This window comes from Homarus americanus, unplaced genomic scaffold, assembly GCF_018991925.1.
Source record: "Homarus americanus isolate GMGI-L3 unplaced genomic scaffold, GMGI_Hamer_2.0 scaffold31037, whole genome shotgun sequence".
NCBI lineage: Eukaryota > Metazoa > Arthropoda > Malacostraca > Decapoda > Nephropidae > Homarus > Homarus americanus.
The window spans coordinates 7,525,927-7,580,178 of NW_024722227.1; the positions used below are offsets into that span (position 1 = coordinate 7,525,927).

The 54,252-nt window shown below is 40.4% G+C and overlaps 1 protein-coding gene across 1 annotated transcript; it reads left to right on the top strand.

Annotated features, from left to right (window-relative positions):
- The first annotated feature begins 13,606 nt into the window (after positions 1 to 13,606).
- LOC121862352 (protein GUCD1-like) lies at positions 13,607 to 54,026 on the top strand. Its single transcript, XM_042360584.1, has 4 exons — positions 13,607 to 13,711; positions 21,491 to 21,676; positions 43,716 to 43,842; positions 53,161 to 54,026. Exons 2-4 carry the CDS (start codon positions 21,504 to 21,506, stop codon positions 53,557 to 53,559), a joined length of 699 nt encoding a protein of 232 aa, XP_042216518.1. The 5' UTR covers positions 13,607 to 13,711; positions 21,491 to 21,503; the 3' UTR covers positions 53,560 to 54,026.
- Positions 54,027 to 54,252: the final 226 nt, after the last annotated feature.

Genomic DNA, 54,252 nt, shown 5'->3' on the forward strand with positions numbered 1-54,252 from the left:
TAAATGATTGCAAAGATTTTTATCTAGTGCAAACTATAGCATGTTAATATTCAAATTAATCACTATCTTATAAGAATCCCAGCAATGTAAATTATATTCTCCCCGGTCATTTCAGTGGCATATTATAAGAAAAAACCTTAGTCACTCTGAAGGACTAATAAATAAACACACATTAGACCTTTGGCACCAACTGTCAAACATATCACCTCACCCCTCCCTCCCTCTCCCTGATCTGCCCAGCCATGGTTTTAGGCTTAAAGTTTTTATCTTATATAATATCACAGACTAAAATTAGGAGAATATAATTTGCATCGCTGGAATCCTTGCAAGACAGCGAATAATTTTAATATAAACATCATATATTTTGCACAAGAGATAAAAATTAATCACCTTTATCACATTTATCAAGATTACAGTAGTGATTTAAGAGTTCTAGTGTGTGTGTATATATATATATATATATATATATATATATATATATATATATATATATATATATATATATATATATATATATATATATATATATATATATACATATATATATATATAAATAAGTAAAATCTCGTTTAACCGACCACATATGGGGGGAAGGGGCTGACGGATAATCGAAAAGGTCGGTTAAATAGTACATAAAGTCTACAGAAACAAAACATACATTTTCAAAGTGCCTTTCCCTAACCTACCTCATTTAAGTCCCTCTATTCAATTTTGTTCATTTGCCATTCATATTTCAATAGAATTTGCTTTAAAACATTAACCACTTTAGTAAATAAATATGAACCAGCACAGAAAACGTGAATAAAAAATGGAAAGGTCAAAGAACATGTCATCACAAAAATTGTGACTGAGTCCCAGGTTGCTGATCTGACTTTCTGCCTCATTTACACACAATTGCAGGGTCTCAATTGTTTCTTTTACTATTGACAACACAACATACATATAGGTACATTGTTTCTCACTCTTGATTTTTTTATTATTTTTATTTTGCATTTCTTTATGGTTCTTTATTATTAGTGTTATTATTAGCATTATCATTATTAATATTATTACATTATCGCCCCCCAGGCCCCGATGTGGGTCAGTGACCTGTGCCCGGGTGGGCTAATCCCCGTAATTTTTTATTTTTATTTTTTTTAATAGGGGTTCGGGATTGACGGTTAATCCGAAAGTCGGTTATTCGAGGGTTGGTTAATCGAGGTTTTACTGTATATGTGTGTGTGTATATATATATATATATATATATATATATATATATATATATATATATATATATATATATATATATATATATATATATATATATATATATATATATATATATATATATCTGCAATATCAGGTCAGAGACTTACCTGGCATTTGGTGAGAAAGGTAAATCAATTTGAAGAATCCAATGTCTCTCCTGGTTGAATTTTAAAATTTAGCAACAAACTCGACTGAGCTGCTCAACAATTACTCAATTATAACTGCTTGGGTATTGTAGAAGGATTGTCTACCATGAGGGGGAATGTTACCATATGTCTGCTGAAATAGAGTCACTAGGTCCTCACCTGGACAGGGGTTTCTTTGATGCCTAAAATAATACTGGAGAATTGTATGATGTTTGGTAGTTTGTGTGGTATGAATCTCTGACATTTGTTGTTGGGTAAACTCCTCTAGTGTGTGTGTGTGTGTGGAGAGGGGGGAAGAGGGGTGTCACATTAGTAATTGAAGCATTTATAGTACCTACACCTCCCAGTGTTTTCCTGGCTTCAGTCGTGAAGGCCATTAGATTTTTACAAATGAAGTAATGATCCTGAAATTCCATTTCGTAATCAAGCCCATAATTGAGTTGGATCACTCTCTCCTTCCAGTTGGTAGTGGGTAGTCAGCTGGAACTGAAGGATTATCACTAAGAATCCAATAATGCCAATAATAACAGGTGTGGTGTATCCAAGCTAGTGTAATGCCACAGCTTATTGCCTTTCTACTGTAAGTGGTGATTGTTGCATCTAATACTGTATCCACTTTTAAGGTTGATGCAACAGAGGTGACCTAATCATTAAATTAGTTTCTAGCCACCAATATAAAGATCTAACTTAGTGCCACGTCCTAAGATTTGGTGCATTCATTATACTAGTCCCTTAACCCTTAGACCCCGGGTAACGTTCCAGAACGTCCGACCAGCGCGCCCTGGGTGACGTTCCAGAAAGCGCGCCTTTTCCCGCCACTGCTTAAATGCCCAGCGCGGGTTATCAGGTTCCCTTGTGACTATTTGCCTGTCACGCCACACCTCGGAAGCTTCCTGAACATAATTACCTATTTTTGTTTGTTTCGTTTTCATTGTTTGTCTATTTTATCATGTATCAAAGTAATATTGCTAAAAGTAGTGCACTGTAGTTCTATTGTAGTATTACTGGAAAATAATGCTATGATTGTGTTATAAATGTATTTATTTGTGGAATTATTATTATTTTATGCATTACTTGCTTTAACAAAGACAGCCAGGCAGACTGGTGAGTGTTGCCAAGCACTTTTATGAAAAAATGCAAATAAAATATTCTAAATTAATTATTTATAGCAAATAATTATTAAGATCAGTAAATATATGCATTATTGCCCACCTCGGACACAAAGGCAAGCTAAAAATAGCTGCTAAATGGGGGGGGGGGGGACCTTGAGCGTCAGATGTCAAACCAACACTGTCTCCTTATCTCCCCCCCTCCTCTCTTCCTCCGCACAGCCAGGGAAGTTCTAGAGGGTCACTGTATAGTTTTTCTTACTTATTTTTTTATTGTTTTATGATTTTAAAAGGTTAAAAATTATTTTTGGAGAAGTTATTTTTTTCTTGATTTACCCAGGGGACTGCCACCAGCACCCTAATCTGGGGCTTAAGGGTTAAGTACACCTGACCCTTGCTTTATGCTCGGGTCACATTCTGCTAAAACCATGCATAACTTGAAATTGCATAAAGTGAATTCTAAATTCTTATGGTAAGAAAAAATACAGTTGGGTCTTCATTTACCCGGTCAATTGAACCCGCGGAGTACCGCGTAAAACGAGAAACGCACAAATGAAATAACAACATATGGGATTAATTGAAATAGAGGCCGGGCCGACCCCCCAAACTCCACTTTTTCCGACACAATACGTACCGTATAGTCAAAATAACATCTTAATTTTATGATGATATGCACACACAATTAATAATCAAGAGAAATATCAATAATATTAGGTTTTTTAACACTTACATTAGTAGAAAAGATGGCTGGGCACACGGGGATGGGGGGTTGGTTCCGAGGCAGAGGGCAGATTATTGGCCCTCACCTGTATCACTTGTATCAATTGTATCACTATCCACCACAGAGGCTTGCAGGGCCTCTTTGTCAAACCCCTCAAAGGCCATATAAGTCCATATCCTCACTATAATTATCACTGTCACTGACTTGGGCTGGCTGTGGCAGGTGAAGAACTCGGTAATGTTTTGATGACTGGGCGACCTTGTGCGCACCCTGCCTGCGCCGCTTCCCGCGTAAATGACCAAATTTGCCGCGTAAATCAAGCATTTCAATTCTGGCAAGGCACCGCGTAAATGACAAAACGCGTAAACCAAAACCGCGTAAATCCAGACTCAACTGTAGTGATATTCCACAACCATTTCTGGAGCTTCCCCCAACCTTAATTCTGGAAAATTTTCAAAACAAAGACACACTAAACTAAAACAGTAATACTGTACTATAGAAGTTGTGGACAAATTATTACAATACTGTGATGTGTCCTAGAAATAAAGAAAATATAATATAAAACTATAAATAAGAAAAATGGCATCATGCCATCTCACACACCACTAAATCCCCAGTTTTTCCCTTCCCATATCTTGTATAGAATGCATAATAGCAAATTTATCCACATTAAGTGATTTGTGGGAGAAGTAGGGTCCTAGCACAATTGCGAACTTGCATTAAGCATTGCTAGTGTGCATAAAGCAAGGGTCGTGTGTACAGGGTAGGTTATCAAATGAGATTAAGATCAATTACCCATTTCAGTTACATCACACTTATATTTTTCAGTCCAGTGGTAATTTTAAATACTGTATAGAGACATGAGTGCATTTGTTTGTTTACAGGTTTTGTCTTTTAGGCCTTAAGTATGTGTATATAAGCTGGGTGTATATTTGCAGACCACAAGTATGTGAATATTCATGCTACAAGTGAGTGTATTAACAGAAGAAATTTGTTCCAAAATAGAATGTATTTCCATAAGGTACATTCCCTCATGTACTGTAAATTTGTTTGTATTATATACAAATGTATTTCAACATTAGTGATCATGCAAGATCCAGATTTACCGTAATGTCAAAATAGAAAAATGGCCATGAAAGACATAAGTTCACTACAGTATACTATACTGTATGTACCGGTAAACACATTTATATTCTCTTTAAAGAAAAAGATTTCTGTATATGATTAAAAACTTTTGTTCGACTAGGAAGAATATTATGCAACTAGAATCAAAACTCATTATTGTCTTGCTAAGGAAATTAAAGTACAGTATTGTATTTTTTAATGTGAGATTACATGCATTTTTCAATGCTGTATTAATGATTCATTTGAGTTTATTTTTCCTTCAACCTGTTGCCCATGAGCTTATGTTATTATAGATAATATTTATGTTCAGAATAAGGTACAGTATACTGGAACAAATTTGGGAAATCTACTGCAATTACAAATTGTATTTTGTAATTTATTTGTTAAGTATGTTTAGTACATATAAAGGGCATACAGTATTCATTGTATAAGCATAATCTCATGTGGGGCGGACCCCAGACACTTGAGCTGTTTGTTCGCCACATCCCTCAGGCCATTACGGGCCCGAAGTTGCCCCGGACACAAACCGATGTCCCGGAGCAGGGATGCCCCTGCCACACACACCATAGCACCCGTGTCAGTCTGGGTCACGAACACTTGTAACCTGGGGTGGCGGGATAGCTGGGCTGTTGCCACTGTGACAGCACTTGACACATCCACAGAACCACTTAGGACTGTCTTACTCCTACAACACCTTTTGAAGTGACCAACCTTAAAGCAATTGCGACATGTGGCCCCACTTGCAGGGCAGTTGCTTTTGCCGGAGGCATGTGTCATGCCGCAGTTCAAACAGTGCGTGCGACTGGGGTGTCCAGGTCGGGCGGCAGCTACCTCAGACTCGCCCGTGACGTCATCACCAACCGCCGCTGCCTCCGTGGCTGTTCCCACCACTGCCTGGCCAGACGTACGACACACTACACCAGCATCTCTCACTGCTGCCTCAAATAACGTACACTTGTTTCTAAGCACCTCAACATTATTATAACTCGAGTATCCATGAAAAATTTCCATTTTCAACACTGGGTTACTCAGGCCCACCATAACTTTACGTAATAGCATGTACTCAGAGAGGTCGTTATCACAGGTGGGACATTTAAATTCACACTCCACTGCCTCTGTGAAGCATCGTTGAAAATACCTTTTCATGGGCTCCTCTTCACCTTGTTTGCTGTTGAAAAACTCGTTCCATTTCACAGCTTGGTTTGACGATTGAAGAACCACTCCACTGATGGCGTCCAGGGCTTCCTTGGGCGAGAGCTGCTCCCACTGACCGCTGGGATATCTCGAGTCAATCACCCTTTGGAGTGCAGGGACGCAGTTCAGGCGAATGTGAAGTGTGGCCACCAGTTGTGACCATCCGTTCAACAGCACCCACGACTCCATGGACCGCCTCCATGCCCTAAACGCCGCTGCTGGCATTTCTGCCTCACACTTCTCTGGAGCGACTGCTGCTGAGGGCTTCATGACCAGCATAGGAGCATGTCCGTGGCCGCCAGTAGCTAGAGACACCATCTGAGCCATCAATGCATTCATGGTCTGCTACTGGGTGTGCCTGGTGTTCTCCACAGGTGTAGAGATGCCCTGGCGTCCCCTTGAGGGCGTCGAGAATCGTGGATGTGTAGGGGCCATGTTGGCATTCTTGTCAGGTGCTGTTATGGCATGTTGGGCCCTGGCATCCTACTCACTGCGCCATGTGAGAGGTTTGAATAATAGACCAGGTTCCTTGCAGACTTTACTACTACAGCGTCAGATGGTGACTGGCAACCGGGCACTGCCACAGACAAGCTCCCACCTCAACACATGGGAAAACATATCGTACGATGGTACTCCATTTCACAATCTCACAGTAACCATGAAAGTGGATACTGCAGCTGATTTCTCCATAATGAGTGGAGATATGTATAAGAAGCTATTTGGGCATGTGCCTTTAGAAGACTCAGGTGTCAAGTTGAGAACCTATACTGGAGAGATTTTGAACACAGAAGGTAAATTAGAGTGTGAGGTAAAGTACAAAAATCAGAATTTAAAGTTGCCATTAATTATAGCTAGTTATGTGAATAGACCAACTTTGTTAGGTAAGAACTGGTTGTGTGAACTTGAGATGGACTGAAAGGAGATATTTAATGTTAGAATGTGTAACAGTGTTCTAGGTCTTGATAAATTGTTTGAAAAATATAAGATTTTATTTGTTAAGGGACAGGGTGGTATAAAGGGTTATGAAGCTCATATCACCATTGTCAAAGATGTTACACCGATATATGCTAAGTCCAGAACCTGTTTCTTTTGCATTGAAAGGTGAGGTTGAGAAGGAATTAGACAGACTTGTGAGTGAGGGAATTATTGTGAAAACTGCCAAGAGCACTTGGGCTGCTCCTATAGTAATTGTACCTGAAGCTGATAAATCTGTTCGACTATGTGGTGATTATAAAGTTCCCATTAATCAAGCTGTTGAGGACGAGCAATATCCCTTACCCACGTCTCAAGATTTGTCCCAAGCATATGCTCAGGTCTGTGTTGATGCTGAAAGTCAGCAGTACCTTATCATCAACACTCATAAAGGATTGTATAAGTTCAAAAGGTTGCTTTATGGTGTTAAAAAAGCACCAAAGTTATTTCAGTGCATCATAGACAAAATTCTTGTGGGTCTTCCCAATGTGTTATGTTTTCAGGATGATGTCTTTATTGTTGACAGTGACATCCAAAATCATGTCAAAACCCTAGCCACAGTATTCGAAAGATTGTTGGCACACAATGTCAGGCTCAACAAGAGCAAATGTTTATTCTAGCTAAAGAAGTAACTTATCATGGCTACAAAGTGAATGCAAAAGGGCTGAGACCTGTAGAAGATAAAGTAAGAGCCATAGTAAATTTAGATGCTCCAAAAATTGTCAGTGAATTGAAAGCTTTCCTTGGTATGATAGAGTATTAACGGTTCTTGAGTGGACTTTCATCAGTTTTAGCCCCTCTGCATGAACTGTTAAAGAAAGGGATTCCATGGAAATGGAACAGTGCAACTCAGAAGTCTGTAAAGCTGCTCTGTCCAGTACTGATGTTTTGGTCCACTGTGATACCAGTAGAACACTAAAGCTTGCTTGTGATGCATTGGGCTATGGAATAGGTGCTGTCATAAGTCACATAATGGATAACGGTGAAGAAAGACCCATTGCATATGCCTCGAGAACTCTTACCCAAAGTGAGAAAAATTATGCACAAATAGAGAAAGAGGCTTTGTCTAACATATTTGGAGTAAAGAAATTTCACCAGTATTTATATGGGAGGAATTTTGTCTTAATAACTGATCACAAGCCTCTCTTGGCAAATTGGGGTCTTAAATCACCTGTTCCTACACTTGCTGCAGCAAGAATGCAGAGATTGGCTGTGATATTACCTGCATATGACTATGAGATACAGTACAGACAATCAGAGGATCATTCCAATGCAGATGCTTTTTTCCAGGTTTCCATGTAGTGGATCAAATGATGGAGTAGAGCCTAAGGTTTATGCTGTAACCATGTTAGCAGAATATTTTCCAGTCACCTCCAGAATGATTGCTCATGAAACTAGGAAAGATGTTGTATTAGGAAGAGTCCTGGAGTATACACTAAATGGATGGCCTGAGATTTGTCCATCCTTAGACTTTCAACCGTATCATTTAAGGAGATGTCAATTATCAGTAGAACAGGGATGTGTGTTGTGGGGTATGAGTGTTAATTCCACAGTATTTTAGAGGGCAAATTATGAATGAACTGCATTTTGAACATCCAGGTATATGTGCTATAAAATCATTGGCCAGAAGTTTTGTATGGTGGCCTAGACTGGATGGTGAAATAGAAATGATGGTACGTGAGTGCTCTGTATGTTAGAGGTATGCCACCAAGCACACCTTTGAAAACCTGGAAATGGCCTACCCGTCCCTTCCAAAGAGTACACATTGACTTCTGTGATAAGGGTGTAGTGGATTTCTCCCCTACAAACGCTGTTTGTCGCTGAGTAGCCGACCCCGCGAATTCCCCAGTGTATGCCTCGTGGTCTGGGTCAACCAACGCCACCATACATCACGGAGGCCAACTACTAAGCCACGCCTACCCCCGCTATTTAAGACCTGACCTCGTGGTGACCTCTCTCTTCTTCTAGCTACAGCCGCAGCAAGCAAGACTACCTCCTCCTCCGTCGCTGCCTGGCGGCCCTCGTTCTCGCCGGCGAGCATGGCGACCCACAAGCTGTCCTCCTCTGAGCACCCTCACCAACCAGCTCTCTCTACTCAATGCTTGTAACCATGCTGCCTTCCCAGCACCAAGCTGCATTGTACATCCAATACAACATGTATACAGAGAGCACATTGTGAGTTTCCTTTCTCCATCCCATCCTGAGTGCGAACCAAACCACCCATACCCCACAAATGGTGACCCCCCGGAGATTCGCGCTCACACAGGATGGAGGAGAAACAGATCACGCTCCCAGTCTTCAAGCAACATGGAAGACTGGCTTATCCACCCAGAAGCAGCTCTCATCGGCTCTACAGCTACTGTCTCTAAACCGCAGGTTAGACACCCTAGAGTAGCACTGCTTCTCTAAGCATACACCAGCCCCAAGCACCACGTCCTACCGACCCCAGCACACCCGTCCTGCCTCAGACGCCGCCCCTGGCCCAGCAGTACCCCCTGCCGCTCCTCCTGATGCAGCCCCTGCTCCCGACGCGGCCCATGCGCCAGAGTGCGGACCAACACACCCCTCTTTTCTCCCTCAGGTACTCCCTGTTACTGTCCTGCACCCTGCTGCTGTCGTGGACCCAGCTGCTGTCACGAGCCCTCATCCGCTTCTGCTGACGCAGCCCCTGCTCCTGACCCAGGCCCACACACCTCAGCAGGCGCATCTGACGACTCTGTACCTGCCGTCAGGGAAGCACAACATTCATCGCCTCCACACACCCTTTTTCTCCCTCTCTACTCCCACAGATATTGTGTATCTAGACAGTTGTCTCCTCTAGCGGCCGGCTCATCCACGCCATCGTCGTTATGGCTCACATGTGGCATGCACCGCCCGTTCTGCCTCACATGTGCCATGAACCCCTGCAGACAACAAGTCTCCTACACCGCTTGGAGGGAAGGAGGGAGTATTGTAGTGGATTTCTCCCCTATAAACGCTGTTTGTCGCTGAGTAGCCGATCCCGCGAATTCCCCAGTGTATGCCTCGTGGTCTAGGTCAACCAGCGCCGCCTTACATGACGGAGGTCAACTACTAAGCCACGCCTACCCCCCGCTATTTAAGACCTGACCTCGTGGTGACCTCTCTCTTCTTCTAGCTACAGCCGCAGCAAGCAAGACCACCTCCTCCGCCGCTGCCTGGCGGCCCTCGCTCCCACTGGCGAGCATGGCGACCCACAAGCTGTCCTCTGAGCACCCTCACCAACCAGCTCTCTCTACATCACGCTTGTAACCACGCTGCCACTTCCCAGCACCAAGCTGCATTGTACATCCAATACAACATGTATACAGAGAACACATTGTGAGTTTCCTTTCTCCATCCCATCCTGAGTGAGAACTAAACATCCCATACCCCACAAGGGAACAGACAAATTTCTTGTAGTAATTGAGTCATTCAAAGTGGATTGATGTTAACCACATGTACAGTACGAATGCTGGTAGCACCAATGATGAATTAAGATTAATATTTGCTGAACATGGAATACCAGAAGAGGTAGTATCTGACAATGGTCCTCCATTCCAATCATTAGAGCAGCTCTTCACAGTCCGCTTGGTTCTTAATTTCCCGAAATAACTTGGCGTCATCGGCAAACATTTGTATGGAGGAGTGTACAACGTCAGGCATGTCATTTATGAACAAACAAACAACAGCGGGTCCAATACACTGCCCTGTGGTACCCCACTTGCGACAGGTACGGATGATGATTTCGTGCCATTAATCACCACACACTGCTTACGGTCATGTGGAAAGTCTTCTATCCACACATTAACACTTGCATTATAAAATTATAGCTCTTTGTTTTACAGGAGCACAAAATTATTTACACATTCATAAATATGAGCATTATAAAAGTAACATCGTATCACATCTAGGAAAAATCAAACAGATAAAGCACAATATTGAAAATTTCATTAAGTGATAAGGTTCATTTTAAAGTTCATATGGTTGGGTGGTTATGGAGCGTACTGTATGTGGCCAGTTGTCAAATTCTCTTTGCTTGTCTATTATCTCTTTGTATGGGCTCACATACATACATGTACGATATCTCATGCTCAGGATGGAGGTAGAATAGAAACTCACAATGCATTTTCTGTAATATATTGTATGTACAGTGCAGTGCGCTGCTGTGTGGTGAGAAGCTTGCCCAGAGGTCCTGTTGGGTGAGGAGCTTTCTGAGGGAGCTGGTTGGTGAGGCGCTGTTGAGAGGTGTTGCTGGTTCAGGTGAGTAGCGTAGAATGACCTCCACGGAATGAATAATGAATAAAGGCTAATGACGGGGGAAAGAGGTTCAGGGAAAGGATAAAGGGAGGATTGAAGTGAATTTTAGGAGAGAAAAGGTGCAGTGGCTAAACACCGCTTGCGTGAGGGGGTAGGCAATGTGCCCAGATGGGTGGGTGGTGCTGCAACACACAATCACAATCAGGACGAGGGGGAGGCGGGAGTAGGATCGGGCTGGCAAAGGCCAAGCGTGGGTGGTTTGGTTGTCGTCTGAGCTCAGGCTGTGTTGGCGAAGCGGAGGAAGAAACCACCCCGCCACGGCGGTGGCGCAAGCAGAGAAGTGCAGGTGGACGGACGCACAGGCACACTGTGGGGTATAGGATTGTTTGTGTTCACACTCAGGATGGGGTGGAGAAAGGAAACTCACAATGTGCTCTCTATATACATGTTGTATTGGATGTGCAATGCAGCTTGGTGCTGGGAAGGCAGCATGGTTACAAGCGTGATGTAGAGAGAGCTGGTTGGTGAGGATGCTCAGAGAAGGACAGCTGGTGGGTCGCCATGCTCGCCGGCGGGAGAGAGGACCGCCAGGCAGAGGCGGAGGAGGTGTTGCTGGCTGCGGCTGCAGGTAGAAAGAGAGGGATCACCACGAGGTCAGGTCTTCAATAGCAGGGGTAGGCGTGGCTTAGTAGTTGACCCCCGCTCCGTGATGTATGGCAGTGCTGGTTGACCTAGACCACGAGGCATACACTGGGGAATTGGTGGGGTCGGCTACTCAGCGACAAACAGCGTTTGTAGGGGAGAAATCCACTACAACACTCACTCAAAGAAAAACAAGCAAGGGGAAAACGGAAATGTAGATAACCGTAGAGTTGTTTGGAGAAAGATGAAGGTAAATCTTTGAGCTATGTCAAAGAGGAACGGAGCGAGTTGGAGGAAGAGTTCCACGGCCAGCCTGCCGTGTATTTATACAATTCTGCCAGATCAGAAAACGAGGTGTGAATCGTGCGGGAGCCAATCACCGTAGGGAAGGCGAAAGGTGTCAAGAGTTCTGATCCGGCTGGGATGTTGAAGCTCGGACCTTGCTCGGCGATACTACCCCTGCGTCCACACCCAGGGAGGTAGTCCGCCGACGTCGCTGGCTGTAAGCTGATTGGCTGGTAAGCGGACGGCGGGTGATCAGTCGGCAGTTGTAGGGGAGAGTATCCACTAGTCATGTCCCATAAGCTCATGGAAAGCAAAATTCCAACTCTCGCATAGGTTGTTGGTGCGATCCTTGCCTGATGGACATCCCAAAACTGTAGTGGAATTGGGGGGGGGAATCCTTCTAATGCATAGTGGAGGAAGTATCCCATCAGGAAGAGCTGGATGCGACGATAAGTGCCGAACACATAGGTGCTCCTGAAATAGTCCACTAGGCCTTCTAGTCCGTCAACATCGGGTATATTCTCCAGAAGATAGTTCATCCCATTGCCCACCTCGTCTACAGGTAGAAAGGTCAGTCCATCCAACATTCCACAAAAATGTTTTATTCGATCATCATTTCTGCATGAAGCAGTCAGTCCTAAGATACCAGGATAGATCACATGACCACTAAATGGTGACCTGGCACAGTGGTCACCTGTTGAGGGTTTACTCAAGCAGACAAAACAGTGATCAACTATATTTTTAGGATTACTTCATTATTTAAAATTATTTAATTTTTAATTATTTTTTTAGAAGCCCTCTTTAAAATTATTAAAATGGACTTAAAGTCTGAATATAGAAAAAAAATGGGGGCTTGTGGATATTTCCCCTACAACCACAACTACAACTGCCGTTTGTCGCTGACTAGCCGACCCCTTTTCGAATTCCCCAGCCAACGCCTCGTGGTCTAAGGTCAGCCTCTAGCGCCGCCTAACATACCAGAGGTCAACTATCAAGCCACGCCTACCCCCGCTATATAAGACCTCACCTCGCCGTGACCTGCCCCCTTCTACCTACAGCCTCGCAGCAGCAACACCTCCTCTGAGCACGCGCCTCACCAACCAGCTCTCTACCCCACGCTCCCGAACCAGTCAGCTTCCAACCACGCTGCAACTAACCAGCACCAAGCTGCACTGTACATCCAATGCAATATATTACAGAGAGTGCATTGAGTTTCCTTTCTCCAACCCATCCTGAGTGTGAACCAACATCACGAAACCCCGCAGGCTTTTGTCCTATTTTTTGTACTCTAAATAATGTTTTTTTTTGTCCGACTTTGCACTTTACTTGAAGGGGTTTTGTCCAAGGGGGTTTTGTCCTAGGGGTTTTTTGCCCAACACTCAATCACCACACACTGCTTGCGGTCATGGAAAATAATAATTGCTATTCAATCAATTAGACCAAAGGCAACTTACTAAACCAAGAGATGCATGTTTCCAATCAGCATCTAGTGTTCATAAGGCCAAGCTGCCACCCATACAAGTACTAGCCAGACCCAACGTTACTTGGTCAGGCAACACTGGTTAGTCTGGTTCCATGGTACTACTGACTTGTTAAGTTATTTATAATCATCGTAATTACTTCTTATATGTATTTCGTTTTATGTATTGAGATAAATTATAGTAAACCTTAGTTCATTTTATGTTATCGTGAGATGTTTTAAAGTACGACAACTTCGTCAAGATTACTGTACGAACACATTCAACTTGGTGATTGTTATATGTAAACAGAAGAAACAAATTGATCCACTCCTATAATAGTTGTATATTACCCATAACTTTACTGACAAGTTTTGAAATAATGTATCAGTTCATTTTCAGCACTAGAAAATAATATGTTTAAAATTTGATTTATTGTTATAATTAATTAAATACGGTGATTATATTCTCAGTAAGCGGTGTTATATATCGTACGATTTAACAAGCGACTGATACTGTTAACGAGGAGACGACTGAAAGGGAAAGTTTGACAGGGTGAGCTGTCTTCACTATATTTGTTTGCTGGATAAAGCTTTGAGTGTCTCCTGTATTCATATTACTTAATTTTAGACGAAATTAGTGACTAGGAATTAAGATTTGACAAAGAAGCGTTTAACTTCGCTTTTATAATGATGATTGGAGGTTAAAACTTTACTTTGCCCAACAAAATTTACACCAACCTAACTGAACATCTTAAATCTAACCCAATGTTACTTTTGAAGTAAAATCTGGATGGCTAAATTGTAGAAGCAGTTTCTGGGAAAATAGATGAAAATGATCTTATAATTAGATGTCTTATTCAAATATGATAATAGATTAGTGGTAGGAATGAACGGTGTTACAAGAAAATAATACCGAATTTAGAGTAATTATATAGGACTAACTCGTGGGCAAAATTGATTGACACTGTTGTAAATTGTGGAAATATGTTAAAAATAGATATTTTAAAAATAAATGCTACTTAACATTTGTGGTTATGAAGAACAGACCTAACCAACCAAACCAAACAATACTACCTAACTTAACTTCTTGAATGTACCTGAACCTGCTCCACTGTTGGTCAAGTCTTGTCTTGAAATAGCTCACACTCGGTGCCGTCACAACACTTTCTGGTAGATTGTTCCAAAAGTTTACAACCCTCACTCCGAAAAAGGTTGCCCTCACAGTTTTCCGGACTTGCGGCTTCTTCAATCTTGAGCTGTGACCCCTTGTGGGGCGAGCGTTCGCCAGCTCCAAGTAAGGACACTCGACTGAGTAGTGCCCCCTGAGATGTTTATATACCTCAACTAGGTCCCCCCCTTGCCCGTCTGTGGTATAAGCTAGGCAAGTTCAGGCGCTCCAATCTCTCAGGGTAGCTGAGGTGCCGAAGTGCAGGCACCAGTCTGGTGGCCCTCCTTTGAACATTTTCAACCAACTGACAGTCCCTAGCATATCTCGGGGACCAGACGGGGTGACAGTACTCCAGATGGGGAAACACTTCACTCTTGAAGATCGTTACGAAGGAGTCATTCGATGTTCTGGGTGTGTACCGCCACTTACGAACATACATAATAAAATGTTAAATATCTTGCATATCTGTAATTAGTGCCAGAAATGTCATTGAAGGAAAGTGTCTTAGAATTGTCAAAATTACCGATATTAACTTTAACATTCTCGAGATTCGTTTACTGGCAACAAGTGAAATAATACCAAGAACTTATGTTATGGAATTGCAACAAAATTTGTAGAGATGTTATTTTCAAGGTACTAAATAAGAAGATTGATATGATAATGCACAGAACTAACAACTTGACAGTACAGTAATTATTGATGACTGACCTGCCGCCGACATTTCATAGAAAACGATTATAAAAATGCCGCAGTTCACTGGGTAAATATTTAGAAGTTGCCATCACCTACTATAAATTTCATCTTATGTTGAGAGAAAGAAAAAATATAAATAATTTGTTCTATAGCATTTCTGTTGGAAATTTATATATATATATTTTTTTTGTATTTTAACTGATAAAATGAAGTGGAGAGAAAATGTGGGGTAAAATAATAAAAAAAATATAATGGTAAATAAACTTTTGAAAACCTGACCTAACATTTCTTAACCTTTAAAAATCCTAAAACTATAAGAAGTTGCCTTATTCGTGTTTTCGATGTTTGTTATGTGTTGGTGTTGTTTTCAGTGTTCAGATGAGAAGGGATCCATAATCTCGAAAGTGATTCTTAAAATTTTTACAAGTTAGGAAATGTTCAGGTAAGGTTTTCAAAGGTTTGTTTGGTGTTATTTTTAAGTATTTTACACCACATTTTTCCTCTACTTCAAAGCCTTGCTCACTATGAACAAGTAATATTGTGGGTAATTTTATCGGTTAAAATACTCCCAAAATATAAATTTACTACGGAAACATTACAGAATAAATGATTTTTTGTTTTTCTCTTTCTCCCTATATAATACTCGATATACAGTATAAGTAGGTGTTGGCAACTTCTAAATATTAACCTCACTGTGTTTTATTGTGGACACTGTTGTAGTTTGTGCAAATGTGTTAAAAAGTTATTTCTAAATTAAACCTAACCTAACCTTAGGAGATAATAAAAGCAAGCAACAGAAGTGGTGTTTATTAAAATTTATATTGAATTGATTTCGTTAATTTTTTCTAGAGATATTGTTTGGATGATAGTGAGTAAGAAAACCAAAATGACAATACACAGGATGGGAAGTTAGGTTAGGTTAGGTTAGGTGAGGTGAGGTGAGGTGAGGTGAGGTGAGGTGAGGTTAGGTGAGGTTAGGGTAGGTAGGGTAGGTTAGGTTAGGTTAGGTTAGGTGAGGTTAGTTAGGTTAGGTCAGTTTCTAATAGGTTCTGTGTATTGTCATTTCGAATTTCTTACTTCACATCGTCCAAACAATATCTGAAAATTTGGTGCAATTCCATAAACTCTTTCTGGTGCCAACTGTCAATATGTATATAGTTCTTTGGTTGTCCTCTACTGAATCTTTACCAGAAACATTTCTGTAGATGAATACTTCCTTCTTGCCCCCAGATTATCCATAAAAAAAATTGAGGAATTAAAGCTTTCCTATTTTTGTTTTTCTTTAGTTTTTATTCATGGTTAAATTGCTGATAAACTGTCAGCAAGTGATTTTAATGCTTAGCAACAGAATACTGTACAGTACTTCCTTTCAAACTTTCCAATTTAACTGTTAACAAAATAACACCCTAGCTTACCTAACTTAAAATTATGTACTTTGGTTATGTCTGGTCAGTTATGTTGGGTTTGTTTGTCTCATTTACGCTGTTCAAGTATGAAATTATTTCCAGGACAAAATCTCGTAGCTGACTAAGAATATGAAAATCTTGTTATTTTTGACATACAGTAAAGAAACTAGTACCAGACCACCTGAGAAATGATGCATCTCAATAACAACATGAATCTAGGGGAAAAATTATTTAAAATATATTGAAAACTGTATCTTGTAGGTCATTGTTCTCATTGTGGAGCAATGCGGGGTGGACCGTTGGGTCCCACCTGCATCACAACAACACAGCAATACTCAAATCTGTTTTCATGTGGCTTTTACTCAGTGCAGCTGTGCCTGTTCTCCCATAACATATAAATAAACTTGAAGTGCTAGCCGTGGTCAACAATAAAAGCCCTGTTCCTGCTTCTCCCACAATCTGCACACTTACTCCCATGGACATAAGAAATGTTTATTCTCTGTATGTTTTTTACCTTGTGATATTTTTATTTTATTTTATTTTTATTTTTCATATTCCGTATAAGCTAGAGTGGTAAAGTAACAAAATAAATTTACCCGAGTACTGTACTTAAGTAACATTTTTGGGTATTTACATTTTAAAAATTGCTCAAAATTTTTAATACTTTTGCTTCTCCTTAAATATGGTTTTGTAATAATTTTACTCCAATACAGTTGAAAAAACAAAAATCGTTACTCGTTACATGCAAATTAATAATAGATTTTTAATTAATTAAGTAATTAATTATTAACCATAGTAAAAGAGTTGTGTGGGTGGAGGGTATGGTGTGGGTGTGGGGAGACACCATGCGGTCACATGCCTACAGGTCTCGTGAGGTGAGGTGATGTCAGGTCAGGTGGCAGTGGCCATGACTGTGAACTTTCCTTTTGATCTTCTTGTGTCCATTAGCACCTTGACCACCCACCTCACCTAGCTTACCCTCTTATCCCCTCTCTTCTCCCCGACCTTTCCTTCTGGGGCTTGGTCTTCTCATTAGATGTCAGTTGCTCTTTGCATATACTGTACTGTACTTAAAATGAATTTCAAAGAGGTTGTGATTCTAAAATGCTTTACATAATTCCGTCTTACATATAAAGCCTGTATCTATACATACAGAGGGTCCACGGGTTACGACTGAGGACGTTCGTAAGTCGGAACACATGGTACTATATGCGTACTGTACTTACAAAACAATGTTTAAAATCCCTCTATATCATAGCCTAAGTCCTTATATACAGTACATCTAAAATTATTTAATTTAAGACAAAAGAAGAAATAGAATGACAAAATACAGTAAATGAAAGTAAAAAATAAGTCGTCAGGTAAATAAAATACTGTACTATGAATTTCAAGTTTAACCCCATTTGTATCAGCGGGTGTTCGTAAGTCAGGGACCTGTATGTGTGAGACTGATTGTATTTAAAATATGCTTAAGTAACTAAGTACCACTGCCGTTCCCCCCCAGCACCCACCAGATGTTACATGGCGGGAAAAATTCAGCCACTCATCAATTAGAATGAATAAAAAAGTGACATCAACACATCCACACCCCAGTTAAAGGGACAGTTCACGGTTAGTCTTAGTCAGATTTGGTCACTATGGAGGCATCATTCTTCCACAAACTCCTCAACTGAAGGAGCTTGATAGCTAATTGGCATAACCAGGGGATGGAATGGAGCGACTGAGGTCTTTCCCGACATTGTGAGTTATCTCTCAAGTTTAACACCCTACTGTAGGCATATGTTGCTTGAGAGCCACTGTTTAGTCATGTTGGGGTTATTATTTATTATTTAATTAATTTATTACACCCCAGGGGGTGACAAGCCTAGTCACAGGACCATGCGGTCAGACACTAATACTGTACATTGGTACTCGTGCCTCGCAAGACACGCTATGACTTGTGACATGGAGACAATATTGATATGATTTAAGGACAATGAAAGTTAGCACCCACTAAATTATTACAATAAAGTAGGTGGTGACATATAGTGGTTAGTGACTTGTCCTGTGGTAGGAGGTGGGACAGTCAAGGCAATAGTGTTGAAGGGTGTTAGTGTTGGGACAGTTACAGTGTTTACAGGAAGAGAAGTGCAGGTCATCCTCCACCTCAAATACTTGCCAGATAGTTCTGTATCCTAACCTAATGTAAGCAGAGACAACATTATGTCTGTGGCCCTTAAGTCCACATTAACGATACTTGTGTGGATAAGGAAGAAAGTGATCATAGTGTTGGATGGATATATTTTCAGCCCATTCACCGTCTCTGCAATGGACTGTAGGGAGAGGAGCAGCTGAATGTATTCTCTTTTGGTAGGTCATCCATGCATATATTTAGGCCTAAAAGATACTGATTAGACAGCCATAATTTTGAGTAAAGAGATTTGCAAATACAGCACAGTAAACATTTACTGTGGATTTATTTTAATATTTGAGACAATAAATTTTTTGTTACTTTTACTTTTTTTATGGGGGGGGGGGGATTAGCCCACTCAGGCACAGGTCACTGACCCACAAGGGGGCCTGGGGGGCAAAAATGTAATTAATAATAATAATAATAATTCATAGGAAATAAAAATTATAATAAAAAAATCTTAAATAAAATAATAATGATAATAATAACAACTGTAATAATAATAATAATAATAAACCATAAAGAAATACAAAAATTAAAAAAAATCAAGAGTGAGAAACAATATATATGTACTGTATGTTGTGTTGTCAATGGTAAGAGAAACAATTGAGACCCTACAATTGTGTGTAAATGAGGTAGTTAAAGTCAGATCAGCAACCTGGGACTTAGTCACAATTTTTGTGATGCCATATGGCAGGGGTGGCCAACCTTTTACATACCATGCGTCAATTTGTTCACACACGAGTTCAGATGCGCCATACAACTCTTGTACCCCCGTCTACTTCTTGTAAAAATATGTTTATAGACATAATTAGCATTTTTACATGATAAAATTTTTAAATATAAAAACAATATCTGATAAAGCAGATACACATTATTTACCTTTAATGAGACTTTTGAGTCTGTTTTGATTTCGCCAGTCTTTCAATGTTTGGAGTTAAATTTGTTACTGGGAGCAGCAGAGAATTCTTCAAATTTGAATCAGTCAGTCGCGACCTCGATTTGCTTTTAATCAATTTCATGGATGAAAATGCTTGTTCACATCTATATGTCGTTCTGAAACGACATATATAACTCTGGGCAAATTTTCTTAGTTCTGGGAAATTTTCACAGGGTAATGATCGTCAGAAATTAATCATGTCAGAAGCATTTGGGACTGAGGAAAGCTCATCAAATTTCATTTTCAATAATGAATTTGTTTTCAAGTCAATAAGTTCCATTTGTATATCACTAGGCATCTTCATTATTTTTTGTTCACTAAGTGAAAATGGGTTTATAAATGCGAGTATGCAGTCTTCTTCTTCAGCAAAATCATGAAAACGACTTTCAAATGACCTGCAATAACTTGATTTTTTCAGTATATTTTGTCAAATTGCCATTATCAGCAGCACACTCACTCTGCTCTTTTAAGTGCAGAAACTGGCTCAAATCCTCATTTTCTAACTGAGAGATGAACAGTTTTAACTTCATCTTGAATGCATTGATGTCATTTACTAAGCTAGGAAACAATTTGTTCTTGCCCTGCAGTTTCAAATTTAGATCATTGAGATGTCTGGTAACATCAACTAAAAATGCCTAATCAAATAGCCAGTTTTTATCACATAAAAGGGCTCTTTCCTCAGGTAGCTCATTTTTCTCTAATAGAAAATTATGAACAGTATTTTTCAGTTTCCAAAACCTACTCAGAACCTGTCCTCTAGAAAGCCAGCGCACTTCACAAATTATTATAATAATAAACTATTCATTGTTATTTAAGGTCATAAGAAGTTTTCAAATGTTCTTATATTTGCTTAAATAATGAAGAAATTTTGATCTGAGAATATTGTGGCAGTCCTCATTGTAGTTGATTTGCCAATTATTATAATAATTCTACCTTTGGATTGTTTAATATTTTTCCGTACAGTGACACAGCCGAAAATAGATCCACCAATCACAATCACCTTTACATACAGCCTTACTTTACCAAGTATTGCCAGGTAAAATTGTGAGCACGAGATCCAGGAAGGGGTCGGTGCATCTTTGGCTGACTGTACATGCCATATAATTAAATGAAATTACTACAAGAACATAAAATCATATACTGTATAAGAACACTGTGTGTATCTCAATAAAACCACACCGGAAAATGGAAACAATGGAGCACCTTAGCTTTCATCTTTAATCAAGACATCATCAGAGGCCTCTGAAGATGTCTTGAATAAAAACGAAAGCTAAGGTGCTCCATTGTTTCACCTTTTCCTGTGTGGTTTTATCGAGATTTATCTTGTCCACATTTCCGTTGTGGATCTATGAAACTGTGTGTGTGTGTGTGTGTATGTACAACCTACAGGGAGGTGCTACTGCCTGGGAAGATATTGGAAGCATATTGTATTGTCTAGTGGTAGACCCTGCTGCCATATGGCATCACGAAAATTGTGACTAAGGCCTCATTTACACAAAATTGCAGGGTCTCAATTGTTTCTCTTACTTTTGACAACACAACATACATATATTATTTCTCACTTTTGATCTTTTTTTCATTTTATTTCTTTATGGTTCTTTAATATCATTATTATTATTATTATTATTATTATTATTATTATTATTATTATTATTATTACAGTGCTGTTATTATTATTATTATCATCAGTATTATTTTATTATTTTATTTACTATGAATTATTATTAAATTTTTGCCCCCCAGTTTGGAATTGTATGTATAGGTGTGGGGTACGCTTCTTTTCACGTGTGCTCTGGTTTGAAATATTACTGTAGGGTATCGTAATTTTTTCATTTGCGAAGAAGCTGGATATGCTTTGTGAATATTGAAGAAGGGTGTTAAAATACGAATTGCTGATAAGCGAGATTGCAAATAGCGAGGTATTCCTGTAGTTTCTAATCACGTTCTTATTCCAGTGTGGTGGTGAAAATGGGTGGGGCGAGACACATGGAGCAGGTGTTGCTGAATATTGACCATGTTCAGCAGAGACATACCTGGGATTGTGGTCTGGCGTGCATCATGATGGTTTTGCCACCACAGAGTCGCACTAGATTCTCAGTGAGACTTTACCAAATATGCCAAGAGGAAGGATTTGACAAAAGGTACTTACAAAATCACCTTGTTTATTAGTATACTGTAGTATACTGTATAAAAATGCCTTATAAAGTTTAATTTCTTTCTTTTTAGTCTTGGCCTTTTTCACCAAATTTCACTGAGATTTCTACCATCATTCTTGTATCCTTTCACATTCCTTCTGCCATATTCTCTCTCTCTCTCTCTCTCTCTCTCTCTCTCTCTCTCTCATATTTATTTATCAACTGATTCAAAAGTTCCATGAAATAAAAGGCCACTTGCATTAGTCTCTTCTTTCTTTAAGCCAAATGTTCAGCCAGTGAGAAAAGCATATGCTGGTCAGCGCCTCTCTATATCACTCTTTGACATTTATGTTTACATCGCTGTGGTAACTCTATTTCCCTTTATTTGTGCTTAATTTTGTGAGCCCAATGACCCATAATGTTTAGGTTAAAGACTTGCAAGTGATAGTGTTGGTAACTTGGTAATGTAGCCAAGCAGTCAAGGAAAAACATCAGTTTGGATGTGGGAATGTGTAGGTTATAAGGCATGTGGAGGCTGGTGAGTGTCAGGCTAATATCAGTTTAGGCTTGGGTTTGACTGTCAATGTTGATTACAACAATTCTGAAGAATGAGGATAAGATGCATTGGGAAGTGATGTACAGTTCTGTAAATTACTGTTTCCAGTATTTTTATGTCATTATAATTAAAAATTATTGTATTGTTGTTATTTATATATTAATTTAAGACATTTATCATGTGTACGCTACCATTGTTTTTGCTATTACCAATATCCCAATGAAGTCCTTGCACTATATCACTTATAAGAGACACTGGTGCTGTCCCATCTGAATCTCAGTGGAAAGCATGATTGTGATTACCTTATTTTGAGCTTCTTTGATGAGTACTGTTCAGTTTTCGGGAATGCATCCCAGCCATTAATCAAGGAACTGTATTGTACTGTACTGTACAGGAGGTCTCTGACTTTTGAGTGTCTGACTTACGAGCACCCGCCAATACGAACAGGGTTAAACTTGAAATATACAAGTCATCAGGTAGATAATTATTAACCTGATGACTTGTTTTTTTACTTTCATTTACTGTATTTTGTCATTCTATTTCTTCTTTTGTCTTAAATTAAGTGATTTTAGATGTATATAAAGACTTAGGCTATGATATAGTGGGATTTTAAACATTGTTTTGTAAGTATGTTATGCATATAGCATGTGTTACGACTTACGTACAAATCCGACTTACGAACGTCCTCAGGAACAGAACCCGTTTGTAACCCGGGGATCCCCTGTATATAATTACCATCAAACTGAAAACTAATCTTTTTGATACAGTACAGTATTCTGTTTTATATTTTTAATTTTTGCACTTAATTTTTCCTCACTGCCCACTCTCTTCTAATCTTCTCTTAAGTCACACATCTCTCAAAAAGGACTTCCCATAGCTACTTCTCTGTTAACCAACCTTCACTTATATTTACACCCCATTGTCATACAGTAAGATCTCATATTTCACGCTACTGTATTTTATTTTGCGTTTTTTAATTTTGCGAGCACTACCTAATGTAACCAAGTCTTATATTTGCCGTAAAATATCGTGAATTTCGCAGATCCAGCCAGCTGAACGCTGGCCACCGTCTTGAATGACGTCACAGCTCTCATACCAGTTACAGTCATTTCTGCTACAACTCGTGTTTTGTCAATGCGAATTAGTTGCAACGCAATTGATGAATAGGGGAACGCTATTTGTAAAACTCGAACTTTTGCATACGAATGTTGGCTATAACACGATTCCATCCTCAACATTTTAAGCGTGGCCGGGATTATGCAATATTTACAGTTCACGTTCGTCATCACATGTTCAATTAATTCGTGTCTTTTGTTTGTGAAGTGTTTTTTGAGAGGTACTCTGTATTTTTTTTGTTTGTTTTTCCCAAATTTAGCTGTTACCCATAAATACTGTATGAAAAGAATAAGTAAAAAGAATGTTTCGCAGTGAGGACTAATAACGGTTTACACCAGTGCTCTCTGTTTACATCACGTGATCAGTTGAATCTCGGGGTTTCTGTCGATTGCTCCGTGATTTTCGCTGTTTTCTCCAATTTTGTTGTGTTAGCGATGAATATGGAAAGACATGGAAAGAAGAATGTTTTCAAGAAGCGTTCTGGTGATCGAATTGCCGGTGGTGAACGTAAAAGAGGTTTACAAGAACGCAACTATCGCGTTGTAGCCCGCGCCATCGTAGCGACCACCCGGGCTGTTATTGTGTGCTTTTTTGGGTGGTGCTACCACCTGTTGAGTCAAGATAATGGCCTCTACCTCTACTGGGGGTCCTACTGGTGCTGGTGGGGGTGGGACAGATCCACCTAAGCGGCCAAATAAGGAAAAGGAGAAGCGGGACTATCATAAGGGAGTTAAGTTTGCCAAGTGCTCGATGCAGGATAAGCAGCGTGTGATTAAGTTACTTGAGGAAGGCCTAAAAACTAGTTTCCGGAAAGCACAATCAAGTCAATAGAGGCAGAATTTGTATCATTTGGAAGTTATAAATGGGAAAATCAGAGGTTGATGTAGAGTGGCCAGTCTATATTGTTATTTTTCCCATTAGCTTATGTATTTGCATTTGGCTAATTTGAATTTGGCACAATTTTTCCAGTCTATATTACTCGCAAAATACAAGATCTTAATGTATACAAATTATGAACACCTGTACAGTAAAGTAAACCCTCGATAACTCGGGATTTGATAACTTGGAATTTCGTATAACTCGGCTTGGATATGGCCTCGGAATGTATTATAGTATAACTTGGGAAATGCTAAGATATATAAAATTATCTGGGAAAATCTCAGCATATCTGGCATGTGCATAAGAGTTATGCCACGCAGGATGCCCGGAGGTTGGGCCGTGCTCCAAGCGTGAGTCAGTCTGGGGCTTGCTATTGCTGTGGTCAGGTGTGCACGGCTTGTCTTTCCACACTTTGTTCTCTGCTTGTGTTCTACCTCATCAAACATCACTGATATGGCATCTGCACCTTCAAGGAGGTATAGGAAGGACATGAGGCTCAAGTCCCTGAGTATTCACAAGAAAAATAATATGTTAGACCGAGTGGATGTTGGCACATCCATGTGTATGGTGTGTGTGGAGTTTGGGATCAAGCCCAGCACATTTTACAATATAAAAAAGAATCAGGACAAGATTCGGAAGCACTTTCTAACTCTAGAGGACGCTGGCAGCTAAAAAAAAGATTACTGATTTAGATCAAGCTGTGTACTAGTGGTACAAGCAGGAACATGCACCAGGCGTCAATCTACATGGCGTGGACATTCAACACAAGTGCTGGTTGGCTTTTCAATTTTAGAAGTCGTCATTGTTTGGTTAACCGGAAAGTTGTAGGTGAGTTTGCCAGTGCTGACAAAGGAAGTGTTGAACCCTTCAGGAAGCATCTTGTAAATTTATTGAAGACTCTCAGTTATTGGTCAGCCAGATATACAACGCCGATGAAACAGACCTTTTTTGGAAGGCTCCACCGTCCAACACCCAGGCTTACAGGCACGAGACACATGTAGCTGGCAGGAAGATGGCAAAGGATCGAGTCTCAATTCTTGTCTGTGCTAATGCTGACGGCACCCACCGGCTGAAAATGATGGTTGTGGGAAAGGCAAACAAGCTCCATGCTTTAAAAAAATATCATGAACACCTTACCAGTGATATACTGTACAAGGGAAATAAGACTGGCTGGTTCACTCGCGACATCTTCCACACCTGGTTTCACAGCCACTATGTACCTGTTGTCATCAAGTATCAGGTGGAAGTGCTGGGTATTTCGAGGGATAATGTAAAGGCCATCCTGCTCCTTGACAACGCCCCTGCACATTTTGCCGTGGAGGAGCTTGTGGGATATGGTGGTCATTTCAAGGTCTTGTATCTTCCTCCCAACACCACCTCCTTAATACAGCCAATGGACCAGAGAATGATAGAGGCCTGCAAGTGAGGCTACAGATACAAGTACCAGGGAGAATGCCTTGTGGTGTTGGAGGACGAGGATGACACGGGGGAGCTCACACTTTGGAAAGTTACAAAGCCTACAACATCCATAATGCAGTGTTTAACTGGGCAGAGGCATGGAAAAGCCTTAGTGTAACTACTATAGCCAATGCGTAGAATAGACTTTTGAAAGGCACTGAGGTCGAGGTCGACTTGGCAGGGTTTGGCACTGACGATTTTGTTAACTTGCTACACCGAGGTGGAGAGACTGGGGTGTCTGAGGACAATGTTGTGGAGTGACTGAAGGTAGACAACACAGAACAAGGATTTTGTCACGACACAGAGAAGGAGATAATTGCAAGTGTCTCTGAAGAAATGACAGAAGAACAAATTGACGAATGTGACGATGAAGATCCCAGTCCACGGCCTAAGCTATCTAATCTCAGATTTCACTTGGACAAGGCCTTGGAGGTAGTGGGGCAGTTGCCTGGCCTAGAGAAACACTGTTCAACTCTTAGAGACATCAGGGCAGATGTCATAAAATGTCAGCACACCAACTTCAAGCAAGGGAAAATACCTGACTTCTTTAAACCTGCGTCAAGGGTTCCAAGAACCAGTCGACCTTCCTCCAGCAGTGAAGCCTCCTCAGTGATACCTTCAGTATCAGGATACTCTTCCTCAGACACTTCCAGCAGTGCCAGTTTCCTACACAATATTTTCCCAGAAGCACCACATGTCATACTGTCATCTGACAGTGAGTGATTACTGTATACAGTGTACTGTACATCTCATAGTGTTAAGTGAAAGTACCCTGTACAGTAGTGTTTAAGTGAAAATACCCTGTAGTGTTTAAGTGAAAATACCCTGTAGTGTTTAAGTGAAAATTTCCTGTAGTGTTTAAGTGAAAATACTGTACAGTATTGTACTCTAGTGTTTAAATGAAAATTCTTTGTGCTTGTAAAGATCTTTATTTTACACAAGTGAACAAATTACTGTACAGTAGTACAATATACTACTGTAGTACAGTACAGTATACTGTACGCCCTGGTAGCTCGATGCTGCAGGACGCTCACACATGAGACATAGCCTAACAAGGACATGGGTTCCCTTGTAAGGTGTATGTCCTTGAGGGTAAAATTGGGGGATATGGTAACAGAGAGGTGCTGTGGGTATGCCCATCCCCTTATATGGTTTGACCACAACTGAGAGCTCTAGATTTACCAGAACATTCCAGTATTGGTCAACTCTGTCTTTAAATGAGCTCTTACTCAGGCAGGACATTACAACAGTTCATAACCCATTCTGTCGACATTCTTAGGAAGTAAGAGTTGTGAACTGGTGTAATACCTGTCACTGTTTGTTGTGACAGTAAGTTGTGAACTGGTGTAATACTCGTCAGTGCTTGTTGTGACAGTAACAGTTGTGAACTGGTGTAAGAACCTGTCATTGAATGTTATGACAGTAAGTTACAGCACTTCAGAACTTAGTGTCACAATATTCACTGACAGGTGTTACACCAGTTCACAACTCTTAATCTAAAGAAGTCAGTTTTTTTTCTTCTTCTTTTTTCTGTACAGCAGTAAAGTTGCTATTCAGAATATTAATAAAAAAATAAAAAATTTCACAAGTTGATTCGTTAAACACTTGTCTGTTCCGTGCATGTGCTACTGTGCTCTCTTAATGTCTGTCCTCCTTGTGCTTGTGATGGCTCCCAAACACCCTCAACCACCATCATCCAGCCATGGGAAGGTGCCCAAACAAGTGAAGAGAGAAAAGGTCATGTATTTCTCCCATACGTATGCCTGGCAACGGGAGCTGGTAAGAGGAGTGAGTGACTGCTAGTTAGCTCGTCATTTGTAGTTGTAACTCTCCTCACTCCCTGCAATATTACACTGGATTTATTGTTTACTGATAGAATAATGTTTAATAGTGATTAATCATGGCATTGTAGCTAGGTTAGCTCATCTTTGTACCCACCAGCCTATTGAGCCAAGCTGTGAGCAGTTATGGTTTTTTCAACTCGTATTTTTGGGTAGATATGCGTAACTTTCTTCATTTATTTTTACTCGGTTACATGCACAGACCATCCTAAATATAAATTGTGAAAAAAGGAAAAAGAAATAATTATTCTAAGGGCAAACACGTAATGGAAGGAGAGCTCAGAGTGTAGCTGGTGGGGAGCGTTGCTAGGGAATCAACGTCCCAGCTGATCTTATTTACTATGGTGATGAAGGTAGTGTATGTAAATGGCGACTGTGTTAAACTTTCATTTGGTTTTTATTAACTGGTTTAGCAAGAGTATTTTTGTTGTAACTTATTTATTGGTATTATTTTTATTTATTCATCACATTTCCTGGTACTGTATACAGGTAGTCCCCGATTTACGACTACTTGGACTTACGTTCATCGGTACTTACAACCTGCTCTGACCTTACGACCGTCGGGACATATGACCGTGGCAGTCGTGACCAAAAATATTTTCAAATGACGCGCGCATTTTCAATCCCGAAACGTTTCTGTCCCGGGCGAGAGCATGGGTACACTCACTCAGTGGAGCGCTTAGTTGGTGTTTGGCTATTGTATCCTATACTGATCGCGCTGTGAACTTTCGTTATTATCGTATTTAATTGACTTTATATTGACTGGAAAGCGTAAAAGTGAGAGTGCTGGTGGTGCTCCAAAGAAAAGGAGACAGGCAATTACTTTTGAGATGAAAATGAAGATAATAACTCAGCATGAGAATGGAAAAACTGTAGCAACAATCTCAAGTGACCTAGGTTTCTCACACTCGACCATATCCACTATTCTAAAGGACAAGGAATGTATTCGTAGTGAAAGGAACAACACCTATAAAGGGAACTATAATTTCAAAGAAAAGACAAGGTCCTATTCACGATATGGAAAAATTATTGGTGATATGGATAGAAGACCAGATACAGAAGTTTGTACCATTAAGCCTTCTAACCATACAGGCTAAAGCAAGAAGCCTGTTCCAAAGCCTGAAGGAGCAGGCAGGAGATGAATGTGATCAAACCTTTACAGGAAGTCATGGGTGGTTTGATAGATTTTAAAAAACGCTACAGTCTACACAATGTTAAGGTGAGTGGAGAGGCAGCTAGTGCCGATGTTGGTGCTGCCGAAGCTTTTAAGAGGAGTTAGATGAAGTGATTGTGGAAGGGAACTATTTGCCTGAGCAAATATTCAATGTGGATGAGACTGGATTATTGTGGAAGCGCATGCCTGAGCGGACATACAGTTTCAAAGGAGTTAATGAAAATTAAGTTATTTCGGATATTAATAACAAGATAGTGGAGTTAGGTAAACAGCTGGAGTTAGAAATTGATAATGAAGATGTTGAACAGTTGGATGAAAGTGTAGCAGAAGAGCTAAGTAACGAGGATCTTATTGAACTACATGCACAGAAAATTGCAGAGGAAGAAGAGAGACAAAATGTAGAAGAAGAACCTGCACCCCCAAAAAGTTTTCAGCGAAACAAATGGCAGAGGCATTTGCTACAATTAATAAAGGAATGCAAATGTTTGATGGCAGTCTAAATTGGACATCTATTTTAAGAAGTCCCCCAGTGCTGTCTCCTCACTCCCCACCAGTGCTGCCTCTTCACTCCCTCAAGATGATCCAATACCTTCAACCTGCAGTCTAAATTGGACATCTATTTTAAGAAGTCCCCCAGTGCTGTCTCCTCACGCCCCACCAGTAATGTTGCTGGTTTCAAGCTAAAGCCCTTCATGATCTATCATTCAGAGAACCCCAGGGCTTTTAAATATGTCAGCAAGCACACACTGCCAGTTTTTTACCGCAGTAATAAGAAAGCCTGGATGACCTTAGCACTGTTTGAGGATTGGTTCATGACTTGTTTCAATCCACGAGCCAAGGAGTATTGTCTGCAACAACGGATTCTATTCAAGATTTTGCTGATTTTGGATAATGCTCCGGGACACCCGCCACACCTGGACAACATGCACCCTGATGTTAAGGTAGTCTACATTCCACCTAACACTACCTCTATCATCCAACCCATGGATCAAGGTGCTATTGCTGCTTTTAAAGCGTATTATTTACGCACGACCTTCGCTCAGGCTGTTGCTGCTACTGAAGGTGAGAAAACGCTCAGAGAGTTTTGGAAGGAGTACAACGTTTTGTCATGTATAAAGAACATTAGTGCAGCATGGGATCAGGTTACAAAACATTGCATGAATGGAATATGAAAGAAAATCCTGAAAAGATATGTGAACAGTTTCAAAGGATTTAATGAAAATGAAGTTATTTCGGATATTAGTAACAAGATAGTGGAGTTAGGTAAACAGCTGGAGTCAGAAATTGATAATGAAGATGTTGGACAGTTGGCTGAAAGTGTAGCAGAAGAGCTAAGTAACGAGGATCTTATTGAACTACATGCACAGAAAATTGCAGAGGAAGAAGAGAGACAAAATGTAGAAGAAGAACCTGCACCCCCCAAAAAGTTTTCAGTGAAACAAATGGCAGAGGCATTTGCTACAATTAATAAAGGAATGCAAATGTTTGATTGCATGGATCAAAATTATGAGCGTTATGCCAAAGTTGACAGAATGATCCAAGATGCACTTGCTTGCTACAGAGAAATTTATAATGAAAAGAAAAAACAAACTGTGCAGTCTAAATTGGACATCTATTTTAAGAAGTCCCCCAGTGCTGTCTCCTCTGCTGCCTCTTCACTCCCTCAAGATGATCCAATACCTTCAACCAGCAAGTTTCCACAGTACATAAACCTGTCTGAAGAAAGCGACATTGATGACCCACCCAGCCCTGTCTCCTCCTCTGCTTCATCCAATTAATATAGTCTCCATGTATACCTGTAAATAGAAAATTATGGGGGCCCCGTGTGCATTCAGCTGACTACATTAAAGGTAAGTGCTTAGTCACACTGTATCCATTCCTCATTATTTATTACTTTTACTGTACTGTATTTCATTGTAGATTTTTTATTTTTTTATTTATTTTTTTTTTATTTTTTATTTTTATTTTTATTTATTTATTTTTTTTATCTATGTCGGACTTACGACCAATCGGACTTACGACCTGGATTTGGATCCCTAACCCCGTCGTAAGTCAGGGAGCACCTGTATAATATTTTAAGAAAACTATGGTTTGTGAGGTGTTATGGTTGTTTTTCAACTCCTATTTTCAGGTAGATACTGTATACGTAACTTTCTTCATTTATTTTTACTCATTTACATGCACACACCATCTTATATACATAGTGTGAAAAAAGGTACAGTATTACACCACAATTACCGACATCCTTCATGTTGGATTGGCTAGATGGCTACGAAAGAAATTTTGTAAGTTTGATCTCTGTATCAACTCAGCTGGCGCTCGGATGCCATTCGTTCTAGAGACAGTAATTGTTATGAGGAAAAAATTGCCGTATGGCAACTCAACTTTAATAACAACTCATGGAGTTGACTTGAGGGTAGACACTCGCATTTTTTCCTACATTTCGATACATTTTGTTGTATTGTTTCTGATTATTTGTGACAAGATTCTCCCATTTGTGTGTGTGTGTGTGTAATATAATAATAATGATAATAATAAACGGTTTATTAATAGAGTTGCAGCCGGTGGCTGAAAATAAACAAACTTACATGTGACTTTGACCTAATAATATACGTTCAATACATACAGGGCTGTACAGTACATAAATCAGGAGCTGTTTATTATTTTAACAATAGATGGGATGGTGCTGTTCTTATATTTATCAGTGCGGGCTCTTATGGGCTGAATTTTGTTGTAGTGGCGGACTGCGCAAGGTGGGCGGGGGGCTGCCGGTGGCAGTAAGTGGAGATGACGAAGATGGTGCAGTAGTCCACTTCCAAACCATGCTAGTGAGTGGTGGTGGAGGTTACTGAGAGATGGCATTTCCAGGGTGGATAGAGCATTATTGTAGTCTGCGCCGAGCATGATTCTGCAGGCCCTCTTCTGTACCTTCTCTAGCTGACGTTGTTGGGGAGAGTTGAGAGAAGACAACCAGGCTGGTGACGCATACGTTAATTTGGGGAGTATAAATGCTTTGTAGAAAGTCCTCAGCTCTGGCGTGGGTGCCCCAAGTGACCTGAGTCGTCATAGCATGTAGAGTCGGTATGAGGCTGCCCTGATTGTGTTGTTTACATGGGCCTTCCAGTCCAGTTTGTGGTCTATAGTTACACCCAGGAGTTTGGCAGACTGCACTAACTGGAGAGGATGGGCACCCACTGTAACTGCTGGAGCTTGCACTGGAGTGGTGCTAGTATTGAAGTGTGTGTAATAATAATAATAATAATAATAATAATAATAATAATAATAATAATAATAATAATAAACGGTTTATTAATAGAGTTACAGCCAGTGTGTGTGTGTGTGCGTGCGTGCGTGCGTGCGTGCGTTTAACGGTTTATTGAAAGAGCATGGCAGCCAGAAGGCTGAAAATATACAGTTGCATAATTGGGGAATGGGTCTCTTGATTTACAAATAATATACTGTACAAGTAACATAAGTGATACAAATATGATATATAATAAGAAGGTGAGGAGAAGCTCAAACTACAGGGCATTTCAACATAGTGACAGTCCAAAAGGTAAGATTGACTGGGAGTGAATACACTGGTTGATTACAAGTAATTGATAATTTTTACAATGGTTGGGACTGGGCTGTTCTTATAGCGATCAGTTCGTGCTCGTATGGGCTGGATGCGGTTGTGGTGTAGAACAGCAATTCTTGGACGAGGGATCTCGAGTGGTAGTAGGAGCTGGCGTCGAGTATGGTGCAGAAGCTTCTCACCAAATTTGCAGATGAGGTCGTGGTGATGGTCAGAGAGAGCCGAGAGGGTCAGTGCGTTGAGCGCTTCTTGATATGTGGAGTTGGAAGGGGAGAGAATAATCTTGCATGCCCTCTTTTGCACTTTTTTCTAGGTGTTTACATTGTGTGGCATTTAGGGAGGAAGACCAGGTAGGGGGAAGGCATAGGTGAGCTTGGGAAATATAAAAGTTGAGTAAACACTGAGGAACTCGGGCGCAGGAACTCCGAGGGACTTGAGTCGGCGGAGGAGGTGGAAACGGAAACTGGAGGATTTGACAACTTCACTGACGTGTGGTTTCCAATTTAGTTTGTTGTCTATGGTGACGCCGAGGAGCTTAGTGGAATCTACAACCTGGAGTGTGTTGGGACCTAAAGTAATGGAAGGGGGTGGGACAACGTTGGAGGAGAGGTTGATGTGCATAACCATGGTCTTGGTATGGTTGATGGTGTCATGGTTTATTGGTTGCCCAGTTTTGGAGACTGTTCAATAAATCCTGAAGGGCGGTATAGTCTGGAGCAGAATTGTTGACACTGATCCCAATGGTGGAGTCGTCAACATACCGTATTTCCAGCGAGCAGGGGTGTCTCTTGGGGCATCATTGATAAGCTTAAGGAAGTATAGTGGTCCCATCTTGGTGCCTTGGGGACACCACAGGTGAGTGACTGAAAGGTGGAGACAGCCCCTCGGAAGCGTACAGCTTGGCGTCGGTTACTGAGGAAGTCTGTAAGCCATGCTATAAGACTTCTTTGAAACCCAAGGTCGATAGCTTTGTTGATGATTAAATTGTGGTCGACTCGGTGAAATACTTTGGTGAAGTCAATGAAGGCGACAGCTACAGACGTTTTTCGTTTTTCCAGATGGCGGTATATGTAGTCGAGAAAGTGACAAGACAGTGAGTGGTGGAGGAAGTTTTCATATTACCAAATTGCTGAGGATCTACGGCGCCTGCAATATCAGCATAAGCCCAGTCAAACACAAAACATTCACAGATTAAGCTGGGTATTGGGGTGATTGCAATGGGTCGTAGCTGAATTAAGGATTGTGGGCTGGTTGACTTGGGCACTGGTGACACATGTGTAGTCTTCCAGTTAGTTGGGCATCTGGCTTGACTGAAGGAAGCATTGATGATGGAACAGAGAGGTTTAGCTAGCTCCGGGGAGAGCTCCTTGAAGAATTTCATTGGTAAGTCAATGGGGGTGGTGGAGTGTTTTAACTTCAGTTTGTCCCGACGTTTTGCTACTTCAAATTCTTCTACTAAGTCAGTGGGAAAGGGGGCTGGTAGGTGAGCAGGGACATTGGTTGTGTCAAGCTGGGGGAACTTCTGGCATATAGTAGTGAAATGGTTATTTGATTGTTCAGCTGTGTCAACATTAGTGAGATGGCTAAGGAAGGGGAGGGGGTGTGTCTTATTGTTTAGTCCACAGAGTTCTTTAAGCTTACCATACCACTGACTGATGCTGGTCTGCTTCAGGTGTTGCAATTTGATTAGGTAGTGAGACTTCTTTGCAGTGCGTATTTCGTGGATGACTCAGTTGCGAAGGGACCTGTAGCGGTTGTGGTCATCGAGATAAAAGGCTGTCTCTCTGTTGCATAAATCTTTTGATCCAAGGTGTGATCCAGGGCAAGTCAGCTGGGTGTGATCTGATGGACTTCTTGGGGAAGAAGTGGTGGTGAGCTTCTGTTGGTATAATTTATCCATTTGGTATCCACGTCATCCACACTAAGTACTTCAGTCCAGAGATGGTGAACTATCCACTGCCCAAAGAGACGCACTGCAGAGTCAGTAATCGGCCTGTAGGTTTTGATGTAGGGTCTCTGTAGTTGAGTGGGAGTGGCAGCTGGGGACCAGAGCACTGATAGGTGTGTGCTACACCCGATAGGAGGCATTGGTTGAGGTGGTTGGTACTGGTCCGCTAAGTCGGGTAAGATAAGGTCAAGGGTATTTTGACCGTGTGTGGGGAAGTTTACAACTTGTGATAGTGACAGCTGGTCCTGGATATCAGTGGTGTCAATTTAATTATAATCCTCGCATAATACTAACTTGGCACATGGGTACCTAACTCTGAGGTGGTAATGAGATGATTGATAAGAGTGACTGGTGGGTGAGCGGCGAGGTGGATGGTATAACACATCAGATTATGATAGAAGCAGTGTGGCGCGGGTGGGTTCATGGCACAACACGTCAACACCTACCCATAATGCCTCCACATCTGCTGGGAGGGCAAACACCCCCCCACATCCATGTGAAAGAAGGTGATGAAAGAGTTGATATTCCTCAATATGACACGTTTCAGGCACAATTTGCCAAGCCTCACATATGGCAACGACATTGGCAGCGACTGACCTGACAGTGGTTGCCAGCTCGTCAAACTTATTAGCTAGGGAAGTGACGTTGGAGAGCAGTAAAGACGGGAGATCATACCATAACCGCGGAACTTCAGTGTAATGGTACAGTCTGACAGGGGTGGGTTTCTCTGGTTTCCTAGTGGAGATTGTGGTCCTAATGGCCTTTTGTTTATGAAGCCCCTGTCTACAGCTGCACGCGTGAAATATGTTCAGTGACTTGAGTCATGCAATAACACTGCCATCAGGATAACCGTTCCCATGCTTTAGAAGGTACAGAGAGCATCGGGAGTAAGTGATTGGTGGCCATCTGTTGATATCTGTTGTTGTGGACGGATGGAAGTGTTTGTCCCCGGTGGCCATAAACTCACTGGCGGCACTTTGAGGGCCACTGACACTGGTAGACATCTGTTAATATTTTTCAGTCGTAAACACCGTGAGTCCTTGTCTCTGGCACTTAGGGTCGCCGACACAGTATCCACAATATATGTAAACACCGAGGTGATCCTTGTCACTGGCACTTTGAGGGTGACCAACAAAGTGCCAGTGACATTACACTGGTATTACACTGCTGTGTTTTTGTGCTTCTCCTTGGAATGCACTATCAGGACACTGTTTGGTAATCAATCATTGCACTGATCACTTGAATGTTTTTCTGAATAAACCCTGGTGTAGTAAGCCTGGTAGGGCATTGGGATATAGCAGGGGGAGGGGGGGGGGGCAAAACAGACTTGGCCTGGCTGCCAAAACCGGGAGCACCTTCTGGCCACGTCTTGTCTCACTGGTGGTTGAAAAGTGTGTGTGTTTTTTCTTTATGCCATCTGCCTCTATCTAGCCAGCAGTAATTGGGGACCGGGATGTTAATCGATTTGCTGATCGTGTTCCGGGGTAATGGTTAGCCAGTGCAGTTGCCTAGTTGTCCGGTCTTCTCGGACTATTCCTTGACACTGGGTCATGCAGCTCGTTAACTCAGGGTGTGGTTGTTGTGTTGGCGACAGCTTCTATACCTTAAACAAATTCACGCCGAGGTGGCCCTTGGGCTGGCCATCCTCGTTACATGGGGAGGCAACCATTATTATGTGCGTGTGGCTACACACACATACAGTACACAGTACAGGTAAAAGAAATAATTGTCCTAAGGGCAAACACATAGAGGAAATATACATTTCTTTGTACACGAGTAAAAATGTAAATGCCCCCCAGTCAGTAAATGTTATTCGCGGTTTTGGCAATTCGTGGCCATTTTGAGACCCAAACCCCTGCAAATTTTAAGGGCATGCTGAATTATTTTTTTAAGTAAAACAATTACAGTAATGGCCTTTTATAGTTTTATACTGCTTATATTTGCCTATTTTGGCTGTTTGTCTTGCCTATTTACTTGCCTTTTTTAAAGATTTTAATTGCCTAAACATCTGGGCTCCATTAATGTATAATATTTGTACTGTACCGTACTCAATACAAACTCACAAGAAAGGAAATTAGATACAGTACAGTATTTAGATAGTTTGTAGGTGTGTCATACCCATGGCATCACCACTTAGCTTATTTAATTTTTTATTACTAATAATCCTACCAGCACCTTTTTTATTAACCCTCTCAGCCTCGCACGACACCATTGTGGTGTCGAACGAAAAAGGCAAAAAACTTACGCTCAGCCTTACGACGCCAGCGTAGCGTCCAATGGGCTATATTTTCAAATAGCTCAAAACTATTCAGTAAAACTGACTGAACTTTGGACGCCATTTGACAGACGTCGTTTTCTTTGTGTGGGACTTATCACCTTCTCCTAGACGGTCTTGGTCATCGTGTGAGTGGCAGCACAGCATGAAGCCAGTGTCGCTCTGGCCATTAGAGCGAGGGGAAGGTGTGCCATTCGGCCCTTTAATTATTCCATGAGTTTTTGTTATATTATTTTTCCTTATATCAATATTCTACATGCTTTGTTCTTTATTTTGGTATATACTGTAGTACATATCAATGAACACCATAGTACAAGGAAAATGTGAATGAAAATCGAGATGTTACGAAAGATTTTCTTACTTTTCAACTTATACTCGAAAAAAGTGGCTTAAATTTCAAGAATTTTTAATTTTTTATGGTTTCATAAAAATGTTCAGACAATCTTATGCGAGAAGAGATCCCATTACAATGAATAAAACAATTCCCTGGCAGTGAAATGAGCCCCCCCCCCCCCAAAGAAGATTTTTCGGCAAAAACCTCCAAGGCTGAGCGTAAGTTTTCATGCACGTATGTTTCTCAGGCTCCGAGGTTGAGAGGGTTAAGCGGAAATATTTATATACTATACATTTATTGTATAGGTTGATATTTTTGTTCAATACTAAAAAAAAAGAGGATATTAAGACAGTTTCTTATGCTGTCTTCTCTTACATATCTATGTAATCTCCCCATTAGCCAGAATCTCCGGTCCCCAGAACTCTCCAATGGCCAGAGTGAATTTTGAGCCTTCCGGGAACTTATGGGAAAACTCTACATTCTGGATGTGGAAACAAGTTTCCTAGGATAAAATAATGTGCATCTTCCAGAAAAATTCTGAGAAAATTATTCAATTCTGGTAGTCCCAAGAGATGGCATCATGCTCCAACGCGTCCGCATGCTTCTCCACATTCAGGATGCCTGGATGAGCTAGCTGCTTGGGTAACTTGTTTTAAAATATTTTAACTGTAAATATTTACAAAGATGTTGAGTCTGTATAACATTAGCTAGGCAACATCTATGGACACCTATATGAGTACGGTACGTATAACTAAAAATATGGTCATGCTGCTTTTACCTTATTTTTGCATCCAACCCTATTCAATGGTGTTGTGACCTACTTCTAGTTGTTGTCTTCACAGATGCAGTTTACTGGGAGAGGTCTGTACAGTGGTGCAGCAGGAAACAATCTGTCTCACAGGGTAATACATATGATCATGAAACCTCGTGCTATGTCATCTAACTACTCAGACATCCAACTTCATTCACTCCGCTAGGTGGCAGCACTCATGCACACATCAATCACGCCACTAGAGGATAGCACTCGTGCACACGCTCACTCACGCCATTCAGTGGCTCACTCGCTCGGGCTCGTTTACATTACATAAACACCACACAGTTGCGACTCACTTTTATATGAATCGGGTCGCTCACGTGTCAGCTATACTCTCATCATGTCCATTATGCGACGATGTAGGGATCAAGCCAAGGTTACGTACAGTAGACCCCATGATAAGGTCATTTTCATGGAGGGTGATAAACAGTTCTCTTACGAATCATTCATACCTAGTACAGTATTTTGACTACCATTCTGAGGGAATTTACAGCTTGGAAGATTCTGATGTTATCGTTGCAAACCCCCAGCCAGCAAGACACACACTCTCCAGTGTTTTCTATATTGTAAAGAATGTCATGATTATCTAAAAATGATCTAACCTATTATGTCAAATAATGAAACATTTGATTGGGTAAATTGTTTTGTCAATTTATTAAACAAAACAAAGACATCCTTCCCCAGTCCTTATTGAGAAATGTAAGTATCAGAGCTTGATTGATGAACTGTGAGGGTGCTTGTTTGTGTGTTGGGGGTGATGGCCAGTAAGGGTGGGTTAGACTTTGCACCCTCCACCTTGACTGTATCGCAAACTTCGGTCCAGGACTGTATACAGTATTCAGTAGAGTGGACAATGTATGCCTACTGGAGGCTAGTGTGTAGAGGTGTCTGTATTGTATACAGTGTGTGTACAATCCCCCCTTCATGGAGGGAGAGGAGAGTGACAGTTAGTAATACCTGCTACAGTAGATGATACAGTTGTGGAAACGTGTTCCTACACCCCCTGTGGTAACCCATCACCAAATGGCAACGTCGCTGTAGTAGTACTCTGTATCACTGTTTATGAATGAATGGGTATTGGTCCTATATCGATTGACGTGATTGGTGGATAGGTTTGCTACAACATCTTTATGCACTGATTGGTTTGACAAGCACTTTGTTCCTGATGCCCAGCAATACTGCCAGAGGAAGAACATTGACTTAAATGTGATCCTGGTGATGGATAATGCTCCTGGTCACTCTAAGTTTCTAATTGGACGCCACTCTAATGTACAAATTATCTTCCTTCTTCCTGACACCACATCGCTTTTGCAGCCATTTGACCATGAATTCATCAGTAATGTTAAACTGTTCTACTATCAGTCACTATAAAGACTTTCGTCAGCAGACAGACTCATTAGTTGAGTTACAACAAATCGAGGCAGAACTAGTGACCAGGCATACATATTCCAAACACAATATTTTGTTTTGTTAATGAAAAGGCTGGCAGAAAATTGAGATCCAACATTTGATCAAGATCACGTCGATGGTGTGGAAGAGTTCATCCTTTTTAACATAGTGTACTCATATAACTGACACTGCCAGTATGCAGACGTAATGAGCATGGTTGATGTGTGATAACTGTGAAAGGAACATACTTTATAGAATAGATAAGTCATCTTTTACACAGTTTTTATTTAAACTGGCATTCTATATTAGAATACAATTTTATATTTATTTTTTAGTCATGTTATATTCAAAGACCTATATCATCTGTAGCAAACCTATCCACCAATCACGTCAGTCGTTATAGGACCAATACCCATTCATTCATAAACAGTGATACTACTACAGCGACGTTGCCATTTGGTGACGGGTTACCACAGGGGGTGTAGGAACACATTTCCACAACTGTACAAGACAATGGCAGGCCATCCTGTATCATCATATCATCATTTGGCCAACCTGCTTCACAAGCTCAAGTTGACAGCATCTGCTGGTGAGTGCAGTACTCTATACAGTAAACCCTCGAAGATCCGGACCCGGGAAATCCGGATTTTGGAAGATCCGGACAAAAATTTTGGGGGTTCTGGGCTAAGAAGCCTCCTAGAAGTTTCCCTAAGAAACATTCACAAACCAGAGCAAAGAACATTTTAGGCCAGTGGGTGCTGCTTGACCCGTCAGTTGCTTGGACACAGGTGCCCGAGGAGGTGGGAAACATAAATAGAGTTAACAATTGTTGTTTGTGGGAATATTATTTCATTCACTCTAGTAATGATACAGTGTTTCTTATTATGTTATTATAGGTAAATACATGGTTTATATATGGTGATTTCCTTTACCTGTATTGTAAATATTTGTGTGTAGACACACACACACAAAACACATACAAATAAATAATAAATGGAAAATCCTCTCACAATCAAAAGCAAATTTATTAAAAATGTGACAGTATACCCTTAAATCCGTGCTCTATTAATAAGGTAATAGAGCACACATTTGAGGGTACACTGTCACATTTTTAATAAATTTGTTTCTGATTATTTGTGAGAGTATTTTCCCATTATTATTTGTATGTGTTTTGTGTATGTATGTGTAGACATAGTACACACAAAACAGGGGGGGGCCCCTGTACTGTATTTTTGGTGTTTCTTATATCATTTATTAATCGCCGGATATTCCGGACAATCGGCTTTTACAGACAGGTGGTCCCCCCTTTTAGTCCGGATCTTCAAGGGTTCACTGTATACAGTACAGGAATACCTCTCTATTTGCATCCCCACTAATCCACAATAAGTATTTTAACACCGCAATTTGATATTCGCAAAGCATACCCCGCTTATTCACAAATTAAAAACTATGATACCCTACAGTAATATTTCAAACCGGGTGGGATAGCCACAGCTCTCATATTCTGCTGTAAGGCCTGCTTCACTTTTTTTTTTTTTTTTTTTAAAAGCATACGGACCCTCGCCATTTAGAAATTAATGAAGATCAATGGGACCATTCTCACGGAGCATGCGTATGAAAATTCACACACAGGAGATGCTCACCCCACACCTGAACCTGTTTTTCCAAACTGCGGCATGAAAAAAATACACCGAGCATTCTATAATTCTTCATATGACAATAGTAAATGCTAGTTTAAATGTTTACACTAATTTCCAAATGTTGTATACACACACAGTGTTCTTTTGTATTGTTTTTATGTTCTTGTAGTTATTTTATTGCATTATATGGGGTGTACCTGTACAGGATGTAAACAAAAATATGTTAATATAAAATAAGAAATATGAAGAGCATTGGTGTGTATGTGGGCAAAATTTACATGTGTGTGAATTTACATGTGTGTGTGGACTAGGCATGTCACCAAGTTAGATTATTCCTGTAGCTGCATCCCCCTTGCTCTCCTCCTACCAAGCCAAGCTGTGTTATTGTTATTTTTCAAAAAGTAATCTTTTTTTTTTGTATTATATTACATGCACACTCAATTATTCATGCAGAATGTGCAAAAAAAATGGTTATCATAAGGTCAAAAACATAAAGGAAAGCCGTTTTTTTTCTAAAAAACAGTTTTTGTGATATAGCCCAGAATGCGACGCCTAGCTTTAACCTCGGTGTGTTTATGCCTAGCAATAATTCGCCAGGCCAACATACAGGCAATTAAAGCATCTAATAATTACGTACTTAATAAGTAATATTAGGAGGACACGTCGCTACCTGGCATTTAATTGCAATTCTCAAAACCCCCTTCATACGCACTGCCACCGTTGTATGTTGGCCTGGTGAATTATTGCTAGGCATTAACATACCTAGGTTAAAGCTAGGCGTCGTATTCTGGGTTGAACAAAAATAAACATTTCTTATGTGCGAGGTAGTTAGCCCACGGAGAGGAGGGAGTAATACTGGAGATCTCAGCCGTTCCAGTCTCCAGCATGTAGTGAAACTATTGCCAACCTTTAATGTGATATTTTTTCTTATATGTTATTCATTAGTACTTGTATAATTTTTTTTATTCCTCACATTTACTGGTACTACAATATACACCCAACCCTGGTCCCTAATAGCCTCGGATAATGAGGAGTATATATTGAAAAATAGGTGGTGAAAGTTGCATCCCCTCCCCCCATTTACATTAATTCTTATTTGGAAAATTGCCCCGTTATTCGCAAATTCGGTATTCACAATGACTTTTAGGAATGCATCCCTTGCAATAACTGGGGTAGTCCTGTGCAGTAGTAGTACATATTGTTTTGTTTATTTACATAATATTGTATGTTTATAGTGGTGTTTGCATAAATATATATACAGCTCTGTGTCTATCCTTTGCGAGATGCATAGTTTAGACTAAAAATAATTTTCCCAGTATAGGGTGGAAAATTCTACTGTTAAAGCTGTGATTCCATTCATGCCTCTTACCCCAAAAATACCTTTATTTGATGCCTGTATCATATAAAATTTTTGTTTTGTTTATATTTGTTTATTTACACAGACTTTTGGATAAAGTATTCAGGATTGTTTAGGTAAAAAAATGGTGCTTCTAACTTAATTAAAACATATTTTATCGACCCCATTATAAGCATTTCTTAGTGTTTCTTTTTTTTTTTTTTTACATAAAACAATTGAGTCCCAATCATTGTATCCTGCTGAAATATTTTGTTTAAGGATCTTTTGTTGAAACAATCTCAGAGAATTTACTCGGGATAATTTGGGTACCAAATTCATTTCTCGAACACAATTAGAACAGATGCTCTGGATAAAAGTTTATACACTTTTTAGCTAGCTGTAAATATTTTTGCTTGTGACCACAGCCTAAATGTAATGGGAGAGTGTTTGTCCATACAGGATGCATAGTCTAGAGCTCTAGACTCTCGGAAAACTTTTTCCAGCATCTGGAAACATTCCGAGGATGTGTGATAGTGTCTGCCGTGCAAGCTGCATAGTTTAGACCCTCGGAAAACTTTCCCCTGTACATATATGTGGAAAAATTCTGTGGATTAGCAATTTTTCCGGGGATGAGAAAATTTGTCTCGATACCCAGAAATCTCTCATTGCCAGAAGAGCTCTGCACCAATTATTCCAGCTAAATGGGATATCACTGTACTGTACTGTGTTATGAATGAATTTTGTTATTAGATACAGTACAACTATAAATATATATACAGGGAATGGGTGAACTACAGGCACCCCCCCTCCAAGTTTGCGGATTTTTATTTCGCAGTCCTCTATTATTCACGGATGACACCCTGGATGTACCCAAGAATGTCTGCGGGTAGTTTTAAAGTTGCCGGCATTTTGACGGCCAGGACGGGGCCATTCATTCTAGACACAGTAATTTCGTTTACCTGTAATGTATGTGTGTGTGTGTAGACACACACATATATACAATACAGGTAAAAGATATAATTGTCCTTAGGGCAAACACATAAGGGAATACACATTTCTTTGCACACAAGTTAAAATGTAACACCCCCCCCCCCCCTTGGTCTGCAAATGTTATTTGCAGATTTGGCGATTTATGGCCATTTTCAGAACCTAATCCCCGCAAATTTGGGGGGTCCCCTGTACTGTATATATCATCATTACTTAGATATGTGTGGAGATGTTTATGCTTGAGGCAGGCAGTCTGAGATGGGGCAGATGTTGCACAACTTGATCAGGGTGGGAAGGGTTGTGTCTAATTTGATTTTCTTTTGTATTTATGTGTTTACCTACATTGGGGAAAGTTTTAAAGGTGTACTGTACTAAAATTGAATTGTTCTCTTTCATATGGCTATTTAACCAGATTTTACTATTGGATTGGGTCTCAGTCTTAATTTGCATCAGTGCTAATTGTTGGATTGGGTTGGGGTTTATTAGGGGTAAAGCACATTTAACTTTTAGCATTTCAAGATAAAACACTTTTTTCCATCCATATGGAAGTCAAAATATGTTTGGCCTCTGTATATTAACGTAAGTTTTGGCATCTTCTTTGCTATCCATGTAATATTAACCTGGTATATTTTGCTTCCCTTTATGTTTACATAAGAATTTTAAGTTACATTATTTACTGTAGGTTTCCTTGTGAGTAAGATATGTTAATCCTTCCCTACAGTACCTGGAGCATTGACCTGGCATACTTGCTGCAGAAATTTGGGATCAAACACCGATACATGACAGTCACTTTAGGAGTTGACCCGGGATTCTCAGCTGAAAGTTTCTACGATCATGTACTCAGTAAAGTAAGCTTTTGTTTGCTTTATGTATTTATTAAGATAGCCGTGTGAACTGATGTTTCCAGTTATATTTGGTATCAAACAGTTTTATTTATTTTTTCCATTGGCTATTTAAAGTTCTTGATGCACAGATATTTTTAATTTAGCTTGTTGAAATCAGATGTTTTGTGTCATGACTCCTCCATCATCAATATTTTATGGCTATTTTCCATGCTTTTGTGGGTTTGTCATGATTACCTGATGTCAGCTTTCCATGCTGCATGGTCCCTTGCAGTCTCTCTTGTCAGGTTCTTAACTCTAATGTCGTTTCTTAAAACCTCTCCTCATGTCATTCTTTGCCTACCCCTGGCTCTCCTCCCTTCCACATTTAGGTTCATGCACCTCTTGATCCAATTGGTTTCATTCAATCTCTTCACAAGCCCAAACCGTTTCAGCCTGCCTTTATGCAGAACCTTTTCCAATACAGTAAGTTCTTGCTTAACGTCGGGGTTACGTTCCTGAAAACGCGAAGTTATACGAAACAACGTTAAGCGGATCAATTTTCCCCATAAGAAATAGATAAAATATGGGAGTTACGTTCCCCAGCCTCCCTTTGCCCCATGAAATACATTACATATACAGTGATCCCTCGGTTAACGAGCGCCTCGTTTAATGAAATTTCGGTTCACAAATTACCTTCCATGAGATTCTTAACTTCGGTTAACGAGCATTCCCTCGATTAATGAATTCCTTACGAGCGCCCCTCAACATGTTTTCGCTTGCACACTAGCTGTCATATTAGTCCGCCAATACAGTAATCGGTTCTAGGGCTTAAATTCCTGGCTATTTTAGTAAATATCAAGAAGTTTGTACTATTCAATAATTTTAAAAGTCTTATTTTGAAATTTTTAGTCATTTTAACAATTATTTAACATAATTTAAGTACAGGGAAACTAGTTTTTAGCACGCCAAACAGCCTGTCAACACACCATACAGACGTCAGTCTCTGTCTTTTCAGTGGAGGTAACATCTTGCTTCAGACTCTCTTCAACATAAACGCTTTTTTCTGTGTTTCCAGTCAAATTATTGGTCATTTTGAAATTTATTTTTCATATTGACAATATATAATGCAGTGCAGTGTTGATTTAAAGAAAATAATCTTGAATTACACCAAGTGAACTAAAATTTTATGGGTGAAATGGCGCCTTGGGGTGACTTCTCTTCCACCCCAATGCCTTCTCTTCTTCCTTCTCCTCCACCCCCATTCTAATCCCCATCATCATCATCATCATCATCATCCAGGAGCCTTCTACATACACACCTCAAAGTAAGTGTACTTTACTACCTTTTTTGTTGACTTTAGGCAATTTTCGGTGAGCTGGAACCAAAAACCCATTGAAACAATGGTTTCGGTTAACAAATTTTTCGGTTAACGAGCAACCTTCTAGAACGAATTGTGGTCGTTAACCGAGGGACCACTGTACAGAAATTCAAAACTCCTTGTGTGATGCCTGGTGAGGTGCTTTTATTTATTACTACAGAGTTACATTCATTGAGATTTTATAAGAGAAAAACTTAAAACTCATCCACTACAATTGCAACAAGGATGTCTAGGCTAGGTACTGCACTCTCAGTTCGAGATATCCTTAACACTTTACGCTTGGAATTTCTCAAAAGATGTTTAAATAGATTGTTGGGTAATTCCAATACTGTATAGTTAACCAAGTGATAGCAGGTCATAGACCCCAACATCTATGCAATATGAGAAAGCTTGGAAACCTTTTCAACAATTTATCAGGTTAACGACTCCAAACACATTGTCGGAAACAATGGTGTTAGAATTTTTAGAATTTCTGTTCATAGTTAAAGGCCTTCAAGGATCGACAATTGCATCTTATAAATCAGCATTGGTTGACCCTCTGGCATGGGGTTTTAATATTACTTAGAACCCAAGGATTTATCAAATGCTCATCGTCCTTTTCCATTCAGAGATCCCCTCGGCCTAAGAGAATCCCACCTTGGTCTCTTGAAAAAGTTACTAAATTTCTTATGGGGCCTAATTACAATATAAATCTGATCCGGGACAGATTGCTCCAGAAGGCAGCCTTCCTTCTAGCAATAGCAACAGGTATGAGAATCAGTGAGCTGATTTCAATTTCCAATAATCCATCATTATTGGTATTTTCTGAGGAAGGTGTCACCCTTTTTCTTACAGAGATCCTAAGAAAAAATGAAAGGGGGGGATTTTCAAGCTCAACCTATTAGGATAAAATGGCTAATGGATGAGACAAGGGTTCCCAGTTAGGAATCTTGAAGAATGGTTTACCAGGTTCCCTAATCTGGCCCCTATGTATTCTCATCACAGGATGGTAAGAAATTGCCTCCCAGTCAAATGACAAAATAGTTATCTCAGTTAGTGAATCAAGCAGACCCTGGCAAGAAATATTTGACATGACACCAGGAAATATGCAGGATCTGTGGCCTTTCTGCGGCATATGAGCCTCAGTCAGATCAAAGAAATGGGCTTTTGGAGATCCTCAAAAACCTTTAAAAACAGCTATCTTCATCTGTCTCTGAATGATGCTTCACATATGATGGTGCTGGGGTCCCCTCCCCCACCTGGTCAATCTCCACAACCAGGACCTTCTTCCTCATCAGAATAAAGTGAGTATCCTAATTGGGATATATAAATTAACATTTTACCTTCCAGAAAATATTCCAAACAGTTTATGATCATAATCTGGACCTAATCTAGCGGAGCCTTATACGCAACGTCACCTCCCTCTCCACGTCCTGCGTGGGTATTCAAAGCTAGACGTCGCATTCTGGATTGAGCAAAAAGTTTTTTTTTTTTTCTAAAAACCAGTTTTTGTGATATACAGTAGAAGTCCAAAAATCCAGACTGCTTGGGGATTGGGTCGGTCCGGATTTTCGGATTTTCCGGATTCTCAGGCAGTACTTTTAAAATTCAAATTTAAGGAGGAATAAAGAAGAGATGAACAGGTACATTTTGAGAGAGTATTCATAAGCAAGTAAAGCATGCTTCATTTATCAAAACGAGCAGTTTTAAAGAAAAATAAAGTCAACACTTGACAAAAATTTAAACAAACTGTCTAATACCATGATGAGTCTTGAAATTCCAAAGCCATCCATCACTAAATGCTCACTCTGATTCAATGTTTATTTGCTCCTTAAAAGACTTTGCTTTGGCAATAAGCATCAGCCCATAAATTGCCATACCTTCTGATCGTTTTAACAAAAACCATTTGTGCAACACTTTATCAAGATTTTCTAATTTGGGCCAATGTAAACTTTTTCTTTCAACAATTTTATTGTAAGGCTCAGAAGAAGCTGTGAATTCTAGAATTTTATTCTTTGCCTTTTTTATATCATAAATTGTAGACTTCCCAATGTCGTATGTTTCCATTAGATCAGTATTGCTCACACCACGTACTAGTTTCATAATTATTTCAAGTTTGTCACTCAATTTCAATGTGTTCTTCTTTCTCTTCACACAACGAAGTTTATCTACTTTAGGAGCCATTATTATGGGCTTGTACTCTGTAAATGGAAAGAGTAGGACTCAAAATTACATATGTTGTCACAGTTTGATTGCTTGTTTTAAAGTGGCGATTGCGTGGTCGTTTGTTGTAGCTGTGGCGTTCAGGCATGCACTACATCCTTGACCACCGAAGGGTCAAGACGTACCTGGCGCTCCTCTCGGAGCAGCCAGGTCAACTGTTAAGTTGGCCCATACCAACCCCCTCCCCTGAACCCTCCTCCCCACCGGAATATCAACAAGTTCTCACCAGAAGTTACAATTTCATTTAGGAAAGGAAAGGAATGGAACCAGTGTTAAACAGAGGTGAACAGTGGTGAACAGTGCTTAAGTCAGTGAGAACAACTCAACAGTAACAGTCATATCCAAGTTAACCTTCACACAGTGAGGTCCCAGGTACCCAGTGATAACGGCCCGTGATAACCAGCGATGTGTTAATCCGTCTACGATAGGAAGGCCTGGGACCAAACCTCACTCATATAACACCATCTGTGAGGGAATTACTACACCACATGTCCCTCATAACACCATCTGTGAGGGAATTACCACACCACGTCAGGTCCCTAATAACACCATCTGTGAGGGAATTACTACACCACGTGAGGACCCTCATAACGCCATCTGTGAGGTAATTACACCACGTGGGGTCCCCCATAACATCATCTGTGAGGGAATTACTACACCACGTGGTCCCTCATAACACCATCTGCGAGGGAATTACTACACCACGTCAGGTCCCTCATAACACCATCTGAGGGAAACACTACATCACGTGAGGTCCCTCCTAACACCATCTGGGAGGGAGTTACTACACTACGTGTTTGCTGTTCAACACGTACAATCCTACATTAATCTGTATGTTCCTTTACCTTTCTCTAATGAAGGCTTTTGTTAAACCACCAATGTATGTAATAAGTCATTTATGTCCAATGTATATTTTCAGCCTTCGGGCTGCAGAACTTTTTCAATAAACCGTTAATTATTATTATTATTATTATTACATACACACAAAAGATTTATAGTGCCACAAATTTTACATTTGAGGACAAGCTAATTACAAAACTAACAAAATTAGCTACCTATAATTTACAATTACTTTTATTATTAGAATTATGTAAGTTAATTTTTTTAAAGGAATGCCATTCATTCACCTAACCCACAAAAGCCCGCTAAATTTAAAAAGTTTGAAAGTTTTCGAAAAGTCCGGATTCTCGGGTGGTCCGGATTTCTGGCATCCGGATTTTTGGACTTTTACTGTTGTCCAGAATGCGACGTCGACATCCCACCCATCTCCACCCCTCGAGAGTTGACATTTGTTTACTGCTCGCTCTAGGGCAAGAGATGACGGTGGCAGTGCGTGTGATGGAAGGTGGGGTTGGGGGTTTTGAGAATTGCCAGGTAGCGACGTGTCCTCCTAATATTACGTATTTAAGTAATTATTAGATGTTTTAATTGCCTGTATGTTGGCCTGGCGAGTTAATGATAGGCATTTACATACCTAGGTATAAAGCTAGACGTCGCATTCTGGACTATATCACAAAAGCTGTTTTTTAGGAAAAAACAGCTTACAGTATTTATTTATTTATTTTTTTTATTATTATTTTTGGAAAAGTTGAATTTTTTCTCCATCTATCCCGCGGGGGGAGGTGTACTGCCATCAGCACCCTAACCCAGGGCTTAAGGGTTAAACAAAGTTTTGGCTTCTAAAGTAGTACTGAAACAATGTTAAGCGGGCCGACGTTAAGCGAGGACTTACAGAGCCTCCTGTATCTCAGTGAATAAAGCCTTAATTTTAATTTGGCGACATATGACCAAAGCTGTTGCGTCGTCAAAGATATAATTACTGTACCACATTCAATCAATCTCGGTAAACAAAATGTGTTTTCTTAACCAATTCGTAAGTGCTGACCCACCATATGGGCCTAGTAAGAGCCAAGGCGACAGTTGTTGAAACCCAGATACTGTATGGAGCCTGAGACATTTTAAATTTTATGCACCAAGGCTGATGAGAGAGATTTAGAAATGTCATATGATCAACTGGTCATTGTTTTCCAGGTGTTTTCGTATACTTATTTGAAACCATAATACAGTGATCCCTCAGTTAACGAGCGCCTCGGTTAACGAGATTTCGGTTAACGATTTACCTTCCATAAGATTCTTAACTTCGGTTAACGAGCAACCCCTCGATTAACAAGTTTTTCACGAGCTGACCTCAACATGTTTTCGCTTGCATTTGGCGGTCCACCAGCTGTAGTATTAGTCTGCCAATACAGTAATCGGTTTTAGGGTTTAAATTCCTTACTATTTTAGTAAATATCAAGAAGTTTATACTATTCAATAATTTTAAAAGTTTAATATTAAATTTTTTAGTCATTTTAACAATTACCGGTATTGAACTTAATTGAAGGTAAAGACACTAGTTTCATGCGCGCCATCCAGCCTGGCAACACACCAAACAGGCGCCAGTCTCACTCTCTTTTCAGTGGAGGGAACATTCTTGCTTGAGACTCTCTTCAACTAAATGCTTTTTTCTGTGTTTGCATGCAAATTATTGGTCATTTGAAATTTAATTTACATATTGACAATATATAATGCAGTGCAGTGTTTATTTAAGGAAAATAATCTTGAATTACACCAAGTGAACTAAAATTTTATGGGTGAAATGGCGCCATGGGGAGACTTCTCTTCCACCCCAATGCCTTCTCTTCTACCTTCTCCTCCACTCCCATTCTAATTCCCATCATCATCATCCAGGAACCTTCTACATACACACCTCAAAGTAAGTGTACTTTTCTACCTTTTTTGTTGAATTTAGGCAAATTTCGGTGAGCTGGAACCAATTACCCAAAAACCCATTGAAACAATGGTTTCAGTTAATGAGTTTTTCGGTTAACGAGCAACCTGCTGGAACGGATTGTGCTCGTTAACCGAGGGACCACTGTAGTGCTCTTTTACCGAAACCTTCTAAAAAGGTATGTGTAGTACAAGAACTGCAGTTGTCTGACGACACCTGGCAACTGTCCCTATCGTGACACAGGAATCAGGATTTTTCGAATTTTGAGCAGTTGTAAGACGAGTTGAAAAATAACAATAACGCAGCTCACACCACCCGCCACTACCACACTCTCATCACCCCCACTATGCACACCACCCACCACCATTACCACCCCGACAACCCCTTCCCCCATCTCCCACGAACGCACACTACCGCGAATTTAAGAAATTTTTATTCTCTTTATGTTTTTGTACTTGTGATATTTGTGATAATTATTTCTTATATTTATTTATTTATTATTGTTTATTTATTTTATTTTTTTGCACATTCAGTATGCATGTAACAGTAACAGAGTAAAAAAAATAAATTAATACAGTAGACTTGCCAACCGCGGATTTCCCATTTGTGGATTCTGGGTATCCACGGTTTTTACTCTATACCATTTCACCAACCATGTCAATGAATTTTGTGTATCTGTGGATTAGTGTTGCATCTTTATCCCTTTGCAGTTTAATGTAAATGTGCGGAATGAATACAAATAATACCTGTATTAATAAATAAAAGAAAAGAAAAGGAAAAATAAGCTATTTGGCAATCATTTTACTAAGGGAGACAGAAGTGCTGTCCCCCCTTACCCTCCCACAATCTTGGGCTAACTCCTGCAGACAAAAGTAATGTTCTTTCTATTTATATTTTTGACCTTATGATAATTTTTTTTTTCACATTCTGTACGAATGATTGTGTGTGCATGTAACAGAAAAAATTAATAAATAAATAACAAATTACGTATATCTACCCAAAATTACGGATTGAAAAAGAACAATAATGCAGCTTACAGCTTGGCCTGGTAGGGAAAGGCTAAGATCCCGATACCATATCCCTCTCCCCCTCCCACCTTCCCCTCGCACGATCTGACACTAACTCCCATGGACACAGCTTGGCCTGGTAGGGGAGAGCTAGAGGAACAGTCTAACTTGGCAAGACCTGCTAAGTTCACACACACACACACACCCATGCTCTTCATTTTTCTTATTTTATAGCAACATGCCATCTCTACAGAGATGTACTGAACTGAACAAAGGCTAGTGACAGGGGGGGAAAGAGGTTCAGGGGAAAGATAAAGGGAGGATTGAAGTGAATTTGAGAAGGAAAGGAAAGGTGCAGTGGCTAAACACTGCTTGTGTTATTTTGGGTTTAAGTTGGAGTTATAAGTCGGAGGTAGCAGCCACTAATCTGGACGCGGCGAGGAGGTGGCCGGTCCCAGAATCGGGTGAGTGTCAGGTCAAACGTCAGGTGGTTGTTGGGTTGGGCAAAGAAATATCTTGGTATTCTTGTTAGCTTGAAGTTGATCTTTTCTTCCTTTTCCTCCTCTTCTTGCTGTCCTTACTCTCTTGGACTGTCCATTCGGGTCCTGTTCTTCATCATCATCTTGCCCTAGGTGTTCGTAGATGTGGAAGAGGGCGGAGGGGGTGAGCGTGGTCACGTGGGGTTCTGCCCCTGGGGGCTCGTGGTGTTCTTGTTTCTTGGTAACTGGTAAATAATTCTCGTACTTCTTTTCTTCGGTCTTGTTGGGGTCTTGATTATTCTTTTCTTCGGTCTTCACTACAGGGAGAGCCTCCTTGTAGCTCAGTTTTTTCTTGGTTCACAGCTTAGCCACCCTACACTCCTCCCTCCACTTGGGACACTCATGGTCAGAGGAGGAGTGAGGGCCACCACAAGCTGCGCATTTCTTGTCGGCCGCCGAGCAGTTGGTGTCCTGGTGCCCGGGTGTTCCGCATCTGCAACAGACCTCCCGAGCACGACACTTCCCCGCCAGATGGCCGTACATCTGGCATTTGTAACATCTTGTTGGTCTTCTTTCATACGGTCTTACTGAGATGTTTTCCCATCCCAGCAAAACGGTGCTTGGTAGCTTCGTGGGGTAGCTAACCAGTTCTACTCCACTGGTCAGCTTCCGTACTATTGTGAGCTGGTCTCCGATCAGCTCAGCCAGTTCTTCTTCTTCAAGGTGTTCTATCTCGGTGTGGGAGATGACTCCCAACACCAAGTTGTCTTCTGGGTGAGCTCGCACATGTATCTGAATCCCGTTGATTTCTGTTATGTTGATTAATTGCTGGGCCTGTCCCCATTCCGCGAAGGTGACCATAAGGCTACCACTCACTGGTCTGCGGACGACCCTTGTCACCCCCCTGATTTCTAAGGAGTCAAAAAACTTCCTTAGGACAAGGAGGTTTAGTTGCTTGCCCGAAGGGTTTAGTTGATTGCGCAAAGGGCCTGTGACTGGGTACAGTCTTACAACCTTCGCCTGGTCACAGGTGAACATCGTCAAGTTCACGCAGTACCTCGGGAGCAGAAAAGATCTTGCCTCACCGAGGTGCAGTTCTCTGTGTGAGATGTATTGTAAAATTTATATTACTATTTAATTTATATTCAGCCATTTATATGTGCAATATTTGACTCAAATTTAATTAAATGTACAATACAGGTATTGTTTAGTGAAGGTACAGGCAATTTAATTAGGCTTTGATGAGTGTTAGCCGATGCCATGGAACCTAACCCCCTATCACCCATAAGCCAACCATGGTGTTTATCAGGAACCTAACCCCTGCAGTTGACGATGGACTACTGTAAGTATGTCTACTCGAAATTACAAGTTGAAAAATAACAATAACACAGCTTGACCTGGTAGGGGAGAGCTAGGGACCTGTAGCTACACTGACAGTCTAACTTGGTGACCTGTAAAAGAAAAATTTATACAGTACAGTACTTTATATGCATATTTCATCACCAGGATGCCCAGAGAGTTTTGGTTCGCTTCCAAGAAGCTAGCAGTCAGGGAGTGGTTGTGGAACAAGGAGCTGCCACACTGATGGACATCGTATCCCACCTTCGTGAGGAGGGCCCAGTCATCCTCCTCACTAATGCACACCTACTTATTTGCACGAGGTGTGCGAGGGCTATGCCACATCTTCGTTCCTGCCTGCCATGTTCACCGCCTTATCAGGGACATTACATTCTTCTTATTGGTTTTGATATGAGAAAGACCCATTTCTATTACAGAAACCCATCTTTTAAAAATCGCATTTGTTGCATATCTTTTAGTAAGTTGGATGAGGCTAGACAGAGTTATGGTACTGATGAAGATGTTATTTTTATTTACAATACCTCAAAACATCAGAGCTCTACATAAAATTAGGTAAAAATAGGTTTAGTTTTTATTATGAAATTTATATAAATCAAAACATATACTTTATAGATTTAAAGAGATGAGATGTATCATGTTTTGGTGGTATACACGAACTACATGGGTATAATACAAAAGGAATTATGTAGCAACTCTCTTACCTGTGACTCCTCTCTCCTCTGGAACTTGAGAGATGATTGTGTGTAGATTTTCCTACATTTTAAATTGTTACATATGAAGTATTATACTGTTTGAAAAGTACATGAATGAAGAAAGTGCCATTGGTTTGCACCTGACTGATTGCTCCCACTAATATGAATACAATATGTTGAAACAAAATTGAAGACATTTTATGTACAGTGAACCCTCGCTTTACGCGGTCAATTGAACCCACGGAGGCCTGTGTAAAGCAAGAAATGCGTAAAGTGAACAACATAACATTTGGGATTAATTGAAATAGAGACCGGGCCGACCATCAAACTCCACTTTTTCAGACACAATACCTACGTTGTAGTAAAAAAACTTCTTAATTTTATGATGGTATGCACACACAATTAATAATTAAGAGAAATATCATTAATATTAGGTTTTTTAACACTTACATTAGTAGAAAAGATGGCTGGGCACACAGGGATGGGGGGTTGGTTCCAAGGCAGAGGGCAGATTATTGGCCCTCACCTGTATCACTTGTATCAATTG

Excerpts from the sequence above, each read along its gene's own strand:
- LOC121862352 (XM_042360584.1), top strand. The coding sequence starts at position 21,504 with ATGGGTGGGGCGAGACACATGGAGCAGGTGTTGCTGAATATTGACCAT. Across the intron at positions 21,677-43,715 it reads GAGGAAGGATTTGACAAAAG|TACCTGGAGCATTGACCTGG; the intron begins GTACTTACAAAA and ends CCTTCCCTACAG. Across the intron at positions 43,843-53,160 it reads ACGATCATGTACTCAGTAAA|GATGCCCAGAGAGTTTTGGT; the intron begins GTAAGCTTTTGT and ends TTTCATCACCAG.